We start from the raw sequence: 51,593 nt of genomic DNA, 5'->3' as shown, positions 1-51,593 counted from the left end.
TATGAAAAAATGCTCATCATCACTGGGCATTAGAGAAATGCAAATCAAAACTACATTGAGATACTATCTCATGCCAGTTAGAATGGCCATCATTAAGAAATCTGGAGACAACATGCTGGGAGGATGTGGAGAAATAGGAACACTTTTACACTGTTGGTGGGAGTGTAAATTAGTTCAACCATTGTGGAAGACAGTGTGGCGATTCCTCAAGGGCCTAGAAATAGAAATTCTATTTGACCCAGCAATCCCATTACTGGGTATATATCCAAAGGATTATAAATTGTTCTACTATAAGGACATATGCACATGAATGTTCATTGCAGCACATTTTACAATAGCAAAGACCTGGAACCAACCCAAATGCCCATCGATGATAGACTGGACAGGGAAAATGTGGCACATATACGCCATGGAATATTACGCAGCCATCAAAAACGATGAGTTAGTGTCCTTTGTAGGGACATGGATGAACCTGGAAACCATCATTCTCAGCAAACTGACACAGGAGCGGAAAATCAAACACCACATGTTCTCACTCATAGGCGGGTGCTGAACAATGAGAACACATGGACACAGGGAGGGTAGCACAACACACTGGGGTCTGTTGGAGGGAAATAGGGGAGGGACAGCGGGGAGTAGGGAGTTGGGGGATAGATGGCATGGGGAGAAATGCCAGATATAGGTGAGGGGGAGGAAGGCAGCAAATCACACTGCCACATGTATACCTATGCAACAATCTTGCATGTTCTTCACATGTACCCCAAAACCTAAAATGCAATTAAAAACAAAAAAACCCAAAAAGGTTTATTTCTTGCCCACGTAGGTTTATTTCCTCCTCCAGGAGGCTGTCAACAGAGCACCTGCTATGGACGCTTGCTGGTCTCCATGGCAAGGAAAGCTAGCTCTGCAGACTCCCACATTGACCTAGAGTAAGTAAATGCTCTGACTCAGAAGTATACATCACGCATTTCCCCAAACACTGGCTGGGATAGTCACATGGCCCCACCAGGAGCCAGGAAATAGAACCCTATCATGACCCAGAAAGGGAGAACCAGAAGCACATGGTAAGCATTACTAATGACTGGCATGCCATTGCTGCTTGCACAGAGCAGTACTGTGGGTTTCTAAAGTGAATCCAGCATTGCCCAGGAAGGCCTGCGGGCTGATGTGGTGTGACTGTTGGTCTCAGTCTGCCTCGTTGCAATCTCCCTTGTTCACTCTCCACAGTCTTTCCCAGTGAAGCCTGTTATTTCTTTGTCAGAATTTACTCCTTATGTGAATTCTAGGTATAATTTTGTTGTCTTTTAAAATGCATATAAACATTATGTATAGCATAATTTAGTCTGTTCATCTGATGGCTTGGGAGAGCTGGCCGATGCAGGGCTCTTTAAGATGGAAAAGTTTCTGAAAGACTAGAATCTCGTCTGAGGAAGGGAAAAGGGATGTCTGAAGGTAAATCATTGGCATCAAATCATTTCCCAGCATAGTTCCTGACCACCAGGGTGGGGATTTCTATAGGGCTGTGTATGATGTGTTCTTCCTCAGTTGCAAGCCCTGGAGCAGTCACATAATCCATTCTTGTCCATTTTAGGAAACAGGCCCCAGGAATATCAGGTTTGGGATGCCTCCAGCACAAAGTGACAAGGTACATGCTGAACTATGCATTGTATGGTACCCAACACAAACAGAATTTCCCTTCTGATAAATGTACAGGAATTAAAACATCATTTCTCTTGAACATTTAAAAATGCTTCCCATTATCTTTAAAAAACATCTTAAAATATATTCCAGTTTGCTTTCTAATTATGCAATAAAATAACTCCTAGTTCTGGTGTGTTGGTTAAAAGTCAAAACAGCTTGTATTTGAATACAGCTATACACATTCAACATTCAAAAGCTGTTTTAGTCATGATAATTAGACATTAAATTGTGATTTATATTGTTAAATACTGATTTAGAGTTAACCAAGTAACAGTCTGGAAATTTTGAAGTACTTTTAGAATATTACGTTATATTAAACTATGCCCATAATACATCTCATTTTTTCTTTCCTCTCAAATTTAATGCATTATTATAATTCACATCTTAAAATATTTTGGGTAGGTAATATGTATACATAATACAAATAGCTAAAGTTACAAAATGATTTTTTAGTGAAAAACAAGTATTTCTTTTATCCCTGTCCCCTAATCCTTGAATTTCCCCTTCAGATACAACCACTGTTATCAATTTATTGTGTTTCCTCCCAAAGATAGTCCATGTTGCTGTAATTATTATTATTATTTTTTTGAGACAGAGTCTCACTCTGTCACCCAGGCTGGCGTGTAAGCAGCACAACCTCAGCTCACTGCGACCTCCACCTCCTGGGTTCAAGCAATTCTCCTGCCTCAGTCTCCAGAGTAGCTGGCACTACAGGTGCACCCCACCATGCCTGGCTAATTTTTATATTTTTAGTAGAGACAGGGTTTCACCGTGTTGGTCAGGCTGGTCTCAAACTCCGTACTTCAAGTGATCTGCCTGCCTCAGCCTCCCAAAGTGCTGGGATTACAGATGTGTGCCACTGCACCTGGCCGCTATAATTTTCAAGGGGGTGTGTGTGTGTTTGTGTGTGTGTGTGTGTGTGTGTGTGTGTGTGTGTGTATTTGGTTATTTGTTTGCTCTTATACTCTGTGTTTTTTATTTAACAGTATATCTTGGAGATTGTTTCATATCGTTATATGTAAAGCTTCTTTATTCACTTAACAACAACATAGTATTCTATTATTTTGATCTATTATAATTTCTTTACTCAGGTCTCTATCAATAGATACTTATGTTGTTTCAAATCTTTTGCTATATAGACAATCCTGAAAAGTATATTCTTATGTTTTATTATTTCTATATATATGTGACTTTACAGTTGACATAATCCTAGATGTGGAATGGCTAGATCAAAGGCAGATTTTCTTATAGAAATGTCATTAGCATAAATTACATTTTAAACTATGTGACAATACAATTAAATACTTTTAACCAAGTTTAAATATTTGTGAAATATTTTTTCCCTTATTTGTCCAACTTTGGGCTAATACAGTTAAATGAAGCATGGTTTCAGACCTCAAGGGACAGAAATACTCTAGGTAAAATGGCAGCTGTTTAGAAAGTACATACCTTGAAAATCATTTTAACATCATTCTTAAAAGACTTGCTTATTAACCATATAAATGGATCTAAAAGAGATATTCAAATATTCCTACTTATGTATCTGGACTCTGAAAACTCCTAACTATAGAACATTATAGTTATACATTATAATAATAGTTCTTCATAGTGAATGCATTTATGCATTTTCAAGTAAACGTCTGTTAAAAACATCACCAGGATTAATCGTATCAAACCTGTCTTGGAATTTCATAAACAGTTGACAAAGTCAAAACAGTGATGTGCTTTGTTAAAGGGCTCACTGAAAAGCTAATTTGTAAATTGGTCATCCTGAATACATGTATCTAAGTTAGCTCACTGAGAACTTCTTTAGACTGGAAAATTCCCTGCTTGAAGCTTCCAAGAAGATACTTGTACTCTTCAGAAAACCTTGCATAATTAGAGGTTATTAAAGATTCCGTAGTAACTTCATGGGACAAAATTAGAAATCCATTTCCTCTTAGAGAAGAAAGGGTGTGGTTTCCCAGAGCAGCACAGGAAGGGTTAAACTATCATTCCTTCTTGATAATTTCATATCTCTTGTATAAGATTGCTAAATGTCAAAAAGTGTTTATTTTTTTGCTAACAGTATAAAACTGAACATACTGTGAGACATAAGGTAGCAGGTGTCTTGGCTCTAAACTATCAAGTCTGTGGGCATTCTGTTATAACAGGTGCTCCAAAAAATTTGAACAGATTTTAACAAGAGATGTATGGGCTTTTTAATTAGCCTGGTTATTCAGCATGTGTAAAAAGCATTAGGTACGTGCTTAAAACATCATAGGGTCTAAAAAACAAATGCTTCACATAGTTACTCTCTCTTTCCGGCTTCTCTTTGCTTTCTGCTGTTACATTTGACATATGAATTTCCCCAGCTGAGACAAGAGCATGACAAAGAATGACCATTGGTAACAGTGACAGAGATTCAGAATACTCTTCTGGCTGTTACACAGACATGCTATACACTTTTCATGGAACTCCAGTTTGATATGTATTGGGGGCATCCTAACCTTTCCTGGAATAGCCTCTTAGAAAGTTTATATGTCTCATAAATTGACTATTATCAGAAAGATTTTACATCAACCTCTACAATATGGGAAGATGAGTTTTTATTTGGGATTCATGTTTAGAATTTTAGGGATAAATAATAATAAAAGTTAAACAACTTCTACTTATATTTTAATTTCTTTTGTAGGTCATCATGTTGACACAGATGCTAATTGAAGACTACCTTTTTTCTTTTGTTTTTAATGCACTAATGTGACATTTGATCTTTGGGATCCAACTCTGCAACATTAATTCGTTGGTCCAGCAAATATTTACCGAAAAATCTATTATGTTGAGTTTGTGTGTGTGTGTGTATATGTGTGTGCAGCAAAGAGGAATAAAATAATTTCCTATCCTTCAGGTACTTAAGATCAATATAAATTATAAAGTGGAATATGTTTGACTTGCTAGTGATGTAAACAGAGTATGCCATAGGAGCTGAAAGAGTGGGGAGATCTACCTACATTTAGTGAAACTGAGGAAAGGTTCATTGAAGCAAGTGGCATTTAATCTTGGTCTTGACAATTGAATAGAATTTTGAAGTCATGATAGAAGCTGGCAATTGGGGCTACATTACAGGCACAAATGAAAGTACATTATAGGTTGACTTACTGATTATAGTTATTGCATATATAGTGATCAGTGTTTAACTTCTTAGATACAGATGTAAGGTACAGATTTATTTTAAATCAAGTGGAAAGGTACCAGTTACTGATTGCTTAGTGTGCCAGATTGGATGTGCCTGGTTTTACCCACTTTGCCTCAGTTGATTTTATGACAACCCTCTGTGAAAGGTATCATTCCACCTGTTTTACTCGTGAGGATACTTAGTATCAGTGAAGTTAAATAGCATATTGCAGGCCATGTGACAAGGAAGAGGTGGAGTCAGAATTTGAACTTAAACTCATCTGTTACCTAAGTACATGCACTTATTCTTCACAACCCTGCACTATCCTCCTGGTTTTCAAATAAGAAGGAGTCTTGTAGATCCTTCTTGTGGATATAATTCTTGCATTCTCTTGGGAGGTAAAAAAAAATACTCTATGTATAAAGTGTGGATATATATACAGTGCATATTCAGCTGTACAGTTTAACTGTGGCATTGACATTTTATGATGAAGGGTGATATGGGAAAAGAGTCTAAAAAGGCTCTGTAGGGGTGTGATCATGGAAAAAGGTTGGGAAGCATTGATCTAACTCAAGCTCTCTCACTTTTTAGGGAACAGATGTGGAACTTTGGAGAGTCAAATGACTGCCCAAGTTACATATGTAGTCAGTGGTGTATATGCATGTGTGTGCTTAAAAATAAATCCACTGTTTTTAGGGGCAAAAGTCTCATGCACCTTTATCAAGCTCAACAATCTTATGTCTTCTCCTGTAACTTGATTTCTTTCTGGGTTTGTGGGTGGGCTCATTTATGCTCTTCCACTTAAGCAGTAAATCACTACATTTCAAATTCTTGGAGGTCAACAACAAGGAGTAAAACAGTCCCAGGCAAAGTCGAGACCCTGGAATGTGTCATTCAAGCTGCAGTGTTCTGGGGGCGCCCTTGAGCTGCCCACTTGGTGCTTTGAGAGCAGCAAACAATGTATAGTAGGTACTCAGAGTTAAGAATTAATGCGTGAATATTGACAGTGGCAGAAAGAAAAGGGCTCAGAAGGACTGAGAACCGCTTGTCTTAAATTATTTAAGTATTAAACTTATTTCACATGGAAACAAGCAACGCTGGCTCATTTGCAGCTGTCGGACATCTGCTGTCATGCTAAAAGTGGCCTGAGGTCTTGGAGAAAAGTTGGGGACTAAGAAGAGCTTTTATCTTGGGGTCAGGTGCTCCACTGAGTCTCAAATTCTGTTCCTGCTAGTGAGCTGAGAAGCGGCACCCTTAGCTTGTTTGGGGCCAGACAAGAGTTTCATCATGAAGGAATAATGTTAAACAATTTTACTTACACTATTCCTACACATCAACACACAGTTCATTACATTTGTTGAAGATAGAAGAGGGAATTTTTAAAATCTACTGACATAAATGATTCTATTACATTTAATGTATATGTGTTATTTCCATGTATTTCCCCCTCCTCCAGCCCCACATAAGAATACAATATGAAAATGGTCTTTTTTAAAAAAATAACTTTTATATATTTTCTTCAAACAAGTTAAAAGGTGGACAATATGAAAATGGTCTTTTTTAAAAAAATAACTTTTATATATTTTCTTCAAACAAGTTAAAAGGTGGACAATATGAAAATGGTCTTTTTTAAAAAAATAACTTTTATATATTTTCTTCAAACAAGTTAAAAGGTGGACAATATGAAAATGGTCTTTTTTAAAAAAATAACTTTTATATATTTTCTTCAAACAAGTTAAAAGGTGGACAATACAGTAACAAGTTTTCTTTCCACAATCTGCCTGGTCTCACTATTTCCACGGACCAATACTATTACTTTCTTGAGTATTTTTTTTAACTTTCTTTATATTTAGAAGTCATATTATTCTTAGATAACAGATATATTAATGTTAGATATTAATAGATATATTAGGCTGGGCTCAGTGGCGCCTGCTTATAATCCCAGCACTTTGGAAGGCTAAGGCAGGTGAATCACCTGAGGTCAGGAGTTCAAGACCAGCCTGGCCAACTTGGTGAAATCCTGTCTCTACTCATAAATACAAAAATTAGCCAGGTGTGGTGGTGTGTGTGTAGTGTAATCCAGCTACCAGTGAGGTGGAGGCACAAGAATCACTTGAACCCAGAAGGCGGAAGTTGCAGTGAGCCGAAATCATATCACTGCACTCCAGTCTGGGCGACAAAATGAGACTCTGTCAAAAAAAAAAAAAAAAAAAGATATATTATTCTCTCTCCTACTGTAACTAAAAATTACATATTATGCATATTGTTCTATACCTTTATTTTTTTCTCCAAATAATTTATCTTGGAAATGCTCTGTGTTAGTACATGGAGAGCTTCCTACATGTTTTTTCTTTCCTTAAGAGCTGGATCATATTCTATTATATGGAGGTACTTTATTTAACTGTATCCTTATTGACTAATTTTTAGGTTGTTTGCAATTTTATGCTAGCACAAGTAATTCTGCAGTTAACATTTTGGATACATCATATATGTTTATAAGAAAACTTGTAGGTTATATTCATAGACATGGAGTTTGCTGAGTCCTAGAGTATATGTATTTGTGATGTGATTACTTTGTTACATTGTACTTTCCAGGAAGTGTGTCAATTTATATTTACAGTAGAAATGTTATGAGTACCCCTTTCTTCATAACTTTGCCAAGAGGGTGTCAACAAAGTTTTAAATTTTGTCAGACTGAAAGGCAAATATAATATTTCAATGTCGGTGTAGTTTTCATAGCTCTAATTTTGAGTGAAGTCAACCACCTTTCTTGTGTTTAAAACCATTTTTAAAAAGTGTGAATCATCTGATAACATCCTTTCCAATAATAAGTTGTTGATTTTCCTTATTGATTTCTAGGAAATCTTTATTTATTACAAAGAGTCTCTGATATGTTTATTCCCATTTGACATCAGTGATTTTAAACATTACATAATTAAACAAAATTTTATTTTAAATATTTGCTAGCATGATGAGTTAACATTGCTGAAAAAGATTACTAGGCATAATCACACTATGTATCATATTAAAAGCAAGTAAATAGGATACATACAAAATAATTATATCTACAGAAGGAATTACAGCACCCCATTTTGCATTACTTTATTTGCTTTGAGACAAATAAACCTGTTCAGAGAACTAGCTGCTTGTGTTGGGGTAGAAATAGTTTTGTCATTTATTTTACCAATGGTCCCTAATAAATAAATGACAACTCTAGAAAGTCCAGCTTTCTATGCTTGCCCTTATAATCAATTGCCAATTGACCAAGAAACCTAAGAAGATTATGTTCACAACTTAGCAAAGTGTCTAACACATAAGGCTTGAAAAACATTGATTTATTATAGCGGTGATATACTGAACCACCTTCCTACCTTGTTGTGCTTTACTGTAGTTACTAGAGTAGAAAAGATTTCCACTCTTGGCTGATATTTATAGGGCTCAGCTAAGAAGTTCCCTCCCCAGCTTACACTGAACTATATGAATGCTTTATAGGTCAAAAATGGTTGCCTATTGGCACTTTCATACAGTTCAGTCTATATCTGAAAGCCTGATGCAGTTAGAGAGGATTCAGCTCTCATAGCAAAAAGCTCAACATTTTTAATACTGGGTAGACTGGAGTTCCCAGTATCCCGCATGTCTCCATTCGGGAAGTTGGCTCTCTTGCTCGAAGCGAAGACTGCAGTATTCAGCAAACACCACAAGAGGGGGCATTTCTATTGGAAATGTGAAGGCTGATGAGTGCTTTCAGACTTGAGAACTGGTACAGTCAGTCTGGGGGCATGCCACTAGGCTAGCAATAAACATCGAATTGGGAAGAGGGGCCAGTGATTATGCCTTAAGACATTGTCTGTCTCAGAGGGAAAGTCAGCAGCTTTCTGTCTGGCAGCCTTAAAGTTAGTAATGCTGAGAACAAGCAAGCCAAAGTGAAGGGAGATTATAGCAATTGTGATTTTTGCTGGTCTAATTGTGGATTTGGTGGCCAGAATCAAAACATCAAAAATGACAAGTAGAAAGGGCTGAAGGTGTGCCTCTTACATATTTGGAAATATCAGCTTCTTGGGAAAATTCGAGATGACATAAGAGCTCTGTTGCTCTTTAAATAGCATATTCCTGTTGGAAGTCTGGCTGCCTTGCTAAAAATGCAGTGTCCTGTGCACAGATGTTACATGCCTTTACATTAGGCAGATAATGCAGAAAATATTTTCCTTTGTATTGGCACAGCTGTTAACATCTTCAACTCAAAGACTGTGCAGCTCTTGATTAACAGGAGATTTGTCTTTTGTTTGGCTATGGAAGTTAGCTTTAAATGAGAGATTAGGCTGTTCTTTCACCTGTGAAATGCCACATGGCAAATGGGTGCAGAACAAGGGAGGTCCAGCCTTCTGGGGTTGGCTTGTGCAATCAATCTCCCATTGACCAAGAAATGCAATCGCCAAGTCCCCTATATGAGAACATTAAGTGACCCTAAAGAAATTGTTCAACTAGACAGGTTCTTATTAGAAAATTAAGGAAGAAAAAAGAAAATTAATATAAATTATGATATATTCTCAAAACTTTGAATTTAGCGGTCCTGGCCTTCTTTCATTGCCCAGCATCCTAGGTCAATTAGAATTCAGTGATTCTTGGATTTAGTTAGTGTAATTGTTATAATTTGATAGTGAGATAATAAATAGGTAACTATTTATCTTCTGTATCTGCCTCTCCCCACCCCAAATCCTCCAAAATTTTCAAGCTAACTGGGGTGTTTTTCTTTGGTAGTTTGTTGGGATTCCTTCTCCTTCACATCCAAAATAAACCATCATGTTTTCATTTGTTTTTCTGAGAAACAAACATGGATGTTATATTAAAAAATGTGAGCTTTATCTTGTTATTGTGTATAGGCACGAAAATGGCTGTCTTATACATTGCAGCAAGTGTAAGCTGCGCTATCTCATGCTGAATGAAAGCAATTTACCAATAATGCTGGTGCCAAATTAAGATTCTCAGTGCATCACAAATGAATTACCATGTCTATTATTTTAAAGGAGAAAAGAAAATGGCAAAAAAAAACACACACACACACACACAAGCAAACAAATCAAAAACAAACAAACAAAAACAAAAAAAGCAAAGCCAAGAAATCTAAGAAATCTAAGAAGTGGGTTGTGGGATACTGGGCAAGACTTTGGTAAAAGGCACACAATTCACTTTATCAGCTGGATAGATTATCCTGTTTCATTCCTAAAACAAACAGATTTTGCAAGTAAGTTGTGAATAAGGAATTGTTGATTGCTCTTGGGGCTGTTTCTGAGGTCTTATGGCCCAGAGATGAGTAATATTCAGACATCAGGTCTTGCATATTTGGTGTGTATGTTCTACAAAACCACATGTGGAGAGAAACATTTTAATATATTGATTTGTCATAATAAGTGCTCAATAAATGTGTTATTAAAACAATGAATTAAAGGGATTCTTAGGGAACTCTACTACATATAGTACATGAAGTGCATCACAGATAATAAATACAATAAATAGGGTCTGAGAGGAGACAGAGATGGTTTCTACTGGGGAAAAGGGTGGGAAACAGTAGATGTCTTCTTCCAGCTCCAAGTCCTTGAAATATGAGTTATAGCTTCCTCTTCCCCACAAATTTCACTTTAATTCCTAGAAAAAAATTAGAGAAAAGAGATAAGCTTTGGAAGAAGTGGAAAAGAGAATTTATTAGGGTACAGAGATGATGGGGTGTCAGACACTGTATTAGAGTTCTCTAGAGGAACATAACTAATAGGATAGATGTATATATGAAAGGAGAATTGGCTCACACATTCACAAGCTAAAGTCCTACAATAGGTTGTCTGCAAATTGAGGAGCAAGGAAGCCAGTAGTGGAACAGTCCAAGTCCCCAAACCTCAAAAGTAGGGAAGCAACAGTACAGCCTTCAGTATGTGGCCAAAGGTCTGAAAGCCCCTGGCAAAGACTGGTATAAGTCCAAGAGTACAAAAGCTGAAGAACTTGGAGTCTGATGTTTGAGGGCAAGAAGCATCCAGCACAGGAGAAAGATGAAGGCCAGAAGACTCAGCAAGTCTAGTCCTTCCACATTCTTTTGTCTACTTTATTCTAGCTGCTTTGGCAGCTGATTAGAGGGTGCCCACCCAGATTGAGAGTGGGTCTGCCTCTCCCAGTCCACTGATTCAAATGTTAATCTCCTTTGGCAACACCCTCACAGACACACCAAGGAACAATACTTTGCATTCTTCAATCAACTTGACACTTAATATTAACCATTACAGACACCCTTGGAATAGTCCAGAGGCTTTAATTTTAATCCTTTATTGGAGATTACTCTGACCACATCTGTTCACGCTGCTCTTCTATTAGCAAAGAGGAAGAGCAGTGCTTTCTGATAAAAGCCCACCTAGGGCCAGTGTGTCAAAGTTAGAGTACAGGAGGTTTGAGGCAACAGGTGTTTTCCATTATTATAATTTAGCCCTCACCTACACTTAGGATTAGCAAGACCTGCTGCAAGCATTCACAGCTGAGAGGGAAATGGAACATCTGGGTTGCTAATTTTTTTTTTTTTTTTTTTATCTTGCGTCTACATTTCAGAGTGATATTTTGTTTCCTTGAAATGGAAATAAAGTTTTGGTTGAGGGCATGTCTCTATAGCTATTTGTATTTCACAGGAATGTGGGTTTTCTTACAAGGAACGAAAGAGTTTTAGAAATTCCCAGGTCTTGCTTATGAGGTTGGTAAGCCATCTGTGACATTATATGCATTTTCCATAAGGATTTCAAGAAAAAGAGATATGAGTGTGTTCTGCCCCATCATATAACTCATTGTTGGGTCAACATAAGACTCAAATTCTTGTTAGTTTACTAGATGGAAGTGTAGAGTGAGATGAGGCTTAGAATGTTTAGTGTCTTGTTCATTCATTTTGTGCAGGAGATAGTGATTCCTTTGGATGCTTAAGAAAAATACTGAAGAACTGAGTAAAATGGAATAAAGTTCCTAGATGACTGTAAATATATATTTTTATCTCTAAGTGAATTCCAAGGCCTAAAAGTGATATAATTCACTTTCCTACAATAGAGAAATTCATGAGAACACTAGGTTTTATCCTCAAGGATCAAGACCAGTGGACAGTACGATTCCTCCCTTGGGTCCACACCACGGCCATTGTGCTTGTTTGTTAAGACCAGATCCTAAAATCTGGACATACCATTGTGGCATATGTATCATGGCCACGAATACGTGTTGGTGGCTGAGTTAGAGAGGGCTTACATATTCAAGATATTTTTCAAACATTCCCCATATTTATCCCGACCACCGCTTTGCATCAATAAGCCAGTTTGTAGCACCCTTCTATTATCCTATTCTTGAAATGTTTTAGGATTTAAGCCTGATGCTAACTTCCTATCTTAGAAGAAGAGAAAGAGAAAAGAGGGGAAAATTTGAATTTTCATAAATTTTCTTAGGATAATGAGGATATGAGATACATTGTTGCTTTGGAGGCTTCAGTCAGGCTAGACGATTTTTCTTCCTACTAAGTGGGACGAGATATTCAGAAGGGCATAAGGATGCTTTCCAGTTTCATGAGTACTACAGCTGGCATACCAAGTACGGTTTCGTTAGAATCTAGAGATTCTCCTTTAAGAGGAGTCTCAGCTAATTCTAGAATTATGAGGCTTTGAGGTTAGAAGTCTAGAAGTTACAAGCTTCCAGGTCAACTTAGCTAATAAAAACCTAAAACACAAACAGGACTGTCTCTGCCTGGAGCTTTCCCTCCTTGATGAACCAGTGCCTGACCTCTGGCCTCTGTCTGCCCTGGTGCGAGGCCATTCTAACTTGGCTTGACTAACTCCAGGGCAACTTCTTGTTCCACGCTGTGTCCAGCTTTCTCTGACCTATGCCAAACTCATTGCCAACATCGAATATGTGTATCCCTGTTGCCTGCCTCAGGTGAGGCTAGCAGTTTGCTTTCCCAAAACACACTTGTATTTCTTTTGCTATAGTACAAACACACATTGTTCAATGTTAGGAAAAATAACTCTTGAAAATCTTCCAAATCTGATGGACTAGGCAGCATTCATTTTTCTAGATGGGAACAGTAAGCTTAGTGAACAGGTGAGAATGCAAAGTCTGTGGCAGTAGCCTGGCACTGGAGTTTGGGATAGTAGATGGAGTCAGGGTGGGTCATAGTCCAGTGCCAGCTGAAGCCTGGGTCATAATAGTCTCACGGAAAATTCCTTGGACTTAGGGTTTTATCTGCAGACTGAGGTAGTAGCTGCTGCTTTATTCCTGGTCCCAGATAAGTGTTGTTCCCTGGGAGAAGGATTCCTAGAGCTAAGTGTTCTTGGTTTCTATGTCTAAACCAGAGTCAAGTCAGCCCTTGGCATGTTGAACGTCTGTGGAATCTGATTCCTCTTAGGAGAATACGTACCCTGACTCCTCCTGAAAGAGAAAGCAACATTTCTGTAAGCCATTACTATGATCCAGGCACTCTTTTAAGTATTTTCTATAGGCATAGAATTCTATGACATTCTGTGTATATTGTTGCCATTTTACTGTTATGGAAATTGAGGCTCATCAAGGTAAAGTAACTTGCACAAAGTCACATAATCAATGTGAAGCAGAGCTTGGTTTGAACCTAGATCTGCTGGATTCCAAAGTCTGTGACTATTCCATGGAACAGAAAGAGAAATTTCTGCAATGGGATCATGATTAGATAGATTATTTACACCATAAAGGACTTTTTTTTCATATATACACACAGAATGCCTCTAAATAGTGAAATCTATTAGTAAGCCAAGTATCTGATTTTGAAAAGATCAAGGTATGCAACTTTACAGCAAAGTGCATTATTGCATAAAGCAAGCTACAACTTGCAACTTTTGCATGGCTGTTTTCTTGGCAATGTTCAAAAATGTTTTATTCTTCACTTAATTACTTCCTGTTCTTTTATTTAAGTTGCTTTATCCTTAATTTCCTCACATTATCATATTAATTAAGCTTTTCAAATGTGATAATACTTTTTCACATATGCTCAGGAAAATGATGTTTTCATCACTGGGCTATTTTGCTCTAGAAACAGTGTTAACTAATCTTGAATTCAAGAAGAAGCTTTGAATACTGGGAAGAAAAAGCAGCAACTCCAGAATAATGCCACCACCAACTCTTGCCCTCCCCCTCCACTACACAGCAGCCTCCTCTGCTGGTGGCCTTTCTGGGAGGAGCTGATGCTGGCCCCCACCCCACAGTGGAGCCTAATCGCATTAAGCCCATTAATGATCCATTTGTTTCTTCTCCTGCTTCCACAAAAGGAAATGCATTATTCATGGATAACCTTTCTCCCCTCTCCCTTTGTGTTTTAGCAATACTGTAGACCATCTGAATTTCATATTGTTGCACAGACTGATATTGGCTGTTTCAGTGTCTCTGATGCGAAATTACTCCATTGTTATCAGACATTAACAGCGTTCAAGAAAACATTTGGGTAGCAGCTTTTTGTTTCACTTAGAACTCCAGCTGTCCTTCTTAATGGCTCTCAACTGGCCCACTTCAGCAAAAAGTTGGTCGAACCTCTGTTCTATTCTCTTGGGGAGATGCCACTTGCTTCTTGTGTATCTAACAAATATCCTACTGGCTACTGAAACCTCTGGAGGTACAGGAGTTGTGAGCACATTTTTTCTCCATATTATCTTTGATCATCAGCACCAACAAAATAAAACTGTGTCCTAAGAGCTATAGCTCTATTTTTCATCGGTTGGGCCTATTCTACAGCACTTCAGGAACAGGGTCTTTGGGAGATAGAACTCCATGCCTTTTTGTATGCCAATAAAACCCCATTTAAAATGGCTGCTCTGACAAACATATGAAGAAAACTTCAACATCACTGGTCATTAGATAAATGCAAATCAAAACCACAGTGAGATACCATTTCATGCCACTCAGCATGGAGATAATTAAAAAGTCAAGAAACAGATGCTGGCGAGGCTGTGAAGAAATAGGAATACTTTTACACTGTTGTTGGGAGTGTAAATTAGTCCAACCATTGTGAAAGACAGTGTGGCAATTTGTCAAAGATCTAGAAGCAGAAATAGCGTTTGACCCAGCAATCCCATTATTGGGTATATACCGAAAGGAATAGAAGTCATTCTATTATAAAGATACATGCATATGTATGTTCATTGCCACATTATTCACAATAGCAAAGACATAGAATCAACCCAAATGCCCATGAAGGATAGAGTAGATAAAGAAAATTTATCACTTATACACCATGGAATACTATGCAGCCATAAAAAGGAATGAGATCATGTCCTTTGCAGGAACATGGATGAAGCTGGAAGCCATTATCCTTAGCAAATGAACACAGGAACAGAATACCAAATATCATATAGTCTCACTTATAAGCAGGAGCTGAACCATGAGAATACATAGACACAGGAAGGGGAAAAATACACACTGGGGCCTGTTGTGGGGGCTGGCAGGGAGGAAGAGTATCAGGATAAATAGCTAAAGCATGCAGGGCTTAATACCTAGGTGATGGGTTGATAGGTGCAGCAAGCCACCATGGCACATGTTTACCTATGTAACAAACTTGCATGTCCTGTACTTGTATCCTGGAACTTAAAATATATAAAAAAATGGTTGCTCTGTCTTCTGCCCAACTATATATGGCTTTTTGAATTTACATGAATAAAAATGAAAATTTTAGTTACACTAGCCACAGTTCCAGAGCTCAGTAGCCACAGGTGGCTAGTGACTGCTGTATTAGCACAGTGGAAAGCCTATCATCTCAGAAAGTTCTAGTGGCTAGCACTGGTCTCACAATGCTAAGAGCTAAAGTTTTTTGAGTATCTCTTATGTGCTGGGCACTGTTTTCAGCATTCTACATGTATGAATTCTCTTATTCCTTATGGCAAACCTATGAGTTATATACAGTTTGTCTGATTTATAGTTGAACAGACACAGGCACAGAGAGTTTATTTACATCATAAAACCACTTGCATCACATCCTTAATATGTGACACAGACAAGACAATCTCAGGCAGTCTGTTTCCAGAGCCCAAGCTCTGCACCTCCTCTCTCTCACACTAGATTCATTAGACAGAGACAGAGCCCCAGACTATCTGTGATTTAAATAGATGTTTTTTATTTTAAAAGAAAGAAAGACTGTTAATCTAGTAATCATCGTTTCCTTGCACTTCCTGGCCCTGACTCTGCTCTGAGCAGATAGTGGACCTTCCATTTGATAAAAACGAAAGAGGCAAAACACCTTGTTCCTTCAGCCATTTTCCTTGCTACTTGACTATTGCCTGGTTTCTTCATCAATTTGTCTCCTTCCCTTTGTATCCTCCTAAAAAAGGCTAATACCTTTACTAGCCTGCCCAGTATCATCCTTTCCCACCTCACTCAGAAACAAGCTTCCATTGTTTACTTTATCTCTTATCAATATTTTCTCTCTGCTAAGATTCTTTGTCTTTGCAGAAAACATATGTGGTACTTTTCTCCCCTATGCCTTTGTTTACATATGTCAGCCTGGCCTCTAGTCTTCCTTTCAGGGTCAACAGGTATCATCTTTTCAGGAAGCCCTTCAGCCCTATCGCCTCCAGTGTCCCTAGACTAGGCCAGCAGGCTAATGCTCCTCTTCGTGCTTCCATAGCCTGCTGTTGTTACTGCATTGGGTTGAGCAATGTATTTACATTTCTGCTTTCTCCACTAAATTGTGTACTGCTTGAGAGTAAGGATCAAATTCTAATCATCTCTGGATCTTGCCAGCCAGCTCAATGGCACAGTGTAGGCACTCAATAAATGTTGATTGGAAGATAACCATTTATTCTGAAAGAAAAAACAGCACCAAACACCTAAACATATCATCTTTCTTTATATTCTATTTTCTCCTCTGATATTGGCTTCTGGATTTTATCTTCCAACTTCTTGAAACATTTACCTACAATTTTTATTTACTACCAATTACTCTTTTTTTTTTTTTTTTTTTTTTTTTTTTTTTTTTTTTTTTTTTTTTTTTTTTTTTTTTTTTTTTTTTTTTGAGATAGCTGTTGTCCAGGCTGGAGTGCAGTGGCATGATCTTGGCTCACTGCAACCTCTGCGTCCTGGGAGCGATTCTCCTGCCTCAGCCTCCTGAGCAGCTGGGATTATAGGTATGCCCCACCAAACCCAGATAATATATTTTTAATTTTTAGTAGAGACGGGGCTTCACCATGTTGGCCAGGCTGGTCTCGAACTCCTGACCTCAAATGATCCTCTTGCCTTGGCATCCTAAAGTGCTGGGATTATAGGCATGAGCCACCATGCCTGACCTACTACCAATTACTCTTCATGTCCTGGCAGTTTGGTCTCTGTATGCCACACAGCCTTTGTGTGTAACCATTGTGTGTGTGTAAAAACATTGACACTTCCTTAATAAATGAAGAGATGTCCTTTTTGTACATCTGCATTTGTGAAAGGCGTAATTTCTTGAGATCTTGGCTGCTTGGGCAACTGGTTGTGCAGTGGTGACCCATTGCAGTTTTTGATTGGTCTAGTTGAAAGGCTTCATCACAGTATGTCAGAGGACCGTAGTTATAAATCTGAGTGTACACAATTACTAACCATGTTGCCATGTGTTTACGTGTTTCCCTTTTATTCTATTTACGTGTTTCTCTTTTATTCTATTTCTTTATGCATATGGCTGTCTCAACAAAAAAGATATACCTGTTATACCTATTTGTTGTTATTATATGAGAACTTTTATGTTTGTAACAATATATATGTTATTATTGCCTATATTATTGTGTAAAGTGGCCAATGAAGTGTTCTGTTATGTGTCTCAAATAAACTCCTCTTTTAAAATGTGAATAAATATCTTTTAAATAACTTTTAAAATTATTTTTTCCGAAATTATATTTCTGGGATTTTAGACCTTAGGGATTTTCATCTTTCAGGATTTCAACATTTGGGATTATGGTGTACAGGATTGTGTCTTTCAGGATTATAATCAGCTTCCCCTTGATAATACAGTTTTGTAATTTAAACTACTTGATATTAATGACCCCACCTTGAAGTTCTCCTCTCTCTTACATTCTGTCCACTTCAGCATTTGGACTCCTGCTGCTGCTTTGGTCAAATCACTTCTTGCTCTTGATGTTCTTGGCTAGCTTCTGTTCCTCTACAATTCATTAACTGTGGTGGACATTCCTTAAGCTTTAGGAATTCTTTCCCTTTCTTTGTGATGGTATACATTTCTATGACTTCAATTATTTTCTCCATGGAAATGGCTCTTTCATTCACGTCCTTCTCAGCATCTATATCCTGCTGGTTCTTGAAACTTAACATTTGTAAACTAGGTTAATCATTTTTGCTGTAAAATGTATCCCTCCTCCTGACTTTCCAGATTCTTCCAAAGGCATCACTATTTTGCATTACCATATTTCAATCTCAAACTCATCTCTGATGTCTCCTATGTCTTCAATCCCATATCTCCAACATGTCATTATATCCTATTGAGTTTTCTTTGAAATTGCTCTCACTTCTTTTATCACATGCCTTTCACATGGCCGCCTCCCTAATCAAGACCTTTGTGTAGCTCCTGTCTGTTCTATTGCAATAATTTTCCAGCATGTAGCCTCTCCTGCCTTCTAATATATTTTTCACACCACTGCCAGAGTGATCATCTCAAACAACTCTGATTATATCTGATTATGTCTTTTCTATATTCAAAATATCTTTAATGATAGCTTCATGCCTTGTTTAAGAAAGTCCATATCATTTACTTGACAGTCAAGAATGAAATATAACAATTTTTCTTTTCATTTTTATCTGCCATGGTTCTTTGCATATACCCTGAATGTCTCATTTCCCAACATACTTTCTAGTCTTTCACCTCCACACTTAAAAAAAAAATTTTTTTTGACCCTGCTTAAGTTACCCTGGATCACTCCTCTGTCTTCTTCACCTCCAGTTCTACTTATTGAAGTGCTTTCTGCTCAATGCCCTGTCCAAATGCCATCTGCTCCATGCAGACTTTCCTGATAACTGAAGCTAGGAATGATCCCTCTAGCTGGGCCACATGAGAAATACTGCCTTCTGCTTGTCATTTGATCACACGTCTTCTATGAGACGGTATCTCCTTAAGCATGAATGCATGTCTAATTATTCTTCATATTTATCACAATATTTTGCTGAGGGCAGATGCAGAGTCAGTATTTGTTGACGGTGGGAAGCCCCCAGATTTTCACTGCACTTCTTTTGTCCAGAGTATTGCATTAGCGTCTCTGCTATGAGAACTTCAGCAGGAATAAACAAAGAAGAAACTGCAAATCTGTCATTTAAATAATAGGTGGCAGCTCTGTGATATGTCTGCCATTTAGTGTGTCTTAAATTTATTTTGGATGGTAAGAGAGTCTAGGTAATAAATCAAGAATTGAAGAGAAGAGTTAAATCCTGATTTTGGCCTCACCACTAGTCTTTCTGCAATATGCACACATCCTTTCCATTCTTCAGTTTCTTCTTCAAAGAAACTGGCATCACTGGGTTACTTCAAAGGCATGGTGATAACTACTGATTACTTTGATCCTTTTAAGTGTTAAAACCATGTGGCTGTCACTTTGGCCCACTGCACTCTCTTCCTTTTGAATTGTCATGACTTTCCTGGATGCCTCGCTTACACACACTGTAATGTATTGAATGGTGGTCCTGAAAACATGTACACATCCTACTCTCTGGAACCTGTGAATATTACCCTATATGGTGGAAAAAAAAAAGGAAATATTACCTTATATGGCAAAAGATGTGATTAAGAATCTTGAAAGGAGGGATTTATCCTGAATTATCTGAGTAGGCACAAAATGCCATCACATATATCTTTTTTTTTTTTTTTAAACCATACATCCTTTTTATTGTGAAGTCATAAAGAGGTATCAAAATTAAAAGCAAAAATTACAGGGTAAGACTTAACAAAACTACTAGGAGCGTCCAAGGAAGTGAAAATGGGACTAGGTGCAGGGAAATATGAATTAATGAACATGGGAAGGACAAGGACGGGGAGAACAGGGAGCATGTGCTGAAGATACTAGGGGAGAGGATCTGGTGAAAAATTTGATCTTAGAGAAGCGCCTCGGTAAAGAAATAATGGGATAAGATTTCTAAACCCCACTATGTGCTTAAGAGTCATCCTTGCCATTGGCACTCTCTCTGTCATCCTCTCCTTCCTCAGGCTCTTTTTCATCATCCTTGATCAACTCCAGCTGGTCATCCCCCCGATCTTCATTATCATCATCATCCAGTAGGTCCCCCTCCTCAGCAGAGTCATCTGCACCCCCCTCAGACTCCATCTTCACATTAGTCTCATCTTTCTTCACAGAGCTGCTGCTCTGCTCCTCCTCTGACTTACCATCCTTCATCTCTACTACTTGTTTGCTCTGTTCCTTTTCAGTTTTTTCCAGGTTTTCCAGGAGAGAATCCACTTTTTGTTTTGCCTGGGTTAGTTCCTTCTTAATGGCCTGAAGGTCCTCTCCTTTCAACTTTCCAGACTTGGAAGATCCCCACTGTCCACTCTTAGAATTGAAGCCAGTTTTGCCCCTTGGTGAGGTGTTTCCTGATACACGCTGACGTTTCGAGGGCACTACAGCCCGAGCAATAGGAGGAGGAGGAGGTACGCGTGCTGGGTAACTGTACATCCTGTCATAATAATCACGTTGAAAGTCATAGTCCAAGTCAAAAGAGGAGCCGTACATCTCCGCTGCAGATCGTTTCACACCTGCTTTTCCTCGGTTCCCTTTTGGCTCTGCAGCCAGCTCTAAAACTTGGCCAGTAATCATTCTGTCATCCTCTCCTGCTGCAGCAGCCTGGGCATTTCTCTCATTAACATATTGAACGAAGGCAAAGCCTTTATGAACAGAGCAGCCCACAATTTTGCCATACTTCGAAAAGATTGCCTCCACGTCAGATTTCTTGACCACGAGAGTGTTGAGATTCCCAATGAACACACGGGAGTTCATGGAGTGAGGATCTGTCTTATTGGTAATGTTGCTGGCAATCATATTTGATGATAAGGTTTCTCACAAAGCTGAAAATGTAGCTGAAGATCAAAAAAATCTCACAGGAGGGAGGAGGGAGAAGAGATTCGATTCTGGGTCTCCTACTCCTGGGTTCTACATGGAGAAGCCGATTGCTGCTTGAGGTCGGCAACGCGGACACAACCGCTCAGTCTTCGTCTCTTCACAAAATGGCCCACATATATCTTTATAAGATAGACACACAGAAGAGAAGGCAATGTAAGGAAAGAGCTAGAAATTGGAATGCTGCAATTCCAAGGAACACTGGGATTGCCAGCTGCCATTAGAAACTAGGAGGGAGGCATGGAAAGAAATCTACCCTAGAATGCTTGGAGGAAGCATGGACCTCTCAGCATCTTGGTTTTGGACTTCTGACCTCTAGAATTGTGAGAGAATGCATTTCTGTTTTGAGCTACCACATTTGTGGTAGTTTGTATAGCAGCTCCAGGATGTATCTTGTGATATACATCTGATGTATACTGTGATACATTTGATGCTGATATTTAATATTTGCATGCATGTTTTGACTTTCTTACAACCTACTTGAGGAGTTAACCACTACGCTTAAAATTTTTCCTTTCAACAGGTATTTATTGAGATTCTACTACAAGTCAGGCACAATTTTAGGTCAAAGTTACAAAACTGATAGAGATTTCATTCCTGCTCTCAAAAAAGATGTAATGTTTAGGGAGTAAGGCAGTCTAAGTGAAGTGGGGGCAGGTAAGGAAGCTTCCTAGATGAGGTGACACTATACTGAGTTCCAAAGGTTGAATTAGAATTAATTAACTAGGCTGGGGGAGTTAGGAGATAGAACAATTTTAGGCAAAGAGAACAGCATGAACAAGGTCACAGAACCCAGACCTCATGGTGTGTATCTTGTGTGCTGAGAAGAAGGGGAAACACCGAGTTTTAATCTTAAACTACACATGGCAAGTGGAAGGTTTTAACCACATAGTAAGTACTCAGTAGGTGTTCCCTGAATGACTCTGTATTAAAATAGATGCAATTTATAATAAAAGTTGGTAGCATTAGTATAAAAAATGTTTTCTTACCAAATAATGTCTAAATCTGTTGGTTATCATCTGTAAGAGTGCAATGAGGATAATTATAAGATAAATAAAATTCACAAAGACATGTTTTTAAATACTGAACAGTATAATGGATATTTTACAACTTGCTACCTTTCAGCTTGTTTATATGAGGACCATAAAGCAAGTTTGTTCAGTGCCATGCATATTAATGAAAAGCCTTTTGGAGAGCAGAGGACCTAAACAGTGGTGCTGCTGTGAAGATGTGAAGGTGCCTCCGTGAGACCACATCTTACCTGTGGATGAAACTCCTGTGAAAGAAGATGGAGACACAGAACTTCAAATGGTGGCAGTGAAACCTAAAGCCACAGGGGTCCTCAGATGTGAGCCTATCAGAGACTCAAAATGGAGATGTGCCAGAAGAAACAGTGGGAGGTGGAGAAGTTAAAAAAATTCCTAAAATATTGTATGATTGTGAGCTTGCTTTTTTTTTTTTTTTTTATTACCCCAGTTAAATGTCTTATATCCAAAAGACAGGCAATAACACATGCTGGTGAGGACGTGGAGGAGAGAGAGCCCCTGAACTCTGTTGGTGGGAATGTAAATTAGTGCAACCATATGGGGAACAGTTTGGAGGTTCCTCACAAAACTAAAAATTGAGCTATGTGATTAAGCAATGCCATTGCTGAATGTATACCCCCAAAAAGGAAATCAATATATCAAAGAGATGTCTGCACTCCTATGTTTGTTGCAGCACTGTTTACAATTGCTAAGATTTGGAAGCAATCTAAGTGTCCATTGACAGATGAATGGATAAGAAACATGTGGTACATATACACAATGGAGTACTATTCAGACATTACAAAATGATATTCAATGATTTGCAACAACATGGAGGTATTCCTTTGGTATACTGATTTCCTTTCCTTTGGATAAATAGGAATTCTGGATCATACTGTAAAGTTCTATTTTTAGTTTTTTTTGGAAATTTCCATATTGTTATCTTGAGAAATGTCTATTCATATCCTTTGCCCCCCTCCCACTGCCTTTTTTTTTTTTTTTTTTTTTTTTTTTTTTTTCTCTTTTTTTTTTTTTTTTTGGAAACTGGGTCTCACTCTATTGTCCAGGCTGGAGTGGAGTAGCACAATCTTAGCTCACTGCAGCCTTGATTTCTTGGGCTCAAGCAATCCTCCCACCTCAGTCTCCCAAGTAGCTGGGACCATAGGCATGTGCCATCACACCCGGTCCATTTTTGTAGTTTTTTATAGAGATGGAGTCAGAAGCCCCAAATGGAGACATGTTTAAAGAAATAGTAGAAAATGTAAAAGTTAAAGAAAACTGGAAATCTACCATATTAACCAGTGCAGAAGCAGCAATGCAGTCTCTAGATTCAGAATCGAAGAAGAAAAGAAGAACAAGAGAAAAATGGTGACTAATGCTGGTTGTGATACAAAAAAAGCAAAAACTGAAAACAAAGGGAAATCCAAAGAAGTTGGTATCAAGGCTCCTGAAGAAACAGAAAACTGTGGGGAAGTCAGTCAAAGAGGGAGTTGAGGATATTTCATTTGCTTCTCTGACTAATTTTGTCAGTGAAAACACTTTGAAGGCAATAATAGAAATGGGCTTTACCAACATAACTGAAATTTAGCATAAAAATGATGGACCACTAATGGAAGACAGAATCTTTCAGTAGCTACACGACCAGCAGAGGCAAAAACCCTGGCATTTCTCATCCCTACATTTGAACTCATTGTTAAGTTAAAATTCATGTCCAGGAATGGAGTCTTTATTATCTCACTAATTGAACAGCTTGTCTTGCAGACTTTTCGTGTTCTTAATGAGCTAATGACTCAGCATGTGCACATGCATGGGTTGATAATGTGTGGCAGTAACAGATCTGTGGAAGTACAGAAGCTTGCAAATGGGATCAACACTGTTATGGTCACACCAGGCCATCTCCTGGACTGTATGTGGAATTCCACAGGATTTAAGTATAAAAATTTACAGTGTCTGGTTATGGATGAGGCTAAATGGTATCTTGGATGTTGGGTTTGAAGAGAAATTAAAGCAAATTATTAAATTTCTTTGAACATGGAGACTATGCCCATTTCTGCCACACAACTAAAAAACTTGAAGACCTGTCAAGGATTAAAAAAAAAAAAAAAAGGAACAGATGGATGCTGGTGTTGATAATGATAAAGCTACTCCAACAGTTGATAGTCCTGAGCAGGGATACGTTGTTTGTCCTCTGAAAAGAGATTCCTTTTGTTCTTTATATTTCTTAAGGAGAACTGAAGGAAGAAACTGATGGTCTTCTTTTCATTTTGTAGGTCTGTAAAATACCACTATGAGTTGCTGAACTACATTGTCTTGCCTACCTTGGCCATTCATTTGCAGAAGCAAAATTATGTGTACAATTACATTTTTCCAGTTCTGTAATGCAGATTCAGGGATATTGTGTACAGATGAGGCAGGGAGAGGGCTAGATATTACCGGCTGGACTGTTCAATGTAATTCTCCAAATGACCCTAAGGACCTAAGGAATATGTTCATTGTGGGAGGGCAATAGCCAGGGCCCTAAATGAAAGAGAACATGCCTTGCTCATATTTTGCTCAGAAGCATTGGGTTTCCTTTGTTACCTGAAGCAACTCAAGATTCCATTAAGTGAATTTGACTTCTCCTGGTCTAAAATGTCTGACATTCAGTCTTGGTTTGTAAAATTAGTGGAAAAGAACTACTTTCTTCATAAGTCAGCCCAGGAAGCATATGCGTCATATATGGGAGTGAATGATTCTCATTATCTGAAACAGACTTTTAATGTTAACTTAAATTTGCCTCAAGTTGCTCTGTCATCCGGTTTCAAGATGCCTCCTTCTGTTGATCTGAATGTGAACAGCAATGAAGGCAAGCCTAAAAAGAGAGGAGGTGACAGCAGATTCAACTACCAGAAAACCAAAAAAGTTAAGCCCATAATTTTTAAAAACATTAGCAAGAAATCTGTGACAGCAAGCAGTTCTCTCACTGAAGATACACTTTTCTTTCATCTTGAATAACTGTCCTGAGGTGGAATTTTCCCCTTTTGCCCTAACAAAGAAGTTTCTGTAGGCTTTAGAATTTGAATGGATATAATAACAGTGTAAATTGGCTTTGGTTGCAAGCACTAAGCATTGTTATTTCCAGCAAGTTCTTTTGTTTTTTTGGAATTAAAAACAGATTTTAATTTTTTTGGTTGCCCAAGGGCAAAGCAAGGAATCTTCATCTTTCTTGTGATAACATGATATTTTAATTTTAAAAACCTCCCAAATTTACATTATTTTAGTTTTTTTGTACATTAAAAAAACAAAAGCCTCTTAGAATCAAGATGAAAACTTCAAATTCTCTGTATTTTTTCTTTTTCTATTTTTTTCTTATTTTTAGAGATGGTCTCGCTCTGTCACCCAGGCTAGAATAAAGTAGAATCATCATAGCTAACTGCAACCTAGACCTCTCAGGCTCAAGTGAGCCTCCCACCTCAGCCAACCAAGTAGCTAGGATTACAGGCATGTACCACCTTGCCTGGCTAATTTTCTATATTTTAATTTTTTGTAGAGATGGAGTTCAGGCTAGTCTCGAACTTCTGGCTTCAAGAGATTCTCCTGCCTTGGCCTCCCAAAGCGTGTGAGGTTTACAGGCATGAGCCACAGCACTCAGCCCAACTTCTCTTTAATACGAAAAATGAGAGCTTATTCTTGAGAGGACAACAGGTTTCATTGTTTTTCTGGTCTGTCTACTGTAATGAAAGCTGGAGATGTTAATTAGGCAATAAGACACCGCATGTCTCACTCATAGGCCAGTGTTGAACAATGAGAACACATGGACACAGGGAGGGGAGCATCACACACTGAGGTCTGTGGCGGGGAACTAGGGGAGAGACGGGGGTTGAGGAGTTGGGGAGAGATAACATGGGGAGAAATGCCAGATATAGGTGATGGGAAGGAAGGCAGCAAACCACATTGCCATGTATGTACCTATGCAACAATCCTGCATGTTCTTCATATGTATCCCAAAACCTAAAATGCAATAAAAAAACACACACACACAATACTGCTGTCATTTGAGTTGGTGAGCTGTCCCCACATGGTATAATTATGATTTTCATGTTGTTAGCACTGAAGTCCTCAGAAACAGGATAAAGTGGGAAAGCAGGTGTTAGGTGAGAACTCTGACTTGCAAGGAATATCCAGTTTATAGATATGAATGCAATTAAGTACTTCCTGTCACCGGATTATATCTGTTAGGACTCTGCACATCTGATCCTTGATACAAGCTAGAATCAACTATGCTGTGAAAACTTTTTTTCAAATTTTGTAATTTTAGCAAATTAGAAAATATTCTCTATATGTAAAAATCTCCAGATGGGGCTTTTAAAGTAAAGCGAGCAAGTACCTAAGAAATGTTTCCTGTTTATCTGTTGTTTTATGTTTTGCCAGAAACAAAGGAGATGTATTTTCTGCTCACAGAGGGCTTAAAGTGTTGTTGGGAAAGAAAATGATAAAGACACTTGACAAAAGTATGTATTTTGTTTCTTTGTTTGTTTATCTTCAGAGATAGGGCCTCACTCTGTTGCCAAGGCTGGAACGCAGTGGTATGATCATTGCTCACTGCAGTCTTGAAATCCTAGGCTCATGCCATCCTCCAACCTCAGCTCCCCAAAAGCACTGAGATTACAGGTGAGACCCACTGGGCCTGGCCCCCAAATATATATATTTTTTGAAGCATATTGTGATACTTGGAAGTCCCTAAGTGGAAAGTCATATTGAGCAACCAATTAAAAAGTGAGAGGTGGGACTTGCATCTGACTAAGCCTTGGAGCACCAGATTTGAATTGGTATGGCAGGAAAAATGGCTCGAGTGGAGGGGCAGTATGGGATTAAAAACAAATGAGCATGTTTAAGGACTGAAAGGAGACCAGGTTGACTGGAGCAGTGGATTCATGTTTCAGAGCACTGGGATGTTTTGGATACATAAGTTGGATCCAGATTGCTAAAGGTCTTGCTTTAGTTTTTTATTGCTGCCATAACAAAGTATCACTAATGTAGTAGTTTAAGACAACACAAATGTATTATCTTATAGTTCTCTAGGCCTGAAGTCTAGTGGGCTCAACTGGTTTCCCGGCTTGGAATTCATAAGACAAACGTGAATGTTTTGGTGCAGTTATGCTATGAAGGAGAATCTGCAACTGTGCTCATTTAAGTTCTTGGCAGAATTCACTTCCATGTAGTTATAGGACTGAGGGTTCTGTTTTTTTGCTGGCTGTTCGATGGTAGTTGTTCTCAGCTTTTGGAGGCCACCTGCCTTCTTCACTGATGGATCCCTTGCTCGATCTTCAAAGCTGGCAATGGTGGTTTGAGTCTTTCTCATACTTTAAGTTACTCCAGTGCCTCACTCATCTGCTGTATCACTCTGATTCTTCTGCCTTTCTCTTCCACTCTTAAGGGCCCCTGTGATTATATTGGGTCCAGCTAGAGAATACAGAATAATTTCCTAATCTCCCTGTTTTAAGGTTCAGAACCTTACTTCTATCTGCAAAGTCCCTTTTGCCATGTAAGGTAACATATTCATGGGTTCTAGGGATTAAGGGCCAAGCTGAGGAGTTTGAATGTGATACAGAAGGTAATAGAGATGCACTGTAGATTCTTGAACAGAAGAAAGGTATGTAGGTACACAGGATAGATTGATGATATGACATACCTTCAAACTGGTATTATTTAACTATTCATGCAATATTTATGTAGAGGAGAGACTGAGCAAGACATAGGGAAGGGATGAGAAAAAGAACCACTGGTGGCTGTTTTTAACCTCTCTTAATTAGACCCAAGCAAATTGACTCAAACTTGAAAACGCCACTCAGTAGAAGATCCCTATAGTGAATACTTACCCTTCTTCAGGGCAGTTTAGCCAACACCCCTTGTGGGACAGTGGCTCATCCTCCCCCTGACTTATGTGGTTTATCAAAGTATTCCCTCTAAACATTTGCAGAGGAATTCTAAAATAAATATTCTTTATATCACTATCTTTTCAGTTAAGCTTCAGCCCCCTTTTATAGATGGACATCTTATACCAGCACCCCACTGTACCCCCCAGCCTTAAGCTGGCTCTGGGGATATTCATTCATTTTATTCATTCATGAGCATTTGCTATGTGCAAGTACTAATCCAGGTGCTGGGGTTACTGCAATGAGCAGAGTCCCTTTGACCTTGGAACTTACCTTCAAGTGGGAGAACAAAGTCAGCAATCAAACAAATATACATCCACTGATGCAAATATGAAGAAACTAATTAAGTAGGTTAGGAGGATGGAGAGTGATGGGTGAAGATGGAAGGTAACATTGGAGGAGACACTTAAAAGAAGTGAGGGTTTAAGCCACATGACTGTCTAGTGTAAGAGTGTTTAAGGCAGAGGAAATAGCAAATTCAATGACTGTGAGAGGGGGACATGCTTGGGACTTTCATGTAAAATAAATGGGTCTAAAAGACTATGCACTGGGTACATTGCTTATGTGATGGCTGCACCAAAATTTCAGACATGAACGCTAAAGAACTTATGTAACCAAACACTACCTGCTCATCAAAAGCCTATCGAAATAAAAAAAAAATTGGTCTAAATGTCTGGAGCAACGTGAGGGGAGAGGAGTGTTTGGAAATGTGGTCTGAGAGGTGGCGGGCAGTGCTGTAGTAAAGTCATCTGTCATTGGTCCTCATTAAGCAACATTCTAAAATTGGGCCTGCACCTTCTCACACACTGTTTACTACAAAACTTTAGTCTTATTACCACACAGAAGGATTTGTCTCAAGAAATTTGGATCAAATAATAAAATAGCATATTTCAATTTCTGGTTATAGATTGCTATGAAAAATTAACTTATATGCATTTATTGACTATTGTTTATGACAAAGCTGCTCTTTTATAATAAGAGTTGGTAATATTGTACCCTTTTTATTTTCTACCTTCAATATTATTATACAATAAAAGAGCTGAATATATAATATACTGCCGAGAGGGTAATGAGCAGGATTCAATCACACATTTAAGTGAATTTTTAAAAAATCTGAACCATGTCCAAGTTCTTCCGTCTAAGCATCACTTAAGAATCTGTTTGTTCAGTTGAGTTTCATCTCTGCAGCTGCCAAGGCACTTCAGTTCTGCCAGCTCAACTCTCTGATTGCAAAATAAAGGGTGGTCACTTAACAGTGGATGTGAAGAATAAGAATGTTCTGTGAAAAGAATGACATTATGAGAAACCCTGATAATGGAAAACTGGAGGCTTCCCTCTTGTGCCCCCCTTAGCCTGAAGGCAGTTAAATGGGAGGGTATTCTCACCTTCCTGAATCTCAGCAGCCTTTGGCGGGTATGTGTGCTTTTGGAAGATAGATGCACTTTGCTGCAGCTTACATTCATAAATATTTTTGTAGTACAATAGGTTGTCAAAACAAATCTGTGTTTTCCATTTGGGTGTGTGTGTGTCTGTGAGTGTGTCAGTATGCCTCTTCATCTTTTTGTCCATCTAGAGGTGGAGCACAAATAGTTTGCTTTCTTCATTGTGGATTTTTCATTACAGTATAGATTTGTGCAGAAGTGAGTCATGAGGAAGAGGCAAATAAATGGCCATATAATAGGTGGGAACAGCTTCTGTGTCTTTGCTTTAGCAGTTCTGTGTCTTTGCTGAAAATCTGTGGTTCTTTTAAAGCATTTTTGATAGAGAATCCTATCTGAAGCTTGGCAGTAACTACATTATTGAGCTGGGAGGGAAGGCCAGGTGGTCTTATTGACAGCACAGTTGTACCTGTGGAAATGTTGCATTGCATTCAGAGGAAAGGCACCAAGTTTCATAGAGCTTCATCACTTGTTAGCTGTGTGACCTTAAGTGATCTGCTTAACTTCTCTGAGACTCCATTTTTTATTTTGTAAAATGAGGAAAATAATGCTTACATCCTGGAGTGATTATGAGAATTACATGACGTAATGCAAGTATAGTGCTTAGGGTAGTGTCTGCCCGTGCTAAATGCCCTATAAATGGTAGCCATTTTTACTATGATTTTTCTTTGGCTTATTTCATTCTGATGGCACAGCATGTAGACTTGGCATAAAGCAGCAGTCTTTATGGTGCATGGAAATATGGTCCGTTAGAGGCTAGCACATCAAACCCTGCAACTCAGTATATACACTCCTTCGAATTTTTCACAATATTTTTATCTCTTCAAGGAAACCTGGAGAAAACATTTTGCTGCATGCTGCCTGAATTGACCAGCAATTCTAGTTTTCAAGTCGATGGTAAATGGATGTATTTATGTGTGCTGATTTGCCTCAACTTAAAGAATTCCTCAGGGAATTCTTTAAAAGACACAGAACAGAATGGAAATGCTTTTATTTTTTCCGTAAGCCATGGAAAATTGTGTGTGTGTGTGTTTGTGTGTGTGTGTGTGTGTGTGTGTGTGTGTCCTTAGTGATCTAAAAGTTACTTAGAAGTGGTCAGGCAAAATGGAAAGATTTGCTAATGAAAGATTTATCTCCCCATGACTGCAATTTTATGTCCTTTCAGATTAATTTATCTGAGTCTTTTTCTATTTAGAAAAGCATTTAGTGCAATTTGGAATTGCAATTAGGATAGTCTATACCATCTGCAGTGCTTGATGTAATTCTCTAGCTTCACTGTGGTTACATCACAAAGGAGGCTGGAGCTGAAGTCTGCTCTTTCACTCTAGAAAACCCAACAGTGCCCACACAATGTCTATCCTTAATAGGTATTCAATATTGGTTAATAGATAATAAAGTTTTACTCCTGGTGCAGTTTCCATTAGTGCTTGTGGTGAAAAATTGTGCATTAGTATTTTAAAAATTATGGATTGATGGACAGAGGATGCCACTTTCAAAGGTTCTTGGTTCTAATTCTAGATTGACAATAGCCCCTATGACATTGACCCAGGCATCTCTTAGTCATTCTGTTTTCATTCAGTCAATTCTCAGATGGGATAACAAAACTGATAACAGCTTCTAGTATTTTAAGGAGAGTTATTGCTGTTGTTTTTTGCATATCTAAATGTTGAAAATTTTAATTTAGAGGTCAATGTCATTCTTTTCATTCACATCTGCTGTTAAGTAGCCACCCTTTATTTTGCAATCAGAGAGTAGAACTGGCAGAATTTAAGTGCCTTGGGTCCAGGATGGATTGATTCATTCATTTATCGATCACTCATCCTGTATTCATGCAGCACTGAGTGGCACAGTGTGGTGTAAGCTTTACAGTCAAGACTTGGGTTTGCATCTAAGCTCTCTTACTAGTTTTGCGATCTTGGTAAAATTACTTCGCCTTTATGGGCTTCCATATTGACAACTATGAACATAGGTGGTTGTAATGATTACAGAAGAATGAACAGGTGACATGCCTGCACAGTGCATATTGCTCGAAGATGGGAGGTGCTCCACTTCCCTCCTACTGTGCACACTGGCATCTCATGGAACAGACTGACAGTCCTTACTCCTAAGAGAGTTTACAATCTAAATGAGGAATACATAAAAAAGAACATAACATTAAGATTTAGCAATAAGAATCCTGGTCTTATTAACAAATGGGTCTGTGGATAGTTTGAGTGAAAACAGTGAGTAAAAACCAGGGTTCAAAAACAGAGTCCAAATGAAACATGATTGACAGCCAACTTTAACTTCTTGTCCTGGAGCTGCATTTGCCAATGCTTTCTTCATCAATGGCTGAGTTTTAGTCATACCACAAAAGTGAAATCTCTCATACCTGCTTCCTGATCAAGGGGATTATGTTTAGCTATACGTGAGTTGTGCTAGGTTAAGTATTAAAGAGTTTGTTTTCTCAACTTCTCCTAAATAGATTAAGTGGCATATTAATGTGCTTTTAATTCTATTATCTTTAATATTTTTAATTTAAAATGTATGCAATGGGTTGGGAGTGCTGGGGGATGTACCCAGCCCCCACAAGCAGATTTGTTACTACCCCATCTGCCACCCCAAATGCTAAATCCCAGGAACACCACTGCTTTGCAGTATGTTCTATTTTACAAGACTTTGAGGAAAGAGAAACACAGAAAGACAGTGACAATCACTGCAGGGTTAGAGAGATAGAGAGCATAAGGTTAGAGCTAAAACTTCTAAAAAGCAAATGGAGTGTTTGAAAAAAGGAATAGAGGGAATAATCAAATACATTTACTAGGAAATTAATGAACAGGCTAAAGGTATTTATGTAGGCAGACAGCATATGGAAAAGGGGGAAATGAATCATGGAAGAAGGCAGCAAGTCTTATCACATGAGCTTTTTCATCTTGAGAAGTGTGTGTGTGTGTGTGTGTGTGTGTGTGTGTGTGTGTGTGTGTGTGTGATTGGAAGGAGAAACAGTTACTGGTCCAGTCCATACCACAGGAGAAAGGAAAAAAGTGTCTTCCATGAGGTTGTCATGATGGTTAATGTGTTCTGAAGTGTTATATCAGAGCTATACCTTGTAGAGGACTACTGCAGCAATTATAAAGAGAAAGCCAGAGAGCAAGGAGAGGGGCTGCAGAGAGCTGAGATCTGTATGAAGATGGTAAGCTTCTCCACTTGTGGGCACTTTTATTGCCCCCTCCTCCTTCCTGGTTTTAAGACTTGCTGTCATGCCCAGTGATTGGTGTTGCCAAGGCCCAAATAGCTTCCGGTATTGGTGTCTCCTGTAAGAATGACTGTAGAGAAATGGGAGGCTTGGAGAGATTGTGGGATTTTGAAAGACTATGGGTTTGAAAATTTCTGCAACTTGGGGCTCTAGAGATAGGGAGGGGAAGACAAACTTGTTCCTAAGTGTTTCTGATAAAGAGTTATCTTGGCCAGATATGATGGCTCATGCTTGTAATCCCAGCCCTTTGGGTGGCTGAGGAGGGTGAATGGCTTCAGCTCAGGTGTTTGAGACCAGCATGGTCTCCATGGCAAAACCGCATCTACAAAAACAAAAATTAGCTGGGCTTGGTGATGCATGCCTGTAGTGTCAGCAACTTGGGAGGCTGAGGCAGGAGGATTGCTTGAGCTCAGGAGGTTAAACCTTCAGGGAGCCGAGAATGCGCCACTGCACTCAACCTGGGCGACAGAGTGAGCCCCTGCCCCCCTACCCCCCAGAATATCTTGCCTCATTAAATGTAATTGTAACACTGGGGACAGAGTTCAGGAGAGTATGTGGCACAAGTGAGTGTGGGAAGTGATAAAGCCCATGGGAGGAGCCTGAGAATAATGCAGAAAGGAAAATGCCAAATAGGCCCCAGAGCAGTTGAATAAAATGGCTGAACCTGGGTGATATGAGAAAAGGCTCTAAAAATATGGGTGAATCTGAGGCCAGAGGATGGCCAGGAGTGAAACTGCCCTGCCAGTCTACAGCAAAGCCACCTGAAGTGAGAGCTGAGCAGTTAGCACAAAGCCAGGAGTCAGGGCAGTGACATCTGCACTAAACCGACGGGCTAGACTTGGGTTGCACTGCAGAGAGAGGGCTTGGAATTGAACTTCCCTGGGGGTGATCTCTACACAGATGCCTGAGTGGGGCTGTGTACTGGCACTATGCTCCCTGCTCAAAGCTTGTATGTGGAAATTATAATCTAGCAGCTTATTTTTGAAATCTTGAAAAATCTTCTGACCATAATAAGTTCATAGCTAAAAGCCTCCAGATAGACAGTAAAGCACAATTTCAAAAAAGAACTTACATCTAATGAAGTAAAAAAAAAAAAGGGTAATTTTATAAGATCAAAAATGTAATGACATTTAATAACTTCAAAGAGATAAAGAAGTGAAAGTATCTATACATAGACATATAGATAGCTATATTGATATATAAAAATATGATGTTATAAATCAAGAGTGGATTATTATGGAAAAGAACCAATTAGAAATAATGGCAATGAAAAATAAGGTTGTTGATATAACAAGACATAGTGAACTAGACATAACTGAAGAGTCAATTAGTGCATCATAAAATTGTGTTAAAATATTAATCTTATCTGATATTCATTGAGTGCTTATTATGTGCCTGGCATTATTCTAAGCATTTAATACATACAATTTCATTTAATCCTTGCAAGAATGATATAAAGTAGGTTATCTTTTCATTCTCAATTTATTGATTAGGAAATTAAGGCAAAGAGGATAAGTAATTTTCCAAGAGTCACATAACTAGTCTTGAATCTAAAAAGAGCCCTTGTGTTTAACCATTGCACTGTAACATTAACTCCCAAGATTTCTCAAAATGCAGCACAAATAGATAAAGAGATAGAAACTAAAGGAGGAAAAATTGAGAGGGGATAAATTTCAGACATAATGAATAAAAATCTATATTTTAACAAATCTGCAGGTGATTCATAAGCATTTTATAGACTGAGAGCCTTGTTTATTCCCAAGTCTTTTCTTAAGATAGTAATGAACAAAGCTCTTCTCTCATCCTCTATTGGATGCTTCTCTGAGTCATGACTCAGATTCTGGGAGAATCCGACAAGGGAAGCTCACTATTCAGCAGTCCCTAGGGTGATTTGGAAGCCTAGATCTTCTGAACGCAAATTTCAAATGATTGCTAGTGGTTTACCCATTTTACAACTGAGGAAACAAAGACATTCTCAAATTTGTACATTTTAGAATGTTGAGAAGGCTATATCTGGTTATAGTAGGAAACAGTACTGTAATTAGTGATATGTGTCATGGGCAAGAGAAGGGTTAACACGGGAGAGAGGTAGCAATATGTGGCCATATATTTGGCCTGGAGAGAACTCCATCTGCTAACCATCTTTGGAGGCCAATGAAAGACACGATTGGGAGAGCAATGAGCAGACAGTGAGGGCCAGTTCTTTTATAGAGATCTCAAATGCTTGGTTACCAAACTTTCTGAAGACTACCTCAGTTTTGAGGTAATATAAGCAAATTATTTTTGTACAAACATGGCTTGAGACATTCTCAAACTGACCCATGTATTTCAAATTCTAGCACTTAATGGAACCCAACAGAACCAGCTGATTGGGGAATATCTTCACCAGCTTATGTGAACTTTGTTTCTAATATCCTAAAATCTCTATTGACAAGACAGGATTTCTGACAATTTGTCTCCATTCATATTAGTGTGCAGAACTGAAGACAACTATTAATCCATCAGGATTTTCCATATTCCTCCTCATTTCTGTCCTATTCTCCTCAAGCTGACCTGGGTTGAAGGGCCAAAGCAGCTTTCAGCAAACTATGCTCATGGCCTGCCACACCTGTCAGGCCATAGGATGTTGTATCACTAAAGATTTTACTCAGGCAGTTTTTTTTCTAAAGTATTTTAATTTCCTAAGATATTTTAGAATCTTTAATATTTTTCAAGAAGGCAAAGTCTTTCTAGAAACAAACAGTTTATTAACACAAAATAAAAAGGTCTAATAGTGATAGACAAGGGGCTTTAAGAATGGAATTGAGAAGTCAGGGATCTGTATGAAATGATAATATGACTGTCTTTGGATGAATTGCTGTGTTGGAAAAATCAGGAAATTTGATATCTGACAGGTCCAGGCAGAATTTTGACTATTCTAAAATGTACAAATTTGAGAATATCTTTGTTTCCTCAGTTGTAAAATTGGTAAAATAATACTTCCCATGCAGTGCCATGTGTATAAATGTGTGACACATTAATAACATCTAAACAAAAATGAGTTTTCTTTTCTTCTGTTATCTGGTTTCATTGCACATGAAATGTTATCAGCATCAATTTTTAGAGTTCAGAGGAACATCATGCCAATATTTTAGTGTTCAAACTTCCAGTTAGGAAAGCGACATGTTATCTAATCCAAATCGCTCATGTTTTAATTTATTCTGTAAAATATGAAAATAGCAAATTCGTATGCTGGTCAGGTTGCCCCTGAAGACATGGATGTGGGGACTAAGAACCTTAAAGCTCACATAGAGAGTGGAGCTGAGTTGGTGTATGTTAGCCAGCAGGATAAGCTGCACTCACCTGCCAGGCTGCAGAAGGGAGATGAAGTACCCTGATCACTCTTGTCTTGATTCTGAGTCCAGCCAACACTGCCTTTGAAAGTGATGAGGATGTGCATTCATTGCCATAGACTAAAGGAGAAATGTCCTGTAAAAATAAATCTTGCACTTGTAGACATCCTAAAGTCTCTAAGGTAAGATCTTTTCCAGTCTATTTGCACTGTGAAAAGGAGACTGAGGAGGAAATTGAGGCACACTCAGCTGTCAGACATGGAGCTAAGGATACACATAGCTGCCTGATGTCATGCCAACCAGTCTGCCTCTTGATTGCCTCCAAAGGATTTATGAACAAAATCCTGTCTTTATGTGGTACTCCTAAGGTACCTACCATAGTCCTGGCATCTAGAAAGTGCCATGATGTCTGACTATTGTCTCAGAAAGTCACTTTCTTTTTTTAATTTTTATTTTTTTAACTACAGTAGCCATCACAATCTAGGGATGTTTGGGATTCAGATAGACTCTTTTCCCTTCTCCCTTAAGCTTAATCTGGTCAGTAGGAAAGGAAACTTGACCATAATGCATCCTTAAGGCAATCTTCTTTAAAATGACATGTCCTGAAGATTTAAGCACATGGCAGGGATTATTATACAGTCATCTTCAGAAAGTTTATGACCGGATGTGGGAACTGAAGAACTTGGGATAATTGGATCAGGTTGTGATGCACTGCGAATCATTTGTGGTTTTGGTGGCAGCAAATGTGCTAGTAAGAACAAACAAGTCAAAACTAACTGCAGTAGGCCTATTACTTGCAGGAAATAGGTTCCCACAAGAAGCTCTTGATGAACAAGTAGCTTAGTGGTACCATAAAAACCCAGGGACTTTAGCCTGAGGTCAAAGGTACTTACTAGTTGCCAGTTCTTGGTCTTGATATTGAAGGAAAGAAAATATCTGAAAATCAAAAGAGGAATTCACGAGATCAGTGAAGGAGGCCAATTAACCCACTTTGCAACCAAAACTAAACAAAACCAAACAAGAACAAAAACACCATGCCCAGAAAGTTGAGAAAAAAGGAAAATTAACATAAGTGTATCAGACTTTGTGAAACTTTGGAGCATCCTAGGAAGGAAATGATAAAAACTATCACCAGCTAATTACTAGACAGTATCTGCTGCCAGAGTCAGGGAAACAGAACCAAGGAGGAATCAATCTCCCCTCCATGAAGTGCTAATTTCAAAGCCCAATTAGGTTTCCACAGTGCTGATTTCTTGGCTATGGACAAAGTGTGTGGCATTCTCACGCTTTTCCATGCTGCTGCCAAGCTTGTCCTGCACTGTGTCCTTAGGTGCCCACTGATAATATCCTGAACCTGACACACCTGAGGTCACCCCTGCTCAGACAGAGCTCCTGCCAAATTGTCTTAGATTGAGATTGAATTTTCAATTCCCACTTCTGAGAGAGACTCAGTCCCTGGTTCAGACACTGGGAATCGCTGGTCTTTTCTCAACCACCTCCATACATCTATGTGCTGAGGGCCTTTCTTAGAACAGGGGTTTGGTCAGCATCTCAGCTAAGCTAAGCAGCTGTCTCTGGAGGATATCAGGAAAGGCCTTCAAAGTCTCTGTGTCCCTGTGACCACCCTCCTCAACATACATGCCTCACTGCCACGCCGCCAAGTGATAAGATCAAATGGCCTTTCTCCATATATGGGACATAAGGACAGAAGTGACATTTAGGGCACAGGAAAGGATGGGAGAATTTTCTTTTCCTCAAGTGTCTCATGACTCTAGAGGGATTGTATAAGTTTAGGAGTCAGAAAAGCTGGACTCTAATTCTGGCTCTGCTAGCCACTTAACTTGAGAGTCTCATGTTAGATGCATAAAAAGAGGGAGTTGCATGTGAAAAGCAGTATGGCAATTGCTCAAAGGGCTAAAAGCAGAACTGTAATTCCACCTAGCAATCCCATTACTAGATATAGCCAGAGGAATATAAATCATTCTACCATAAAGACATATGCAGATGAATGTTCATTGCAGCACTGTTCACAATAGCAAACATGGAATCAACCTAAATGCCTGTCAGTCACAGATTGGATAAAGAAACTATAGTACATATACACCATGGAATACTATGCAATCATAAAAAAGAATGAGATCATGTCTTTTGCAGGGTCTTGGATGGAACAGGAGGCTATCATCCTTAGCAAACTAATGCAGGAATGGAAAGCTAAATACCACATGTTTTTACTTACAAGCTAAATGATGAGAACTTTTGAACACAAAACAGGGAATAATAGACATTGGGATCTACTTGAGGGTGGAGGGTAGGAGGAGGGAGAGGAGCATAAAAAATAATTATTGGGTACTGGGCTAATACCTGGGTGATGAAACTATCTGTACAATAAACCCCTGTGACACAAGTTTACCTGTGTAATGTAGGCATGTTACCTATGCAACAAACCTTCACATGTACCCCCAAACCTAAAATAAAAAATTTAAAAAAGAGGGGGTTGTATTAGATAATCAATAGAAGGATCTGTTTCAGTCCTAACTGTCTTTAATAATCTGTGAATATGCAGTCAAGAAGGAGGTTTCAGGCATTCATCACATCCTCTTCCTGTCATTTGCCTTTCTTGACTTTCATGTTCTTTCCCTTCATTGAATCCATATGTACTTTGTTCCCCCTTTATGGCATTTACCATATTCTGCCTTATAGTCATTTGAATTCTTGACTTCTCACCTCCTAGAGATGATAAGTTTGAGAGTATCAAGGATGGAAATTTATATACCTTGGTTTTGCATCAATGTACCAAGTGAAGTGCCTGGCACGTAAATATTTCGGAAGTTAGATTCTCAATGTTCAGCATGAGATCCATGATAAGTCAACGGTTTCTGCCTTATGGCAGGTGCCTGGTGTCTGGGAACAATTCTTAACGCACTGTTAAGTTGTCACATCTCAATCAATATGGCAGCCGTGGCTGGTCTGATGAGTAGTAGTTGGAACCTTTTCTTTCAGGTTGTTTGGGGTCAACTTGTATGTTTTGTGCTCTTTGGTAGCCCCTTTAGATTATGGTTCTTGGACTTTTTAATTCTCATTTCTCTCAGGTGTTTGTTTGCTCAGCACTGTGGTGCTAAAGATGCTGTACATCAATTGTTGTAATGGTTGTCTTGAAAGCAGCAGGCTGTGGTAAGAAGGATTTGAGACTTAATTGAACAGTGACTATGAAGGAGTCAAGTGTTATATTGCAAAGCAGCCACTTGATTAATGGACGCAAAACACCTTTTCCCTTCTTTTACTGTTTTTCTTCTTGTTTTGCCTTAAAGTTGAGAGACCAAAAGAACTTATAGTAGTTATAGTCATCTATAAATTCTTTGGTTTTCGGTTTCTTAGTGAATTTGTAGACTACTCTGAACCTCTGTACTGCCAAAGAGATTGAAGAGAAAGGGATTCTGTGATGCTAATATTCTGATATGCCAGTGAGAAAATAGCTACATTACCATTTTTCACTGCTATCTGAAGCCCTGCTTTTAAAATTAGTCTCCAGAGCATCACTTTGATAATTTATGATGTTGGCAGAGAGCAAGTCTTCAGGGTTCAGTGGTGCTCAGTTCTGAGAGGGATACTAAAGAACTGCAAGTCATGGACGCAGGAGACATTTGTCTTGAGTTTTGACTGCCTAGTTCTTGAGCACCCTGGCTAGGCTTATAGGAATTTTCCTCATATAAAGCAATGTTCCTCATGACCAAAGAAGCTGAAAATGCCAAATACTTGCTTTCTTGCAGCTAGAGGATAGGCATGTGACTGGTTTCTACCAATTGGGTGCAGTCACCTCTTTTTTGGAAACTGATGAAACAAAAAACCTCAGAACACTTGAATTTTTATCTTAGGGAGGGTAATGGCCACAGCAGCAACCTAGAGGTTTCTGAAGTAGTTATGACAACAGTTTATCTGCCATGTCCATTAATGTGGTTGTTGGGAGGACTGTGTTCAGTGAGGCTGTTTGTTTTTCTTCACAGGACCAACCTGTGAAGGATCTGTGGTGGATCTGAGGCCTTGTTCTGGGCTGCACAGCCTCTAAGCCTGGTTCTCCAGCTCTTCTGTAGATTGTGTGAGCTATGTAATATATTTTAATAAATCCTGTTTCTGCTTTAATTAGCCAGAGTTGGTTCCTGTTGCTTGCATCTAAAAACTGTGATTGATACATTGGTTCATTCCCTCAAAAGATTTCTAATCTTTGGGTGGAGGTGACTAACATAAAAGAAACATCTGGAATATATAAGATAGCATGTCAGATTATATCCAGTAGCTTGGGCTTAACTACTACAGGAATAGGGAATAGGAAGAGAAAGCACAGCACAGTGATTCAGACTTCAGACTAAATCCAGGGATTACCAACTCGGATGCCGTGAAGGGCCATGCAGTGAGAAGTAAAAGAATGCAGCAGTTGGGCTTTGGGAAAATTAAATGAGACAATATTTATAAAGCTCAGTGTACTGTTTATAATAAATGGACAAAACAGGTACCATGGTCATAGCAACAACAATAATGAAGGCTAAACCAATAAAAATTGCTGGTCTTTACCTATTGCTTACTGTGAGCTGGACCTTGTTCTAGAGCTTTATTCTTAGGATGCATAAATTACGTATTAAGCTTGCCTGGGAATGTCCTGCTATATCCTGTTCAGTTTAGCATTTATCCTGGATCTTTCTTTTCTTTTTCTCTTTTTCTTTTTTTTTGAGATAGACTCTTGTTCTGGTGCCCAGGTTGGAGTGCAGTGGTATGATCTTGGCTCACTTCATGCAACCTCTGTCTCCCAGGCTCAAGTGATTCTTCTGCCTCAGGCTCCCCAGTAGATGGGATTACAGGAATGTGCCACCATGCCCGGCTAATTTTTGTATTTTCAGTAGAGATGGGGTTTCACCATGTTGGTCAGGCTGGTCTCAAACTCCTGACCTCAAATGATCCACCCACCTCAGCCTCCAAAAGTGCTGGGATTACAGGTGTGAACTACTGCACCTGGCCTCCACAGTGCGGTTCCTGATGGCCATTCAGTGGACCAACCAGTTGTGCCAAGGCCTGTGAGACACAGCTTGCAAGAAAAGGAACAAATATAGCTAAGCAACTGAGTAAAGTACGTGAATATGTCACAACATGAATATTCTACTTATATTATTATTATTTTAATATTCAGAAACAAAAAAATTGAGGCATAATGTATACTGATATGTATTGTTTTAAGGAAAAAATTATTTCTGAAATAGTGTTTGAATAAAACTAATTTATAGATCTACCTATACATTTCAAAGATTTTTTGAGGTCAGTAAATAAGTTTAATTGAACTGTGCATTATTATTTCAAAAATAATATGCATTTTACTCATTTTTAGTGCCTCTTTTCACTCTCAGAAATATATTGTTTTGGACAATAAATTATAAGATCATCTTACATGATTGTATTGCTTAATCCTCTCAACAACCCTCTGAGTAGATTATTTTTAACAAATTCTGTTCACAATTGAGAAAACTAAGGGCCAGCAAATTACAGGAATCTGTTTCTTAAAATACTTAGCTATATCTGCAGCAAGCTGAGATTTTAAATTTGGGAATCTGGCTCCAGAGTCTTTACTCACAACCATTACTCAAAGGTAGGCCTCATGGGAGAAGTAGGATTTTAGTCCAGAGACTTGTTCTCTTCCACTGAGCCTCTTCCTGGAGTGTAACCTGGGGCAATTTACTTCCCCTCTTTGAGCTTCTTGTCTTTATTTATAAAATGGGGATGCTACTCTATGTCATAGAGTTGCTGGGAGGAATCAATGAATTAATGTGTAAGAAAGTGCTTTTGTAGGCTTAAAATGGTGTACATATTTAGGATAATCATGTGTGGCCTTTTCCATACATCTAAGGCAGCATTTTGTTGGATGATGCCCTAAACCAGAAGTTGGGGTGCATGCTGGGCAGTAGTCAATGGCTCTCAGTTGCTACAAGTTCTATCTCCAATTGGATAAAGTCAAAGATAACACATCAGATGTGTGTAAAGAAACCCACTATGGTGTTATATGTTAAGAATCCTCATACTGGTGACATGAAGCATATGCATGTGTGGTTGAATTCTTCTGGGTTTGCAAAGAGTCATAGAGCCAAGCGATTGGAAGATTTAAAATCTGTTCTATTTTTTTTAGAAGTGTCTGCCAGCAAAGAGAAATCATTTCTGCCTTGTGTCTCTGATTTCTGTGTAAAATCTAAGTAGAAAATGGGGGGAAAAACTGGGTCATTGTGGCTGACTGATGGACTCTTTAATAATCCCATGAAGGTAATTTACTGTCCTCATGGCTATTGTTCAGGCTCTAATCGCTATCCTCTCAACAATGACAGGAGTTGGAATTACCTCAAGTCTGAACTCCACTGACCCACTTGGTTTGCTGCTACTGTGCAGATTTTTCTCAAGTGCAAATTTGATCACTCCACTTCCCTGCGTATAATCCGTCAATGGTTTCCTTTGTCCTTAGGATAAAGTTTAAAGCCCTTTGCATGGTGGGGTGGACATCCACTATTTTGCCCTGCCCCACTCTCACTCCACATAAGATGGATTTGACTGAATTACTTGGAACTAACTATGGACATGTGACCCAGGCCTGGCTGATTAGAATATTAGAGATTCATTTAGGGATGAGCATAAGATCCAATTCAGGCCACTGCAAAGTTAAGCCTGAGTTGAAGAAAACTCTTGATCCACTATATTTCCCTGCCTCACTCTTCACTCCATGTTGGGTGGATTCTACTAAATTACCTGGAACTAACTGTGGGCACATGACTCAGGCTTGGCTAATTAGAGTGTTAGAGATTCATTCAGGGAGGGGTACAAGATCCAATTCAGGCCACTGCAAGTTAGGCCTGAGTTGAAGAAAGATTCCTGATGATCAGCCAAGTACTATAACCAGCCATACTGGAAAACTCATTACCTCTTAAACTCTCTAGTATCTGAGTCACTGCATTCTGCATTTTGCTATTTGTACTGTAGTCCCCCTTAATTTGTGGGTGGTATGTTCCAAGACTCCCAGTTGGATACCTGAAACCAGGGATACAGTGGTACCAAACTCTATGTACTACATATTTTTCTCATATATACATAGCTATGATAAAGTCTAACTTATAAATTAGGAATAGTAAGAGAATAACAACAGTATACTATGATATACTCCAATAAAAGTTATGCAAATGTGGCCCCTCTCTCTCTTTCTCAAGATAATCTTATTGTATGTCATATTTTCAAATCATGGTTGACTGTGGGTAACTGAGACCACGAAAAAGGGAACTGGATGAGGAGGACTACTGTCCTAAAGAGTTACGCACCTTCCATTCAATTCTTGGACCTCCTGCCTCTTCCCCAGAAACAACTTTTATGGAAGTCATCAATAACTGATTGTCACAAAGCCGTAGACATATTTGGTTCCACAAGGCTGAGTCCTGGCTTTCTTCTATTGATATTCTACATTCTCTTCCTATAGGGTCTCATCCACATCCTTGACTTCAGTGATCTTCACCATGTACGTCACTCACAAATTTTTATGCCTAACTCAACATTTTATCTAAACATCAGACTTGTAGGTACAATTGTTACTGCTCAGTATCTTTAATTAGATGACATGTCAAACTCAACATGTCTAAAGCCAAATTCCAGACTTGTTCCAAACTTAGTCCTCAGCATGCATTCTCAGTTTCAGTGAGGGACATTCATCTTGCATCCATTTACTGAAACTAGAAACCAAAGTGTCATCTTTGATATCTTGTTCTGCCTTTTATTTGATCTGTTTTCAAAAACAATTGATTTTTTGGAGTTATCTTTTGAATTTTCTCATCTCTTTATATTTCCTGCTACTACTACCACTACATTGAAGTGTTTTCCCCTACTAAAATAACCTCCTGATTGATTTCCCAACTTATACTCTTTTTCCTCTCCAATCCTGTATTAGAGTGATCTTTTCAAAATGTAAATTTGCTTTGTGTCACCACACTGTCTAAAAACCTTTAATTATACCCCATTGTATGCCATTGCTCTTGGGTAGAGATGAAATACCTTAACTTGGCCTCCAAGGCCTTCCATGGTCTGGCCTCTATGTGTATTTCCTGCCTCATCTTGTGTCTGTACATTTTGATTTCTATTTGTTGGGTCACACTGTGACCTCATTCAACTCTTCCTGTTTTTCATCTTCCCTTCCTGTGTAGGCATTTTTACATACTCACTTCACTCTCCTCTTGGTCTGGTTAAATCCTACTCATCCTTAGATCTTAGATCGGAGGTAGTTTCTTCATGGGAGCCTTCCCTAACATCCCAAATTAGTTCTCTTGTGTACTTGTATAGCACTGAAGATCTCTCCTTCATAGCGCTAACCACAGTTCTAACTTTACTTTTATTTGTATATTATTAGATGATAGTCTTTCATTTAGACTACACTGTTAGCCTGGTAAGGATAGAGCTATTTAATTTTGCTAACTTTTCTGGTCAATTAGATGATGATATATAATAAATGACTCAAAAATTTAGTGACATAAAACATTAACCATTATATGATAAGATTTGCTTAGTATCATTAGTCGTTAGGAATGTGCAAATGAAAACCATGATGAAGTACCACCTCATACGCAATGACATGGCTATAATAATAACAAAAACCAGAAAATAACAAGTGTTGGTGAAGATGTGGAGAAATTGGAACCTCATACATTGTCAAGGGAATGTGACATGGTCCAGGTGCTGTGGAAAAGAGTTTGACGTTTCTTTAAAAAGTTAAAAATAGAATTATCATATGACACCTTAATTTCACTTCCAGGTTTATACCCAAAGGAACTGAAAACAGGTCGTCAGACAAGCACATGTATACATTATAGTCGAATTATTCACAAAAATCAAAAGATAGAAACAGCCAAATGTTGATCAATGGATGAATTGAACAAACAAATTACAGCAGACAGGCATACCTTAGATATATTGTGGGTTCAGTTCCAGACCACACAATAAAGCACTTCACACAATTATTTTGTTTCCCAGTGGATATTAAAATGATGTTTCTTTATTTAACTTTTAGGTTTAGGGGTACTTGTGTAGATTTGTTACAGAGGTAAATTGCATATCATGGGGATTTGGTATATAGATTATTTCATCACCCAGGCAATAAGCATAGTACCAAATAGGAAGTTTTTCAGTCTTCACCCTGCTCCTCCCTGCTATACTCAAATAGGCCCTGGTTTCTGTTGTTCCCTTCTTTGTGTCCATATATTATCATTGACCAGCTCCCACTTATAAATAAGAATATATGGTATTTGGTTTTCTGTTCCTGCATTAGTTTGCTTAGGATAATGATTTCCAGCTCCATCCATGTTTCTGCAAAGAACATGATCTTATTCTTTTTTAATGGCTGCATAGTATTCCATAATGTATATGTGCCACATTTTCTTTATCTGGCCTACTGCTAATGGGCATTTAGGTTGATTCCATGTCTTTGCTACTGTGAATAGTGCAGCAATGAACATATGTGTGCATGTGTCTTTATGGTAGAAAGATTTATATTCCTTTGGGTATATACCCAATAATGGGATTGCTGGGTTGAATGGTAGCTCTATTTAAAGCTCTTTGAGAAATCTCCAAACTGCTTTCCACAATGGCTAAACTAATTTACATTACAACATGTAGTATATAAGTGTTCCCTTTCTCCACAATCTTTACCAGCACGTTATTTTTGGACTTTTTAGTAATAGCCATTCCAACTGGTATGAGAGAATATCTCATTGTGGCTTTGATTTGTGTTTCTCTAATAATTAGTGATGTTGAGCATTTTTTCATGTACTTATTGGGTATATGTGTCTTCTTTTGAAAAGTGTCTGTTCTTGTCCTTAGCCTACTTTTTTTTTTTTTTTTTTNTTTTTTTCTTGTTGAATTAAGTTTGTTTTAGATGCTGGCTATCAGACCTTTGTCAGATACATAGTTTGCAAATATTTTCTCCCATTCTGTAGGCTGTGTGTTTATTCTGTTGATAGTTTCTTTTGCTGTGCAGAAGCTCTTTAGTTTAATTAGGTCCCATTTGTCAAATTTGATTTTTGTTATAATTGCTTTTGGTGTCTTTGCCATGAAATCTTTGCCAAAGCCTATGTCCAGAATGGTATTTCCTAGGCAATCTTCTAGAGTTTTTTATAGTTTTAGGTTTTACATTTAAGTCTTTAATCCTTCTAGACTTTATTTTTGTATGTAGTGTATGGAAGAAGTCCAGTTTCAGTTTTCTGCATATGGCTAGCCAGTTATCCCAGCACCATTTATTGAAAAGGGAATCCCTTCTCCATTGCTTGTTTTTGTTGATTTCATCAAAGATCAGATGGTTGTAGGTGTGCAGCTTTATTTCTGGGCTCTGCATTCTGTTCCATTGATTTATGTGTTTTTTCTTGTACCAGTATCATACTGTTTTGGTTACTGCAGCCTTGTATAGTCTGAAGTTGTGGTAACACCTCCAGTTCTGTTCCTTTTGCTTAGAATTGCTTTGGCCATTTGGGCTCTTTTTTGGTTCTGTATGAATTTTAAAATAGTTTTTTTTCCCTCTAATTCCGTGAAGAATGTTATTGGTAGTTTAATAGGAACAATATTGAATCTGTAAATTGCTTTGGGCAGTATGGCTGTTTTGACAACATTGATTCTTCCTATACATGTGCCTGAAATGTTTTTCTATTTGTCGTCTCTGGTTTCTTTCAGCAGTGTTTTGTGATTCTCATTGTGAGATCATTCACCTTCCTGGTTAGCTCTATTCCTAGTTATATTATTCTGTTTGTGGCTATTGTGAATGGGATTGCATTCTTGATTTGGCTCTCAGTTTGGGAGTTGTTGGTGTATAGAAATGCGACTGATTTTTGTATATTGATTTTGTGTATTTTGAAACTTTGCTGAAGTTGTTTATCTGATGAAGAAAGCTTTGGGCAGAGACTATGTGATTTTCATCTGCAAACACAGATAGTTTGACTCCCTCGCTTCCTATTTGGATGCATTTTATTTCTTTCTCTTGCCTGGTTGCTCTGGCCAGGACTTTAAGTACTATGTTGAATAGGAGTGGTGAGAGTGGGGATACTTCTCTTGTTCTGGTTCTTTAGGGGAATGCTTCCAGGTTTTGCCCAGTTACTATGATGTTGGCTATAGGTTTGTCATAGATGGCTCTTTTTATTTTGAGGTATGTTTCTTTAGTGTCTACTTTTTTGAGGGTTTTTAACATGAAGGTATGTTAAATTTCATTGAAAGACTTTTTTTTTTTTTTGCATCTATGGAGATGATCACGTGAGTTTTGTCTTTAGCTCTGTTTATGTGATGCATCACATTTATTGATTTGCACATATTAACCCAACTTTACATCCCAGGGATAAAGCCTACTTGATTGTAGTGGATTAGCTTTTTGATGTCCTGCCAGATTCAGTTTGCTAGTATTTTGTTGAGGATTTTTGCCTCTATGTTTATCAAGGATGTTGGCCTGAAGTTTTCTTTTTTTGTTGTGTCTCTGCGAGGTTTTGGTATCAGAATGATGCTGGCCTCATAGAATGAGTTAAGGAGGAGTCACCCTCCTCTTTTTTTGATAGTTTCAGTAGGAATGGTACCAGGTCTTCTTATGTATCTGGTAAAATTTGGCTGTGAATCCAAATGGTCCTGGGCTTTTGCTGGTTGGTAGGTTTTTTATTACTGATTCAATTTTGGAACTTGTCATTGGTCTGTTTAGGGTTTCAATTTCTTCCTGGTTCAATCTTGGAAGGTTTAAAAGTTATATTTAAATTATACTGTAGTCTATTAAGTGTAGAAGAGTGTTATGTCTGAAAAATGCACATACCTTAATTAAAAAGTACTTCATTCCTAAAAAATGCTAACAGTTATCTGAGCCTTCAGTAGCTCATAACCTTTTTGATGGCAGAGGGTCTTACCTCTATGTTGATGGCTGCTGGTTGATCAGGGTGGTGGTTGCTGAAGGCTGGGCTGGGATAGCTCTGGCAATTTCTTGAGAAGTAAGACAACAATGAAGTTTTCTGCATCAATAGACTCTTTCAGAAAATATTTTTCTGTTGCATGTGATGTTGTTTGATAGCATTTTGCCCACAGCAGAACTTCTTTCAAAACTGTAGTCAGTCCTCTTAAACTCTGCAACTGCTTTATCAACTAAGTTTATATAGTATTCTAAATCCTTTGTTGTCATTTTAACAATGTTCACAGCATCTTCACCATCTCAAAACACCACTTTCTTTGGTCATCCTTAAGAAGCAACTCCTCATCTGCCCAAGTGTTATCATGAGAGTGCAGCAATTCAGTCACATCTGCAGGCTACCCTTCTAATTCTAGTTATATTTGCTATTTCTACACATATGCAGGTTCTTCCTCCACTGAAGTTTTTAACCTTTCCAATTTATCCATGAGGGTTGGAATCAACTTCCAACTCCTGTTAATGTTGACATCTTGATCTCCTCTTATGAATCACAAACGTTTTTAATGACATCTAGAATGGTGAATCCTTTCCAGAGGTTTTCATTTTACCAGATTCCTCAGAAGAATCACGATTTATGGTAGCTATAGCCTTATGAAATGTATTTCTTTCTTTTTTGAAATAGGATCTCACTCTGTAACTCAGGTTGGAGTGTAGAGGCATGATCATAGCTCACTGTAGCTTTGAACTCCTGGACTCAAGTGATCCTCCTTCTTCTAGCCCACCAGAGTAGCTGGGACTATAGGCTTGTGCCACCACAACCAGATAATTTTTTATATTTTTTGTTTAAATGGAGATTGGGTCTCCCTAAGTTGCCCAGGTTGATCCTAGACTCCTGACCTCAAGCAGTCCTCCCACCTTGGCCTCCCAAAATCCTGGGGTTACAGATGTGAGCCACTTGCCTGGGCAATACAATGTATTTCTTAATAAGACTTGAAAGTTAAAATTCCTTCTTGATCCATGGGTTCCAGAAAAGATGTTATGTTAGCAGGTCTCAAAGGAACATTAATTTCCTTGTACCTCCTCATCGGAGTGCTTAGGTGACCAGGTACATTGTCAATGAGCAGTAATCTTTTGAAAGGAATCTTGTTTTCTGAGCAATAGGTCTAACACTAGGCTTAAAATATTCAGTAAACCATGCTGTAAACAGATGTGCTGCCATTCAGGTTTTGTTGTTCCATTTATAAAGCACAGACAGAATAGACTTAGCATAATTCTTAAGGGCCCTAGAATTTTCAGAATGATAAATGCACATTGACTTTAAATTTAAGTCATCAGCTACATTAGCGCCTAGAAAGAGAGCCTGTCCTTGGAACATTGACTTCTCTAATTCTGAAAGTCCTAGATGACATCTTCTTTGAATATAAGGCTGTTTTATCTATGTTGAAAATCTGTTGTTTAGTGTAGCCACCTTCATCAGTGATCTTAGCTGGATCTTCTGGATAACTTACCGCAGCCTCTTCATCTGCTGCACTTGTTGCTTCACCTTGCATTTTTATGTTATGAAGATGGCTTCTTTTCTTAAACCTCATTAACCAACCTCTGCTAACTTGAAACTTTTCTTCTGCAGCTTCCTCATCTCTCTTTTTGGCTCTGTGTCCTCACCCAAATCTCATCTCGAATTGTAATACCCAGGTGTCAAGGGAAGGACTGGTAATCCCTACATATCAAGGGAAGGAGGTGATTGGATCATGGGGCAATTTCCCTGTGAAGTTCTTATAATAGTGAGTGCACTCTGATGAGATCTGATGGTTTTATAAGGGGTTTCCCCTTTTGCTCACTTCTCTTTCTTCTGTCACCTTGTGAAGAAGGTGCCTGCTTCCCTCTTCCATGATTCTAAGTTTCCTGAGGTCTCTCTAGTTATGTGAAACTGTGTATCAATTAAGCCTCTTTCCTTTATAAATTATCCAGGCTTGAACAGTTCTTTATAGCACTGTGAGAATGGACTAATACAGCCTTAATGGAATCAAAGAGGTTTAGGGCATTCCTCTGAATTAGGCTTTAGTTTAAGGAATATGTCTAGTTTGATCTTCTATCCAGACCACTCAAACTTTCCCTGTATCTTTGATCTTCTATCCAGACCACTCAAACTTTCCCTATATCACAAATAAGGTTGTTTTGCCTTCACGTCATTCTTGTGTTCACTGGAGTGGCACTTTTTCTTACCTTCATTAACTTTTCCTTTGTATTCACAATGTGGATAACGAATTGTTTGGCACACTGTGCCTAAGCTTATGCCTGTCTTGCCTTTTTACATGCCTTCTTCCTCACTAAGTTTGATCATCTCTAGCTTTGGGTTTAAAGTAAGAAATGTGTAACTACTCCTTTCACTTGAACACTTAGAGGCCATGGTAGAGATATTAATTGACCCCACTTCAGCATTGTTGTGTCTCAAAGAGTAGGGAGGCCTGAGGAGAGGGAGAGAAATAGGGACTTGGCTGGTCAGTGGAGCAGTCAGAACATACACAATGTTTATTGATTAAGTCTGCAATCTTTTATGGGTATGGTTTGTGGTACCCCAAAACAATTATAACATTAACATCAAAGATCCCTGATCACAAATCACCAAAACAGGTATGAAAATAATAAAAAAGCTTGGGCTGGGCACCATGGCTCATGGCTATACTTCTAACACTTTGAAAGACTGAGGTGGGAGGATTGCTTGAGACCATGAGTTCGAGACCAGTTAGGGCAATATAGCGAGACCTCATCTCTACCAAAAATGAAAAAAACATTATCTGGGCATGGTAGTGTGCACCCGTGGTTGTAGCTACTTGGGGGACAGATGTGAGGACTGTTTGAGCCTATGGGGTTGAAGCTGCAATGAGCCATTATTATGCCACTGGACTCCAGCCTGAGTGACAGAGTGAGACTGTCTCAAAAAAAAAAAAAGTTTGAAATATTGTGAGAATTACCAAAATGTGACACAGAGACACAAAGAGGGCATACGCTGTTGGAAAAAACGGTGCCAATAAACTTGCTTGATGCAGGGTTGTCACAAACCTTCAATTTGAAAAAAAATGCAGTATCTGTGAAGTGTCATAATGTGAAGCACAAGAAAATGAAGTATGCCTGTGTGTGTGTGTGTGTGTATATATATATATATATATATATATATATATATATATTGTTAAGCCATAAAGAGGAATGAAGTAGTGATATATGCTACAATATCGATGAACTTCAAAAACGTTATGCTAATGAAAGAAACCAGATACAAAAGGTCATCTATTTTAGTATTCCATTTGTATGAAATACCTGAAACAGATAAATCTATAGAGACAGAACACAGATCAGTGGTTGCCAAAGGCTAAAGGGATTGGGAAATGGGGAGAAATTTGCTTAGTGGAATGTTTCTTTTTGGCATAATAAAATATTTTGGAGCTAAATAGAGATGATGATCACACAACATTGTGAATGTACTAAATGCCACTGAAATGTTCACTTTAAAATGGTTAATTTTACATCAATAAGTTTTCTTTTTCTTTTTTTAACACAAGGTCTCAGTCTGTTGCCCAGAATGAAGTGCAGTGGTGTGATCTTGGCTCACTGCAATCTCTGCCTCCCTAGCTCAAGCAATCCTCCCACCTCAGCTTCCAGAGTAGCTGGGACTAGTGCATGCCACCACACCTCACTAATTTTTGTATTTTTTGTAGAAACTGGGTTTCACCATATTACCCAGGATTATCTCCAACTTCTGCACTCAAGTGATCTA

General features: G+C 38.5%; 1 protein-coding gene across 1 annotated transcript; it reads right to left on the bottom strand.

Annotated features, from left to right (window-relative positions):
• Positions 1-19,739: 19,739 nt before the first annotated feature.
• Positions 19,740-32,975, bottom strand: LOC108317390 (heterogeneous nuclear ribonucleoproteins C1/C2-like). The gene is made up of 2 exons (XM_037745872.1): positions 32,931-32,975; positions 19,740-20,515 (listed from the first exon to the last, which is right to left on the bottom strand). Exon 2 carries the CDS (start codon positions 20,512-20,514, stop codon positions 19,999-20,001), a length of 516 nt encoding a protein of 171 aa, XP_037601800.1. The 5' UTR covers position 20,515; positions 32,931-32,975; the 3' UTR covers positions 19,740-19,998.
• Positions 32,976-51,593: the final 18,618 nt, after the last annotated feature.

Source organism: Cebus imitator, unplaced genomic scaffold (genome assembly GCF_001604975.1).
Source record: "Cebus imitator isolate Cc_AM_T3 unplaced genomic scaffold, Cebus_imitator-1.0 Scaffold10, whole genome shotgun sequence".
NCBI lineage: Eukaryota > Metazoa > Chordata > Mammalia > Primates > Cebidae > Cebus > Cebus imitator.
This window is presented reverse-complemented; position numbering and strand designations above follow the sequence as displayed.

Excerpts from the sequence above, each read along its gene's own strand:
- LOC108317390 (XM_037745872.1), bottom strand. The coding sequence starts at position 20,514 with ATGTACAGTTACCCAGCACGCGTACCTCCTCCTCCTCCTATTGCTCGG.